General features: G+C 38.1%; 5 protein-coding genes and 1 long non-coding RNA gene across 9 annotated transcripts; 3 read left to right on the top strand and 3 right to left on the bottom strand.

Annotated features, from left to right (window-relative positions):
- Positions 1 to 25,388: 25,388 nt before the first annotated feature.
- On the top strand, positions 25,389 to 31,402 carry LOC103973088 (uncharacterized). Its single transcript, XM_009387555.3, has 8 exons — positions 25,389 to 25,760; positions 25,856 to 26,702; positions 26,843 to 26,907; positions 27,035 to 27,090; positions 28,947 to 29,050; positions 30,089 to 30,161; positions 30,244 to 30,424; positions 30,922 to 31,402. Exons 1-8 carry the CDS (start codon positions 25,547 to 25,549, stop codon positions 31,005 to 31,007), a joined length of 1,626 nt encoding a protein of 541 aa, XP_009385830.2. The 5' UTR covers positions 25,389 to 25,546; the 3' UTR covers positions 31,008 to 31,402.
- A 1,771-nt stretch (positions 31,403 to 33,173) lies between these two features.
- Positions 33,174 to 37,261, top strand: LOC135607410 (uncharacterized). Its single transcript, XR_010485174.1, has 2 exons — positions 33,174 to 33,419; positions 36,552 to 37,261. It is a non-coding gene; the product is annotated as an uncharacterized LOC135607410 (long non-coding RNA).
- Positions 34,600 to 35,654, bottom strand: LOC103973147 (haloacid dehalogenase-like hydrolase domain-containing protein Sgpp). The gene is made up of 4 exons (XM_065097399.1): positions 35,595 to 35,654; positions 35,376 to 35,507; positions 35,136 to 35,290; positions 34,600 to 35,021 (listed from the first exon to the last, which is right to left on the bottom strand). Exons 1-4 carry the CDS (start codon positions 35,652 to 35,654, stop codon positions 34,664 to 34,666), a joined length of 705 nt encoding a protein of 234 aa, XP_064953471.1. The 3' UTR covers positions 34,600 to 34,663.
- Positions 36,334 to 42,835, bottom strand: LOC135607408 (phragmoplastin DRP1E-like). 2 transcript variants are annotated; one of them, XM_065099207.1, is made up of 15 exons: positions 42,421 to 42,835; positions 42,275 to 42,338; positions 42,075 to 42,182; positions 41,578 to 41,679; positions 40,478 to 40,528; positions 40,335 to 40,396; positions 39,481 to 39,571; positions 39,213 to 39,277; positions 38,936 to 39,130; positions 38,725 to 38,844; positions 38,584 to 38,654; positions 37,445 to 37,670; positions 37,258 to 37,308; positions 36,757 to 37,170; positions 36,334 to 36,667 (listed from the first exon to the last, which is right to left on the bottom strand). In XM_065099207.1, exons 1-15 carry the CDS (start codon positions 42,559 to 42,561, stop codon positions 36,539 to 36,541), a joined length of 1,890 nt encoding a protein of 629 aa, XP_064955279.1. In that variant the 5' UTR covers positions 42,562 to 42,835; the 3' UTR covers positions 36,334 to 36,538. The 2 variants fall into 2 exon arrangements, with proteins under 2 accessions (XP_064955279.1, XP_064955280.1); XM_065099208.1 differs by having other exon boundaries at positions 42,275 to 42,343; positions 42,421 to 42,573.
- A 2,351-nt stretch (positions 42,836 to 45,186) lies between these two features.
- On the top strand, positions 45,187 to 49,658 carry LOC135607407 (vesicle transport protein GOT1-like). Of its 3 annotated transcripts, none has more exons than XM_065099206.1 (7): positions 45,187 to 45,264; positions 46,540 to 46,600; positions 48,434 to 48,525; positions 48,620 to 48,700; positions 48,775 to 48,872; positions 48,972 to 49,053; positions 49,145 to 49,658. In XM_065099206.1, the coding sequence occupies exons 2-7, from the start codon at positions 46,570 to 46,572 to the stop codon at positions 49,181 to 49,183; spliced, it is 423 nt and encodes a 140-aa protein (XP_064955278.1). In that variant the 5' UTR covers positions 45,187 to 45,264; positions 46,540 to 46,569; the 3' UTR covers positions 49,184 to 49,658. The 3 variants fall into 3 exon arrangements, with proteins under 3 accessions (XP_064955278.1, XP_064955276.1, XP_064955277.1); XM_065099204.1 differs by having other exon boundaries at positions 45,209 to 45,267; positions 46,544 to 46,600; XM_065099205.1 differs by lacking the exon at positions 45,187 to 45,264 and adding an exon at positions 45,315 to 45,458.
- Positions 49,659 to 49,864: 206 nt separating this feature from the next.
- LOC135606474 (putative invertase inhibitor) lies at positions 49,865 to 50,811 on the bottom strand. The gene has a single exon (XM_065097505.1). It carries the CDS (start codon positions 50,702 to 50,704, stop codon positions 50,150 to 50,152), a length of 555 nt encoding a protein of 184 aa, XP_064953577.1. The 5' UTR covers positions 50,705 to 50,811; the 3' UTR covers positions 49,865 to 50,149.
- Positions 50,812 to 65,840: the final 15,029 nt, after the last annotated feature.

Raw genomic sequence — 65,840 nt, 5'->3', positions numbered from 1 at the left:
AACATGTCAGAAGATTGGACGTCGAGCCGGAGGATCGGTCGACATATTAGCATAAGGCTTCATGTCATAAGTTTGGGCATCGGGCCTAAAGTTTGGGCATCGGGCCTAGAAGAGCAGACATTGCACCAAGGAGATTAAAGTTACAAAGGTCAACATATCAATTGGGCAAAAGGCTGCAAAAGAAGACAATGCGCCGAAGGATTGGATGAAGCGTCGATGAACCAATGATATGCCGGACAACATGTGATTAATGCTTTGTAATAATTATCTAGATTGAAGTAGTTTTAGTTGTAATTGGGTTGGTTTAGAATGTAAGTAAGCCAACTTAATTAGGGGCCAACTAAGCCCGAATTAGAATTGTTTTGAGTTAAGAGAAAAGCTCGTTCAGTGACCCAAAAGTTGGATCAGGTGGTGGCACCACCAGTCCAAGTGGCGGCACCGCTAGAGGATTAGTCTCCAAGACTATATCAGGTGGTATTATCGCCAGATTGGGCAATGGTACCGCCTAGTGTCAGGTGATGGTACTGCACAAACATAGTCTCTCAGACTGTGTTAAGTAGTGGTATCGCTAGACTAGGTGGTGGTACCACCTAGTGTCAGTGCTACATGCGGTAGTACCATACAGCACAAGCGGTGGTACCGCCATGACTCGGGAAACCCGGGATTAGACCTTTTTTTCTCCAATTTTAAAACCATTTGGGGTCTATAAATACCCCAACTATTCCTGCTTGGAGGAACCAAGAATTTAAGCAGAAATGGGATTTTATTCTGAATTGAAAAAGTACTAAGTGTCCTCATTCTCTTTAAGTTTCGGGCTTAGTCTAAGAGAGGTGTAAGGCTTGTAAAGGTTATCCCCTAAACCCGTGAAAATGAGAAAGGGTTGTAAGAGGGTAGTTGGTCTTCGACCATTGAAGGAAGACCAATAGTGGAAGCCAATGGCCTCGAGTGAAGAGGAATCAGGGGTGGATGTAGGTCACGTTGACCAAACCATTATAAAAATCTAGTTTGTATTTACTTTAAGCTTTTTATTTTAATTATAAACTGATTTCTTACTTTCACTATGCTTAGGAACATGTTTGAAGTTAACATATTTCCGATATCGGTTTTCATCGAATGTATGAAGTTTCAAAACTGGTATTTTATCATAAGTACTAATTCACCCCCGCTTAGTACCGACTCGATCCTAACAGTTTGTACTAGAGCCATATTTTTCTTATTTGGTTTAACACTCAAGAGAAATGGCTTTTATCATATTTCAAGAGGGTCACTCTATCATTCGTCTGCCTATGTTCAATGGGACGGACTACATATATTGAAAAACTAGAATAAAAGTTTTCATGCTTTCTTTAGATTTTAATTTATGGAATATCATTGAAAATAGATTTTAAAAGTCTTATCTTCCAATGAATGATTATAATGATTTGGAGAAGAATACTTTCTCTTTGAATGCCAAAGTTATGAATGTTTTATTTTGTACTTTGGATAAAAATGAATTCGATCGAGTTTCTATTTGTGAAACGACCCACGATATTTGGCACACTTTTAAAATCACACACGAAGGCACTAGTAAAGTTAAAGATTTTAAGATAAATCTTTTGATGCATGATTTTAAGTTGTTTCGAATGAAGCCAAGCGAAACTATCGTTGACATGTACACCCATCTTACGGATATCATCAATAGTTTAAAAAGTCTTGGTAAATATTTTTTTAATTTTGAACTTGTTAACAAAATACTAAGATCCCTTCCAAAAAGTTGGGATCTAAAAGTGATAGTAATATAAAAAGTAAAGGACCTAAACAACCTTGCTCTTGAAGAACTTATTGGGTCATTAATGACCTATAAAATAACGTGCAAGATGTTAGGATCAAGAGCACTAAGAAGGGGGGGGGAGGGGTGAATTAGTGTAGCGGAAAACTTTCGATGATTTAAAATGACGTTCGTACGATGAAATCATTTCTGACATAAAACCGTTTTCGGAAACTTAACTTGAAAGTGAGTTCGTAAAGGAGTGCAGCAAAAGTAATGAGGAAGTAAAGCATATATGGAGGTTTGCGGTAAGGTAAGCAGCAAGAATAAATGCAAACCAGAGAGCACCATAATTTTAGAGTGGTTCGGTCAATCTTGACCTACATCTACTTTTGGCTTCCTCCTCCGACGAGGTCACCGACGTCCACTAGAGGCCTTCCTTCAATAGCGAAGGCCAACCACCCTTTTACAGTTTCACTCCTTTTGACGGGCTTAGGAGACAACCCTTACAGAATTTCCACTCCTCTCTTGAATGATTAAAACTTGGAAGAAAAGAGGAAGGAAAACTTTTAGCTTATACAACACTTTTGAGCTCTAAAAATCACAGAGTAAGATTGGATTTTCGGTGCCCTTTCATGCAGGAAAGGGTGGGGTTTATATAGGCCCCAAACTGGTTTGAATTTAGAGCTCAAAAATGTCATCTCCTGGATTTTCGGGTCCTGGCGGTACTACAACCATAACTGGGCAGTACTACCTCTCGGAGACCGAGCTCAAGCAGTACCACCGCCTGACAAGGGTGGTACCACCGCCCAATCTTGCTCGGAGACTGAGCCCAATCGGTACCAACGCCTGACAGGGGCAGTACCACCGCCCAGTCTCGCTCGGAGACTAAGCCCAGGCGGTACCACCGCCTGACCTAGGTTGTTGCACCGCCCAGCTTTCTTGAGCTCCTGGACGGTGCCACCGTCGACCAAGAAATCTTAGCTCATTTGGCCCAATTTGGGTCTGTCAAGGGCCTAATTACCCCCAGATTAAGTTAATGGGATTACCTCTCATTCCTAGCTTAATCTACATACTAACTACGATATTTCTTAAGACATTTACTGCAACTTGCTCCGGTGCGTCAATCGCTTCTTCCGACGAGCTTCCGGTGAACTTCCGATGAACATCCGACGAACCCTCGGCGATGCTCCAGCGGACTTCCGGCAAACTCCTGTGCTTGCGACAATCTACTTGGCGAGTTCCGACGAGCTTCTTTGGCAAACTCCTGGACTTCTCAGATTTGTTCCGACAGAACCTCCGACGACCGTTCGGACTTCCGTCGAACTCTCGAACCCCCAACATAATCATGATCTTGACTTCGACGTAACTCCTGCTGCATGTCTTACTGCTATCGTAGTTAATCCTGCACACTTATCTCAACATATGGATTAGATAACAAATGACAATTGACTTCATCATCAAAATCCGAGATTCAACAATCTCCCCCTTTTTTTATGATGACAATCAATTGATAACGGAGTTAACCTTAACTCCCCCTATCTATATGTCATACTTGAGATAAGTCATTTTTAAATTCAAAGCCTTTGAATTCAAGAGACATATTGATAAGTTAAGATCGTTTAACCTTATCAATACTCCCATCATGATTTCTATCATGATGTATTTCTCTGAAAATGATGTCAAGGCTTGACATCCATTTTCAGGTTTTACATTTCAAATGTGAAAGATAGCAATCGTAGCAATTCATCATATGGTAAGATATCAACATATAAAATTACGATGTAAGTTCTTGATATCTTAACATAATGCAAATATTTCAAATGTTTAGCAATCATAGCATTTCATCACATGACAAGATATCAATTTGTAGAATTACGATGTAAGCTCTAGATATCTTAACATAGTCCAAATATGGCAATAACATAGTGCAAATATGGCATAGTGCAAATATGGCAATCATAGCAATTCTATCACCAATTTATCATATATTTTGATGCAAGCTTTTGATATCTCAACATAATTCAAATTTAAGTATGGCACTCATAGCATCAATTCATATATTTCTCATTCAAATATAGCACTTATAGCATCAATTCATATATTTCTCATTCAAATATGTCACTCATAGTATCAATTCATACATTTCTCCCCCTTTGTCATCAACAAAAAGGAGAACGATATAAACAAATTTTAACTCGGTTTATGTCATTTTTCAACAATAAGGGATAGGATACCAATTATACAAATATCTCAAGGAAAACATGACATGGAGATAACTTTCATTACTTCTTCCTCTTTATTTATTATTATCTTTTTGCATGAAGGAGGAAAGTCATTTGTGAGCTTACCCGAATGAAGTTAAAATTGATAAGATATTAAAGCACGCTCTATTTTTACAAGGATCAAGATATATGTGTGAATCAAATCCTTGCACGTAAAACTATTTCTCAAAAGATATAAGAAGGAATCATCAAATCCATTTCTCGAAAGATATTTTTCACATCATAAGTCTATGAGAGATTCATTTACTAGTTGATTTCATATGTCAAAAATTAATAATGTGAATCAAACTCGATATAACATATATTTATTAAGTTCGGAAGAGAATAATGTATCGAGAAAATCCGATTGTTAGGTTTAAGAAGATCCAAAAATGAAATTTAATACTTTCATGCATTCGGACAAGGTTTTGCTATAGATTTTCAAATTCAATCATGAAGATAAAACATGCTTAGTATCATGAAAATTTTTGTATCCAAAACACATAATTTTCAACATGTAATTAAGGCATGTAATTGTATAAAATCATCATGGCAATTAAGTGATTTGATCATTAAATCAAGAAAGTCCGAAAAATAATCTTAACAAGTTCATGCATTCGGACATAATTTTGTAGTGCTCAAGGATTAAGAATTCGATGTATGAATCTTCTCAAATCACAATGAGAGTATAACATGCTCATCATGGAAATCAAAGCACAAGATTTTCAACTTATAAAGTAAGCATGTTATAGAAGCATTCAATCTCAACGTGAAACTTAAGTGATCAAGAAAATTTTGAAAACAAGTAGCGTAAAAAGATTCAAGGAAAATCCGAAAACGATGTTCAATCAGCATTAATATTCCTAACTCTGCATATGCTCACCAAATAATATATTGAGTAAAATATATCAAGGATTAGTAGTTATCAAGGCAAGAGGCATTGTGATCAAGGTGAGTAGCATAAAGAGTTAACAACAACATAATTATTACAACAAGACAAGAAGAAATTATGACCACATTTACATATACAAGCTCATTCAGGAGGTGAAAAATTAAAATGCCCAAATAAGGAGTCAAATTGTCGATAAATTTGCTGCAACTCAGATAGGATTTGATCTTGTCGATGTTAAAGTCGATCTTGTCTTTGTTCAAATCGATCTTATCTTTGTTCAAATCGGTCCATCCGAATCCCTATGTCTTCGATAGATGATGTAGGAGCTTGTTCAAATGGATGTGTTTCCTCAAAGGGATAGATCGGAGGAGATTGAGTACCCCTAAAGATTGGTGTTTCTGGTTCAGGTTTAGGTTGAGGGGGATCGGTTCTTCTAGGCATTCTAACCCAATTACCGTTTCTATAAAGACATCTCAATCGGTGAAGTAGATTTTTATTTATTATGCTAAACCTATCTACTTTTATTACCTCTTTGTCGGGTGGTATAGGAATATCATAGGCTTTAAGTATTCTAGTGATTATACCACCATATGGAAGTATCATATCTTTCTTAGATATTTCTATCATGTTTTGTTAGATTAGGTAACCAAAACAGATGTTATGTCCTTTAATGATCTAATACATGGTTCCTAATTCCATTTAACTCACTTCATCATGATGGTATTGTTTAGGGAGAATGGTGCTAGTTAGAATATGATGAAGTACTTTAGTGTTTAGTGGTAGTAGATGCTCATAGCTTTTAGGAACTATCACTAAATTGGGATTATTGAAAATTATTCCAAGGCTTCGACATAGGTTGTCCCAACTGTTTCATCATCCCACAATCCTCTAAAATAAAGACCTCTATCTTTTACGGGAATGCCTATCATGTCGCAAATGAATCTATCTGTAATGAAAATGTGTTGTCCTAAGAGATAGGTAGACACTCTTTCTTCTTCATCTACTTGTAGATCGTTGTAAAACAACCTAACAAATCTTGGGTAGATGGGTTCACTAATTTGTAGTATTGGGAGTAGATCTAAATTTACAAACCATTGAATTGTCTCTAAATTACTTAGTTCATTTAGATCAACATACTTTCCCTTATGGACATTTCTAAACTCTATGGAAGCAAATTTTTGGGTATGAAGTTTGAATCGAAAAGGGTGGAATCAAAGTCTCTACTAATCTCCTCTTCCCTTTGTCCCTAAAGGATCTTCTACAGCCCATAACTACTGCTATTTAAGAAGATAGTAATGAGCAATAGTAAACAGAAATCAAAAGCTTCTTAGATAATACCTTAAGTGAGATCTTCAAGAGAATGAGAGATTGTTGATCTTTGCTTTGAAATAGGCAGTATTTAGGCAATTAAAGGGAAGAAATGGAGGTGGAGAAGTTTTGGAGCTGTTAGATGGAGAGGGGAGTGAGTTGGGGTCGGTTCCACCATCGGCCCTAGCTCAGTTTAAAATGGGGCAAAGTTGCGGGCGGTGGCACCGCTGGCTGGGCGGTGCAACCGCTTGCAACTCGTGATAGCCGGCAGTGCTACCGCCAGTTGGGCGGTGCCACCACCTATAGGCGGTGAGCACTTGTTTGGGGGTTGATCTCCTAAAGTTTCTTTTTGTTATTTACTAAAAGGGAGATTTGTCAAAATAAATTATGTCTTTTGGTATTTATGACTTAATCCTTCATGATCTTTGATATTATATCTTTCATGACATGATTCTTTTGTATTTATGGCTAGTATGTCTTGTAATGATTGAAATATTTTACACTATTATATACTTCTCTTCCTTTTGACAATAACAAAGAGAGAGAGAAAATTGTTATCTTACTATCTCAAGAAAAGTAAATTGCTAGCTTGTAAAGAAAAGCAAAACTTGCAAGCTTGCACATCTCAAAAGAGAAAGTCTTGCAAGCTTGCATATCACAAAAATTAGCAAAAAAGGTGCTAGCTTGCACATTGTAAAGAGAAGCAAAAAGTTGCTATCTCAATATAAGCAAAAACTTTACTTAACTTCGCATTCTCAAAAATTGCTAGCTTGCACTTCTCAAAAGAGAAGAAAGAACTCACTAGCTTGCATGTTCTAAAGTGACAACAATTTTGCTAAATAGCTAAGTTTTAACATCTCTAAAACTTGATAGTTGTACTTCTCCTTTTTGTTAATAACAAAGGGGGAGAAGATATGATGATATGATGATCATACATGGTAGGATGTAATATGCTTTGATATTTTGATACCATGATGATTTAAAAGATTTATGATGATGCATGTAAAACTTATGATAATGATGCATACAATGCAATGATATACATATAATGTATTGCATATGATCATGATTATAATTGCTTTGACTTAAATTCAAGGTTCTATCAATATGACATATTGATATGGGGAGTTTTGTTTAAACTTCGCCATCAATTGATTGTCATTATCAAAAAGGAGGAGATTGTTGAATCTCGAATTTTGATCATGAAACCAATTGATAAAGTTATAATCTATTATACGTTTAAGTGATGCAGGACTAATTTCCATCATAAAGAGACAATTAAAGTAGGAAGAATCAATGTTGAGCTGGAGTGAAACATGTCAGAAGATTGGACGTCGAGCCGGAGGATTGGTCTACGTGTCGGCAAAAGGTTTTGTACCATGAGTTCAGGCATCGGGCCTAGAAGAGTGGATATTGTGCCAAGGAGATCGGAGTTGCAGAGGTTAATATGTCGATTGGGCAAAAGGCTGCAAAAGAAGACGATGTGCCGAAGGATTGGAGGAAGCACCAATGAACCAATGATATATCGGACAACATATGATTAATACTTTGTAATAATTATCTAGACCAAAGTAGTTTTAATTATAATTGAGTTGATTTAGAATGTACTTAAGCCAACTCAATTAGGGGTCAATTGGGCCTGAATTAGGGTAGTTTTAGGCTAAGAGAAAGACCCATTTAGTGACCCAAAAGTTGGGTCAAGCGATGGCACCGCCGATCCAGGCGATGGCACCGCTAGAGGCTCAGTCTCTAAGACTGTCTTAGGTGGTAGTATCGCCAGACTGGGCGGTGGTATCACCTAATGTCAGACGATGGTACCATCAGTCTAGGCGGTGGACAGTCTCCTAGATTATGTCAAGTAGTGGTACTGCCAAACTGGGCGATGGTACCATCCAGTGTCAGTACTGCAAGCGGTAGTACCACTCAACACAAGTGGTGGTACCGTCAGGACCTGGGAAACCCAGGATGTGACTTTTTTTTTACTCCAATTTTGAAGTCATTTGGGGTCTATAAATACCCCAGCTATTCCTGCTTAGAGGAAGTAAGAATTTGAGCATAAAGGGGTTGTTATTCTGAGTTGAAAATGTGCTTAGTGTCCTCCTCCTCTTTAAGTTTTGGGCTTAGTCTAAGAGAGGTGTGAGGCTTGAAAGGGTTGTCTCCTAAACCCCCCATGAAAAGGAGAAAGGGTTGTAAGAGAGTAGTTGGTCTTCACCCATTAAAGGAAGACCGGTAGTGAAAGCCAATGGCCTCGAGTGAAGAGGAATCATGAGTGGATGTAGGTCACAACGACCGAACCACTATAAAAATTTGGTTTCTTTTTACTTTAAGCTTTTCATTTTAATTGTAAACTGATTTCTTACTTTCACTATGCTTATGAATGTGTTTCAAGTTAACATCTTTCCGATATCGGTTTTCATCAAACGTACAAAGTTTCAAAATTGATGTTTTTATCATAAGCACTAATTCACCCCTCCCTCTTCTTGCCAACTCGATCCTAATAGTTGGTCCTTAAGATAATCAAAGATCTATTTATGTGTGGTATTTCTATAATGCAAATATTAGATTTAAATTTGATGTTATAACCTTTATCACATAATTAACTAATACTTAGCAAGTTATGTTTTAAACCATCTACTAATAAAACATTTTCAATCAAAAGGTTTGATTTATTACCTATATTTTCTTTGCCAATAATTTTTCCTTTATTATTGTCTCCGAAGGTGACAAATCCTTCATCTTGGCTAGTGAGCTTAGAGAAGTGTGTTGGATCTCCGGTCATGTGCCTTGAGCATCCACTATCAATGTACCATCTCTTACTCCTAACTTATGATTGTAGGCATATCTATAAGAAAGGAGGTTTTCTTTTAGGTATCCATTTAACCTTGGGTCCCTCATAAATAGATCTACTTGAGTGATTTATGGTTTCTTTAGGAACCCAAATTAATTTATATAACTATACCTTTTAAATGAACATTTGTAGGTAAAATGATCATATTTTCTACAAAAATTATATTTTTCTCTAGACGAGACATATAATATAGATCCTTTAATGAAGATAGATGATTTTTGTTGAGTGTTACTCACAAAGTCAATTCCTTCCTTTCTATGAACATGACCCTTATTAGCAATGACCATGTTTAGAGATTTATTACCTATTTTAAAATTTTCTAATATTTCTTGTCGTCAGACATTTTCTTCTTAACTGAATCTATCTCATCACACTTAGTGCAAGAAGCTAACATACTATCATCAGGCTCATTTTTTAATTTATCAAATTCACTAACAAGAGAAGCATGCTCCTTTTCTAACAACTAGTATTTTTTACCAACTAGCTTACATTTATCATATATATCATTGAAAGAAATAAGTAAATCATCATAAGTTAAATGAGATTCGATTGAGTCACTTACATCGTCGTTGAGCACCATTAGAGCGTAATTTGCAACTTCTCTTTGTTGATTGGCTTCTCGTCTCCGGATGCACTCAAATCGTTCCAAGTTGCTTTGAGCGTCTTCTTTTTCTTTGATAGCTTCTTTTTCACTTGAAGACATTCATTTTTGAAGTACCCTGGCTTCTTACATTCATAGCAAATTATTTGATACTTTTTAAGTTCACTTTTGTTCTTAGTGTCTTGTTTTATTTTGTTTCTTTTAAGAATTTTTTAAACCTTCTTGTAAGAAGTGTCAAGTCATCATCATCATCGTTGTCACTTGAGTTTTTACCCAAGTGGCCTTCTTTGGTTCTAAGTGTCATGCCCTTCCTATTCTTTGGAAGGTTGTTCTCAAGTTCATCATATGCTATGCATGTCGTTTTATAAGTCATTAAGGACCCGATTAGTTCTTCAAGTGGAAAGTTATTGAGGTATTTTACTTTTAGTATTGCTATTACTTTAGGATCCTAATTTTTTTAGAAGGCATCTTAACATCTTATTAACAAGTTTAAAATTAGAAAAACTTTTACCAAATGCTTTTAGACCATTGACAATATCCATCAAACGGGTTTACATATCTCTAATGGTCTCGCTTGGTTTCATGTGACACAACTCATAGCTATTAACCAAAAGATTAATTTTTGACTCTTTAACCCTACTTGTGCCTCCGTGTGTGACTTCGAGTGTGTGTCAAATATCATGTATAGTTTTGCATATAGAAACCTGATTAAATTCATTTTTATCAAGAGCACAAAACAAAGCGTTCATCGCTTTAATATTTAAAGAGAAAGTTTTCTTTTCTAAATCATTCCATTCGTTCATTGGTTTGGAAGACTTCTCAAAATCGTTTCCAATAATGTTTCACAATTCAAAATCTATAGAAAGTAAAAAAATTCTCATTCTAGTTTTTCAATATATGTAGTTTGTCCCATTGAACATAGGATGATGAACGATAGAAAAACCCTCTTGATTGCCGACAAAAGTCATATGTTTTATGTTTTAAACCAAATAGAGAGTAATCTTACTCTAATGCCAACTGTTATGATCGTGAATGACACTAAGAGGGGGGTGAATTAGTGCTATCACAAAAATTAAGTCGATTCAAAACTTTCGGCTAGATAAAAATGTATGAAAAAGATATTGAAAGTGTACTTAACATAGAATAAGAGTGATAAGCAATTAAGATAGAAAAAATAGTAATGAAGAGTAATAAGAAAGTGCACACCAATTTTATAATGGTTCGGTCGTCATGACATACATCTACTCCCGATTCCTCCTCCGTTGGGGCCACCAACGTCCACTATCGATCTTACTTCAGTGGGCGAAGACCAACCACCCTCTTACAATACTTTTTTCCTTTTTACAAGCTTGGGAAACAACCTTTTACAAGCATCACACCTCTTTTAGATTAATCATAAAGCTAAAGAAGGAGGAGGACACTTGGCACTTTTTTAACACTTTTACAACCAAAATCTTAAGACTTTTATTCACACTTTTGGTGCTCTTTCATGCAAGGAAAGAGTGGGGTATTTATAGGCCCCAATGGCTTCACAAATAGAGCCAAAAAGTGTCACATCCTAAGTTTTCGGAGTACTAATAGTACCATCACCAAGATATTGGGCGGTACCATCGCCTACAAACTGACACTAGGTGGTACCACCGCCTAGTTTGGATGGTATGACCACCTAACAGAGCTTCGGAGACTAGGCTCTAGCGGTACCATCGCTTGATAGGGTAGTACCACTGCTTGGCAATATTAACTACTGGCGATACCATCGCTTAATCTAGGTGGTACCACCACCTAGACCTCCTGGGAAGCTGAGCCTCAAGCGGTTCCACTGCCCAGTCTGGGCGGTGCCACCACCTGATGTGGCTCCAAGTGGCTGAATGGGCCATCCAATCGGCTCAATTCAACCCTGTTTAGGGCCCAGTTGGCCCCTAATTGAGTTAATAGGATTTCTCCCAAAACTAACTCAAATAAAAGTTCTAACTATGATAGCTAAGGCTAAAATAATTTACTATAAAAGAAATCTAAGTTGTCTGGTATGTCAATTGTTCAACCAAACTCTCGATGAACTTTTGACGAACTCCCGACGAGCTTTCGGCGAACTCCCGACGAACTTCCGACAAGCTTTCGGTGAACTCCCGATGAACTTCTAGCGAGCTTTCACTGCATCATCCGATCCTTCGGTGTATTACCCAATTCATCTGGCCTGATACTCGATCATTGACTCCGACCAAACATTGGATTATTCTTTAATCGTTTTGCCTATATCACGATCGTAGTTAGTCCTACATCACTTATCTCAACACATGGATTAGATCATTAATTCATCAATTAATTTCATCATCAAAATCTGAGATTCAACATATATGATATATTGAAAGGGAAGAAGTCTGATCTTAAAGTTGTTAAGATTTGCGGCTGTCTTACCCGCGTTAAGAAACACAACCCCAATAAGTTAAAATCTAGGACAAAGCGGTGTAAGTTTATGGGATACCCCAGGAAAACTTATGGTTATTATTTTTATCACCCCGAGAACCTACAGGTCTTTATAGCTAAGAGAGCAGTGTTCCTTGAGAAGAAACATATTCTTGGAGGAGATAGTAGGAGCATGAGAGAGTTGAGCGAGGTTGGAGAACCTAGCTCAAGCACCACTCCACATCTTGAGTTTGTTTAGGTATCTCGCATATATGTTCCAACTTTATGTAAGTCTAGTAGAGTATCTTATCCTCCTGAGAGATATGTGGGACATATTAGATAAGAGGATGTTGAGGATATTGATCCTCAAACCTACGAGGAGGCTATTACGAGTATAGACTCCGGAAAGTGGCGAGAAGCCATGAATTCTAATATGAATTCTATGTACTCTAACAAGGTTTAGAACTTAGTTTATGCACTTGAGGGTATCATACCCATTAGTTGCAAGTGGATTGTTTATATCTCGTATTTTGATGATGAAACCACTTGATATGTGTTTATGATTTAATCTGTGTTTTGAGTAACGCAGGATGCTTCGATCAGGATGAGACAATTGACGCAGGAGGAATTGACGTTGCGCCGGAGGAGATCACGTCAGGATATTGGATGGCAGAATGCTTCGGACGTCGGGCATCGGGCCAAGGAGAGTGGAATTGCGCCAAGGATATCGGGGTTGCGGAGGTCAACCACCGATTGGGCAACAAGCCGCAAGAAAGGATGATGCACTGAAGAATCGGACGAAACGCCAACCAATGACATGCCGGGCAACAGAATGTCAATTTGCGTTGTAATAATTATCTAGATCGAAGTAGAGTTTTAGCTTGTGTGTGCAGGATTAACTACGATAACTATAAAGATATAAAGCAAAACAAAGTGTCAGAGTCAAGTACGAAGGATTCATTGCGAGTTCGAGAGTTTGACGGAAGTCCGAAGGTTCGTCGGGAATGCTGTCGGAACTAGCCGAGAATGAGTAGGGAGCTTGCCGAAGGGTTTTTCGGAAGCTCGTCGGAAGGTTCGTTGGAAGTTTGCGGAGCTCGCCGAGAAAGATCAGAGCTTGCCGAAGAAGCTCGTTGGAACTCGTCAAGATCAAATCGTGAAGTCTAGGAGCTTGCCGGGAGTCCGCATAATGGTTTCCGAGAGTTTATCGAAAAACCGTCGGAAGTTCCCCGGAAGCTCGCTGGAAGAAGTCTTGACTTACGAACTTTGTAATAGCTTAGAAAATGTCTTTAAATTTGTAGTTAGCACATTATTTAGGGTTAGGATTAGGTGTTAATCCTATAAACCAAGTAGGGGCCAATTGGGCTCTAGTTCGGACTGGTTTGGGCCAATTTTGGAGCCCAACCAATGAGCTGAAATAGTGTAGGCGGTGGCACCGCCATATTTGGCGGTGGCACCGCTTGGTTGGGCGGTGGCACCGCCAGCATCGGGAACCCAAGAGAATTCAAATTTTGGAGCCCAAATTTGAATCCTCTTGAGGCCTATAAATACCCCTCAAATCTCAGCTGAGATTACAACCTTTTGAAAAGCAATAGTTTGAGTTAAGAGCCTTAGAATAGTCTTTGCAAGCCTTGTTTTTCATATTGCTTAAGTGTTCACCTCCTCCCATCTTGTTGAAAAGAATTGTAAGAGTGTGAACCACTTATAAAGGTTGTAAGAGGGGTATTAGTCCTTCCCATATAAGAAATTTGCTAGTGGAAGTTGGAAGCCTCTTCGAAGAAGGCTTCGCAAGTGGATGTAGGTCATTTTGACTGAACCACTTTAAAAACCGCTGCGTTATCCGGTTTGCATCCTACTCTTGCCATTTACATACTGCAAACTTCTCTACTTAGTTACTACCCTTCCATACGTTTCTAAGTTATCAAGCTTCTAAAATCGGTTTCCATTGATATTGCTTTTCATCATACGAAAGATTTATCAAAACCGAAGTTTTAATCCGCTGCATTAATTCACCCCCCCCCCCTTAGTGCCGCTCCGATCCTAACAATTGGTATCAGAGCCCGATATTTCTCATTTCGGATTTACACCCGAGAGAAATGGCTCTTCATGGCTTTCAAGAGGGTTTATCGGTTTTTCGTCCATTGTTGTTTAACGGATTGGACTACACTTATTGGAAAACTCAAATGAGAGTTTTCTTGATTTCTATGAATTTGGATTTATGGAATATCGTTGAAAACGGTTTTCAACTTCCCTCTAAACCGATGAACGAATGGTCGGATTTGGAGAAGTATTTTTCTTTAAATGCAAAGGCTATGAATGCCTTATTTTGTGCTTTGGACAAAAATGAGTTCAATCGGATTTCAACGTGCAAAACGGCTTTTGATATTTGGCAAACACTTGAAATCACACACGAGGGAACTAGTAGAGTCAAAGACTCGAAAGTTAACATTTTAATACATGATTTCGAGCTTTTTCGAATGAAGCCGAGCGAAACCATTGTTGACATATACACCCGTTTTACGGATGTCATCAATGGTTTACAAGCTCTTGGCAAATGTTTCTCGAATTTTGAACTTGTTAGTAAAGTTTTACGATCACTTTCTAAAGCTTGGGAATCAAAAGTAACGGCAATACAAGAAACAAAAGATTTAAATATTTTTCCACTTGAAGAACTTATCGGCTCATTGATGACATATGAAATGGTGCGCAATGCACATAATGAACACAATCAACACTTGAACCACCTTCCAAAGAATAGGAAGGATTTGGAACTCTGGACAAATGATTACCACTTGAGTGATGACTCGAGTGATGAGGACAATGATGAACTTGAACTTCGAACACCAACTCTTAATAAGTTCATTAAACAAAAATCTAAAATAAACAATGAACTTGAACGGAGGAAGAGGCCAAAGAAAAGGAAGGCACCCAAGGATGAATCAAGAACTTCCAAAGGTGAAACGGCGAATTGGGCATTGACGGGCTTCGACTACAAGGTAAGTAACTCAACTCTCTTGAATTATTTTGAAATTACTTGAAGTTTTTCATGAGTGCTTAATTTAGATAATAGGAATAGGAAATAAAAAAATTGTTTTTTAAAAATTATATCTTGTTTTTCTTTTTAGCATCTTTGAAAAATTAAAAATTTGATCATGAAAAGTATATTGCTAAGGTTTCATGCATGTTATGTTTTGAAATGTTGAATGATGTATGCAACATTAGGGATGATAATTATATGATATGTGATAGTGCTTAGGATTAATCCATGCATGTGTATCTTGATGATTTTACACTATTACATGTCTTAATAACATGTTGGAAATGTTAGGATCGAGAGCACTAAGAGGGGGGGGTGAATTAGTGCAGCGGTAAACTTTCTGCGAATAAAACGAAACAGCGTTCGAATGATAAAAATGATTTCTGTGTAAAATCCAATTCTAAACAAGATGATATTAAAGTTAATCTAGGCAGTTTGCAGCTATGATGAAAACCAGAATATAGGCGTAAACTGAAATCCGACGTTCGTACGAAGAAACTAATTTACGTCTAAATGCTGATTCGTAAATCACTTGATTAGGCAAGATGCAGTTTAAGCAAGAGTATGAAGGCAGTTTGTAGTTATGGTAAAGCTCAAAACATAAACGCAATCTGAAATATGATGATCGTACGAAAAAGGCAGATTTACATCTAAACGCTGATTCGGAAAGAAAAAGGCTTGAAACCCGATCGTAAAAGCGCAGAAGGCAGTAAGCTTCAGAGGAGGTTTGCAGTAAAGATAATATGCTCAAAGTAAATGCAAACCGAGATTTAGAGTGGTTCGGTCAATCTTGACCTACTCCACTTTTGGCTTCCTCCACCGACGAGGTCACCGACGTCAACTAGAGGCCTTCCTTCAATAGGCGAAGGCCAACCACCCTTTTACAGTTTCACTCCTTTTGACGGGCTTAGGAGACAACCCTTACAGAAATTTTCTCTCCTCTCTTTACAACTCAAAACTTGAAGAACAGAGGGAGGAGAACTTTTGGCCTTTACAACAATTTTGAGCTCTAAGAATCACATAAAGATGTCAAGATTTTGAGTGTTAGTTGCTGCCTTTCAGTGCTGAATGGGTGGGGTATTTATAGGCCCCAACCCAGTTCAAATTTGGAGCTCAAAACTGTCAATTCCCGGAATTCCGGGATCAGGCGGTTGCACCTCCTGACTGGGGCGATTGCACCGCCTGGCAAAGCTCGAAGACTGAGCCTCTGGGCGGTGCCACCTCTGTCAGGGGCGGTTGCACCTCTCTGCCAGAGCTCGAAGACCGAGCTCAGGCGGTTACACCTCCTGACTGGGGCGGTTGCACCGCCTGCCAAAGCTCGAAGACCGAGCTCAGGCGGTGCTACCTCCTGTCAGGAGAGGTTGCACCGCCCAGTCTCGCTTGGAGACTGAGCCCAGGCGGTTGCACCTCCTGGCTGGGGCGGTTGCACCGCCCAGTCTCCCTGGGAGACTTAGCCCAGGTGGTGCTACCTCCTGGCTTGGGCGGTTGCACCTCCCACAGTAATCAGGGTCCGAATGGGTAGATCCATTCGACCCAAATTGGGTCTTTCAGGGGCCCAATTGCCCCAAGATTAAGCCAATGGGATCACCTCCCATTACCAACTTAATCATTGTGCTAACTATTATAAATCCTAAGACAATTTCTGCAGCTTGCTCCGGTGCGTCAATCGCTTCTTCTGGCGAGTTTCCGGCGAACTTCCGTCGATCATCCGATGAACCCTCGGTGATTCTCCTGCGGACTTCCGGCAAACTCCTGGACTTGCGACGATCCACTTGGCGAGTTCCGACGAGCTTCTTTGGCAAACATATGGACTTCTCGGATTTGTTCCCGTAGAACCTCCGACGACTGTCCTAACTTCCGTCGAGCTCTCGAACTCCCAACGTGATCATTGTCATGACTCCGGCGCAACTCCTGCTGCATGTCTTACTTTCATCGTAGTTAATCCTGCACACTTATCTCAACATATAGGTTAGACAACAAATGACAATTGACTTCATCATCAAAATCCGAGATTCAACGATCTCCCCCTTTTTGATGATGACAATCAATTGATAATGGAGTTAACCTTAACTCCCCCTGTCTACATGCCATACTTGTTGAGATCAGTAATTCTAAGAATTCAAGTGACATCTCTGAAGATGATGTCAAGGCTTGACATTCATTCTTACATAATAATTTTGAATGATGATAATCGAAGCAATTCATCATATTGTAAGATATCAACATGTAAAGCTGTGAAGTAAGATTTTGATATCATTAGCATCAGTGTTTATAGCATATTCTATATATGGCATCTGTTCATATATCTCTTGATGATGCAGGTATGGCATAATCATAGCATCAGTGTTTATAGCATCAAATCAATTCATATATTTCTCCCCCTTTGTCATCAACAAAAAGTATGATAGATGTGATACCAGGAGAACAATATAAGCAAGTTATCAAGCATATAAAGTAAGGTATGATACGTATAATGCTTTGAATACTTCTTCTCCCTTTTTTTTGTTATAATCCTTTGTGCATAAAGGAGGAAAGTCATTTTATCAAATCCATTGCAAAATATTTTTCATAAGAGTGTATTTGATTTTTGTCATTCCAACTATTAAGCGAGTCCGAAAATGGGATGAATTCTTTCATGCATTCGGACAAGATTATGCTACAGTTTTTCAAAAATCAAAACATTTCAACACATGGCAATCAAGTGATTTGATCATTCAATAAAGTCTGAAAAATAATTTTGACTAGTTTAAGTATTCGGACACATCAACATTCCTAATTCTCTTCTTATAAAATCAAATTGTTCTTCACTTAGAGGTTTAGTAAAAATATCGGCTAGTTGATGTTTAGTATCAATGAACTCTATGATTACATCATGATTAGTAACATGATCTCGTATAAAATGATGTCTAATATCAATATGTTTTGTTCTTGAGTGTTGTATAGGATTCTTTGTTAAGCATATTGCACTTGTGTTATCACATTTAATGGGAATATTTTTAAGATGAACTTTATAATCTTCTAATATGTTTTTCATCCATACATCTTGTGCACAACATGCACTTGCTGCAATATATTCAGCTTCAGTTGTTGATAGTGCAACCGAGTTTTGTTTCTTAGATGACCAGGAAACAAGGGCACGTCCTAGAAATTGACATGTTCCTGATGTGCTTTTTATATCTAGTCTACAGCCAGCAAAGTCTGCATCAGCATAAGCAATTAACTCAAGATTCTCTGATTTTGGATACCATAATCCTAGATTATCTGAGTATTCTTTTAACTGCTTTGAGATGAGATATCTTAGGGCTTGATTGAAATCTAGCACAAAGTCCTACACTGAACATGATGTCTGGTCTAGTTGCAATGAGGTAAAGTAAACTTCCTATCATACCCCTATAAGTTTTTTGATCGAAGCTTTCTCCACTTTCATCAATTTCTAACCTAGTGGAGGTGCTCATAGGAGTGTTAATAGCTTTTGAGTTATTCATATTAAACTTTTTTAGTAAATTCATAGCATATTTAGTTTGACTAATAAAGATGTCATTGCTTAGTTGTTTGATTTGTAAACCTAAGAAGAATGTTAACTCTCCCATTAAACTCATTTCAAATTCAAGACTCATAGTTTTAGCAAAAGATTCACAAAAAGATTCATTCGTAGAACCAAAGATAATATCATCAACATAAATCTGAACAATGAGAAAATTATTTTCAAAATTCTTGATGAATAATGTAGTATCAACCTTATCTTTCATGAAATTATTTTTAATAAGAAAAGAACCAAGTCTCTCATACCAAGCCCTCGGAGCTTGTTTTAAACCATAGAGAGCTTTAGTTAATCTAAACACATGATTAGGGAGGCTATTATTTTCAAATCCAGGAGGTTGTTCAACATAGACTTCTTCGAAAATAAAGCCATTAAGAAAAGCGCTTTTAACATCCATTTGAAATAACTTAAAATTATTACTACTAGCGTAGGCAAGGAGCATTCTTATGGCTTCTAATCGAGCCACAGGAGCGAAGGTTTCTTCATAATCGATACCTTCTTCTTGGTTGAAACCTTTGGCCACTAATCTAGCCTTGTTTCTAACCACGATACCATTTTCATCTTGCTTGTTTCTAAAGACCCATTTAGTACCAATAACTAAATGGTCATTAGGCCTAGGAACAAGCGTCCACACCTCATTTCTCTCAAATTGATTTAATTCATCTTGCATTGTGATAATCCATGAATCATCTTTCATGGCTTCGTCAACACATTTGGGTTCAATTTGGGAGAGAAAAGCGGCGTTGGCACAAAAATTTTTAAGAGAAGATCGTGTTTGAACCCCCTTTGATGTGTCTCCTAAGATTAGCTCCTTAGGATGAGCATCTACATACTTCCAATCCTTGGGTAAGGATGTTTCGGAAGTGGATGGATCCAAGTTGCTAGTTGGAGACGGGGTTTCATGTAAATTCAAGGAATCAAAATTAACATCATCATCAAAATCGTTTTTCCTGATTTCGGAAATCTCATTGAAAACAACATGAATAGATTCTTCAATAATTAAAGTTCTTTTATTGAAGATACGAAAAGCTTTAGAAACCGAAGAATAACCAAGAAAGATTCCTTCATCGGATTTAGCATCAAATTTTCCTAAGTTATCCTTTTCATTTAAGATAAAACAGTTACACCCAAAGACTTTAAAATATGAAACATTGGGTTTTTTGTTGTTCCATAACTCATAAGGAGTTTTGGTGAGTAAGGGTCTTACTAGAACTCTATTCAAAATATAGCATGCGGTGTTTATGGCTTCGGCCCAAAAATATTTGGGTAGGCTATGTTCATTCAACATGGTTCTTGCTATTTCTTGTAAATTTCGATTTTTTCTTTCTACTACTCCATTTTGTTGAGGATTTCTTGGAGTAGAGAAATTATGGTTGTATCCGTTGAGTACACAAAATTCTTGGAAATCATGGTTTTGAAATTCTCCACCGTGATCACTTCTAATTGACGAAATCATGAAACCCTTTTCATTTTGAACAAGTTTGCAAAACTTGGTAAAATATCTAAAGCATTCATTTTTCTATTTTAAGAAGTATGTCTATGTATATCTGCTATAGTCATCCACAATGACGAAGGCGTATTTGCTATCTCCTAGACTTGATGTAGAGATTGGTCCGAACAAGTCCATATAGATTAATTGTAAGGGTCTAGAGGTGCTTATTTGATTCTTAGATTTGAAGCTACCCTTAATTTGTTTACCTAATTGGCAAGCATCACATACATTATCTTTGATGAACTTGATATGAGGAATTCCTCTTACAAGTTCTTTAGATGATATTTGAGTGATTAGTTTCATGCTGGCATGACCTAATCTTCTATGCCATAGCCAAGCATCCTCATTCAAAACCGAAAAACATATTTCATTACACAAATCATTGATGTCAATAGTGTATACGTTATTTTGTTTTAATGCAATCATAGACATGTTTTTGTGTGGTTTTTCAATAATGCAAGCATTAGATTCGAATCTGACAATGTATCCTTTATCACATAATTGACTAATGCTCAAGAGGTTATGTTTTAAGCCATCAACTAACAAAACATCTTCAATAAAGAAGTTGGATTTGTTACCTATGGTTCCTTTGCCAACGATTTTACCCTTGTTGTTGTCTCCGAAGGTGACATAGCCTTCGTATATACTAGTGAGCTTAGAGAATTGAGATGGATCTCCGGTCATATGCCTTGAGCATCCACTATCAAGGTACCATCTCTTGCTCCTAGCTTGCGATGGTATAGGTTTCTACAAGAAAGGATGATTTTTAGGTACCCATTTGCTTTTGGGTGCCTCAAAGATAGATCTACATTGTTTATCATGTTGCATAGAGTTTATCATGGTTCCTTTAGGAACCCAAATCAATTTGTTTGGACTAATTTTCTTGAATGGATAATAATGCGTCTTGTGTCCAAATTTACAACAAAAGTTGCATTTGTTTTGGTGTTGAACATGTAGGATGGGGCCTTTTATGAAGGTGGTTGGATTTTGGTGAGGACTTCTCACAAATCCAATTCTACTTCTTTTGGGAACGTGACCCTTGTTTGCAAGGATCATGTTCAGTGACTTGCTACCAACCTCAAATTTCTTTAAGGTGCCCTTAAGTAGCAAGTTTTCCATTTGGAAAGTTTCTAGATCATGGCATTTGATGCATGAATTTAAACTATCATGATATTCAGTTTTTAACTTATCAAAATCACAAGTAAGACTATCATGCTCCTTTTTTAGCAATTTGTATTTTCTATCAATAATTTTGCATTCATCAAATAAGTCATTGAAGGCATTTAATAATTCATCGAAAGATATATCTGCATCTATTAAATTCATTACCTCTTCTCCGATGGCCATTAAGGCGTAATGAGCAACTTGCTCGGTGTTGGACTCCTCTTCTTCGGACGCGCTCGAATCATCCCATGTTGCTTTGAGCGCCTTCTTCTTTGTTGTTCTCTTTTTGACTTGGGGACAATCACTCTTGTAGTGTCCTGGCTTTTTGCACTCATAGCAAATAACTTGGTCCTTCTTGGGTTCAAGTTTATTTTTAGTGTCATTCTTAAACTTGTTTCTTTTAATGAATTTTTTAAATTTTCTTGTTAGAAGTGCCAAGTCATCGTCACAGTCCTCATCACTTGAGTTTTCTTTCAAGTGGTCTTCCAAAGTTCTAAGTGCCATATCCTTCCTGTTCTTTAGAATGATGTCTTCTTGCTCTTCATGAGCTTTGCAAGTCATCTCGTAGGTCATTAATGACCCAATTAGTTCTTCAAGAGGGAAGTTGTTTAGATCTTTCACCTCTTAAATAGCAGTGACTTTAGGATCCCAACTCTTAGGAAGGGATCTTAGAATCTTATTTACGAGCTCAAAATCCGAAAAACTTTTTCCGAGTCCTTTTAGACCGTTGACGACATCCGTGAAACGGGTAAACATGTCGCCAATAGTCTCACTCGGTTTCATCCGGAAAAGTTCAAAAGAGTGTAACAAAAGATTGATTTTTGACTCTTTCACTCTACTTGTGCCTTCATGAGTCACTTCGAGTGTGTGCCAAATATCAAATACGGTTTCACAAATCGAAACACGATTAAACTCGTTTTTATCAAGTGCACAAAATAAGGCATTCATAGCCTTTGTATTAAGAGCGAAAGCCTTCTTCTCCAAATCATTCCAATCGATCATTGGAAGAGAAGACTTCGAAAAACCGTTTTCGACAAGATTCCAAAGTTCAAAATCCATAGAAATAAGAAAGATCCTCATTCGGGTCTTCCAATAGGTGTAGTTCGTCCCATTGAACATGGGTGGACGTGTAATAGAATGGCCCTCTTGGTTTCTGGCGTAAGCCATCTCTCTAGGGTTTTAATCCGTTTGAGAGTTAACCCCACTCTGATACCAATTGTTAGGATTGAGAGCACTAAGAGGGGGGGGGTGAATTAGTGCAGCGATAAACTTTCTGCGATTAAAACGAAACAGCGTTCGAATGATAAAAACGATTTCTGTGTAAAATCCAATTCTAAGCAAGATGATATTAAAGTTAATCTAGGCAGTTTGCAGCTATGATGAAAACCAGAATATAGGCGTAAACTGAAATCCGACGTTCGTACGAAAAAACTAATTTACGTCTAAATGCTGATTCGTAAATCACTTGATTAGGCAAGATGCAGTTTAAGCAAGAGTATGAAGGCAGTTTGTAGTTATGGTAAAGCTCAAAACATAAACGCAATCTGAAATATGATGATCGTACGAAAAAGGCAGATTTATGTCTAAACGCTGATTCGGAAAGAAAAGGGCTTGAAACCCGATCGTAAAAGCACAGAAGGCAGTAAGCTTCAGAGGAGGTTTGCAGTAAAGATAATATGCTCAAAGTAAATGCAAACCGAGATTTAGAGTGGTTCGGTCAATCTTGACCTACTCCACTTTTGGCTTCCTCCACCGACGAGGTCACCGACGTCAACTAGAGGCCTTCCTTCAATAGGCGAAGGCCAACCACCCTTTTACAGTTTCACTTCTTTTCACGGGCTTAGGAGACAACCCTTACAGAAATTTTCTCTCCTCTCTTTACAACTCAAAACTTGAAGAACAGAGGGAGGAGAACTTTTGGCCTTTACAACAATTTTGAGCTCTAAGAATCACATAAAGATGTCAAGATTTCGAGTGTTAGTTGCTGCCTTTCAGTGCTGAATGGGTGGGGTATTTATAGGCCCCAACCCAGTTCAAATTTGGAGCTCAAAACTGTCAATTCCCGGAATTCCGGGATCAGGCGGTTGCACCTCCTGACTAGGGCGGTTGCACCGCCTGGCAGAACTCGAAGACTGAGCCTCTGGGCGGTGCCACCTCTGTCAGGGGCGGTTGCACCTCTCTGCCAGAGCTCGAAGACCGAGCTCAGGCGGTTGCACCTCCTGACTAGGGCGGTTGCACCGCTTGCCAGAGCTCGAAGACCGAGCTCAGGCGGTGCTACCTCCTGTCAGGAGAGGTTGCACCGCCCAGTCTCGCTTGGAGATTGAGCCCAGGCGGTTGCACCTCCTGGCTGGGGCGGTTGCACCGCCCAGTCTTGTAACATCCCCCATTTTTAAAAATTTAGTAAAAGGTTTGTTTGTAAAAATAAGGATTATTTAATAATTATTTTATATTAAATGATATTATATTAAAGGTTTATGGCTAGGGACCTAAGAGTAAATATTAGAAGTTTGATATAATTTATGAAAGAATCAGATTTAAGTTAGAAAAAAAAAATATATATATAATGGACATGTGTCACTAACTAATATAAAGTTGGTACCACTTATCTTTGCTCTAAAGATGACACCTAGCCCCTTTCATGCATGCATAACACCTTGCAACTTTTGTTGCCCAATCGATGGTTGACCTCCGTAATGCCGATATCCTTGGCGCAATTCCGCTCTTGGCTCGATGCCCGACGTCTGAAGCCTTCTGCCATCCAATATCCTAACGTGATCTCCTCCGGCACAACGTCAATTCCTCCTGCCTTAATTGTCTAATCCTGATCGAGTAGACCTACATAACTCAAAATGCAGTTAAACATAAACATAATTATCAATTGGTTTCATCATCAAAATACGAGATTCAACAAAGTTGATAGGAGGCCTCTATAAATAGGTGGGAACCAAAGATCAGCGTTGTCATAGCCCTACTGTGTGGATCATCGCTAGAGAGGAGGTTGCTTGACCTCCTTCATCCTCGTTTACAGATTTGGAGTAATTCAGGGATATACAATCTTCTTAGGTAACACAACTATCTTATACGTGGATTTAAGTTTCATAGGTTTTTTGGATCAATCTTCGCACTACAACGAACACCTTTTTGGGAAGTTTAGAGTTTTTATTTTCTGTTTTTTCACTGTGCATGTGATGTCACCCGTAGATTTCCCATATAGTCGAGTGAATTATTATAGAGATAATAATTCACTGATTTAGAAGGAGTTCTGACTGGTATGTCTCATGGCTAGCTCGATATTGGGCCTAGAGGGTCACACACATATGGTAGATGTTACGACGAATATTTTTATAAGTATTTTATTTTTATAATTTAAAAAAAATAAAAAAATACATTTCTAAAAATTTTACAATACATCCACTTTTCAAAGTGGAACTTTAATCAAAATTTTCAAATAAAAAATAAATATTTTACTATTTAAAACTTTTTTTAATTTAAAATTATTTTTTTAAAAAATATATACATAAGAAATTAGAATGAAACCAATAAGTTTGTTCTCCAAACATCTGAAACCGAAATCACTTGGCAATCAAATTTGATTTGAGTTTGCTCTTCAAAAATTTGAAATCGAAATGGTCGATTCTAAAATCGGAATCCCACCAATCAAAATCAACAAGTTTCTTCAAACATTTATTTGCCTTCGATTTAAACATGAAAACCGAAGCATAGCCTAATTCTTGCCTCATCGTGGTGCACCGTCGCGATGCCAACGGCGATGGGGGAGGAGAGATCGGGGATTAGATTTTACCGTGAGAAGGGAGAAAGGTTTCGATTTCTTTCTCGGACCTATCGATCACTATGATCGAGAAATTGGATCTAAAGAAAAGATCCATGTCGAGAATTTGGGGTCTAAAATACGGACCGGTCTAGGCGGATCCGGTCTATAATGTAGGCCGATTCAATTTTGATCCGGTTAAGACCGGTGTTTAATTGGGCAGACATAGTTGCGATCCACATTCGATTATGATCGGATCCGATAACGGGTCGGGTCGGTCATCTCCTACCCGTTAATCAGTTAAGAACGCAGCCGACTTAAGTCCGAGGTAATTTGATGCCCCCTTACCAAATTCGAAGCACCATCCATGTCGTTGGAGCTCCGCCCTCATCCACGATTGGGGTTTCCTCTCGCATAGCCCCTGGTTGAGATCTTGTTCTTTGCTTGTTCCCCAGATCCAAAGCCCTCTCTGTCTCGGCTCGAATGGCGGCCGTGCCCACCTCGAAGTCTTCTGCGCTCTCCCTCAAAGATTACCTCAGGCGGTACGAAACCGGCGCCGACGACCAGAAGAAAAAGAGAAACAAGAAGAAGAAGGACAAGCCCCAGTCCCGTACGGTTGGAGGCATTCTTGTAGTGGACGAAGACCCCGTGTGGCAAAAGCCCGTCCAGATTGAACAAGAAGAGTCCGAGCCTTCTGGTAAACCTAGGAAATGATGTATCATCTCTAATTCGAACCTTTGTTTTTCTTATATTTGATTCTTGTCTTTTTATGGGTTGGGATTTTTGGTGTAGGTGATGAAAAACCCCAAATCGAGGAGGATATCGAGGTCAAACGAATGAAGAGGTTGGACGCGATTCGAGCACGGAAGCCCTACCACGCCATTTCGGAAGATGGGAGCGGTTGGGTCTCGATCTCGGACCCATCGAAGACTTCGAAGTCTGCGGCAATCGGCCGTGATATTTGCCCGCCGCGTCAAGGCCGTGCACGGTTCGACACGCCTTCTCCAGAGCCCAAGGAGAAGCCTTCGGGTTCTCAAAACTCGGATCTCTCCCCGCCACGGCAGAGGCGTGCAGACACACCATCTCCGGAACCTGAGAAAGCGGTTGCTGGTGATGCAACAGCTGATATTTCGCCACCTTGGAGACGGTCGCGCGATGATAATTCCCCGCCAAGAACAACCAGACGGGCCCATAGCCCTGTCCCCGATCTTTCTCCCCCCAGGAGAAGCCAAAAGGACCTGTCCGATGATCCGAAGGTATCTAGCCGCCAACAAGATCCGGTCGACCTTTCTCCTCCAAGGAGGCGTCAGAGGGTTTCGTCCCCTGACATTTCCCTACCACGTCGGACCCGTCGCCTTTCCCCAGGTGCCGGGGGCCCACGAGCTTCTGACGATGCAGATCTTTCTCCCCCAAGAAAAAGCAGTAAGTGCCTGTCTGATCACCTTTCTCCACCACGGCGGATTCATCCACAGTCACCTGAAGCTATTAGACGTCAGAGTTCCCCTGTGGCTGACCTTTCTCCACCAAGGAAGAGCAGAAAGGAGGCACCTTCTGCAAAGGAGTCAAGAAGGGCCGGATTGTTTTCGGCTAAAGAAATTAAAGAAGAGATCGAAAAGAAGAAGAAAGAGGATACGTCTAGGTGATTATTGAACCATGAGAACTTCAAATTAAGAATGGCAATATTACCTTGCAAGTTCGATCTGATACATCTGATTCTTTATTCAGCACATGAATTCTTCTGACAATATTGCTGACACGTTTAGTAAATTTTGCTTCCAGGTTTGCTTCTATGGATCCCTTTTTGAGTGGCAGAGGTGCAGAGCCAGTATTTCGTGACAAGGAAGGTTAGTTTCTCTTCCCCAATGATGATATTTGAATTGATTTTTAGCAGTATTTGGGAGTTCAGAATATGTTGCTTACTGAAATCCCAGAGGTTTGCATGATGTTGAATGATTGGAAATATTTCTGTAGGAAAACGTATTTCAAAGGAGGAGATGTTGAAGACACAGGAAAAAGAGAAGCCTAAGGTACCTGTTTGCATTTCATGGTTGTTTTTGGAGAGTATTTTATCTTTTTGTTTCTTTGTTTTGTTTTATGTGCATTTTAGGCACTCACCCAGAGATATGTTTTTACTTTTTTTTTGGTTGGAGATCATGGTTTCACCATACCAACTGGTTTTTACTGGACCAAGCAAGGATATGGTTAGGTAGTGGATCACTAAGACACAAAAAATGTATACTTGGTAATTGGTATAAGGATCTGAGGCATAATGTATGAATAGAAGATATCCAGAAAGGCACCTTGCAAGTGTTACTGGTTGTGTTATCCTCCCTCTTCTCTTTTTTCAAAGTTTCCTAAGTACAAAATGCTTCCTTTGTCATTTGTCAAAGGTATAGATAATTTAGTAGCCAACAATTTACCATGTGGCTTAAGCTTTTTCTACAGTTCCTCTCTTCTGCTGCTTATTCAGATGACGAACTTATTAATTGGTAGGTACCAAATGACACTTGTAGGAGTGTCATCGCACCAATGGAAGGTGGTTCAAGAAAACATAGTAGACAACTGATCTCCTTGGTCATTAAATAATCACTTCATTATGCGCCTTAACACTGTTGGAAGTTAACAAAATAAAATACTTACAACAGAATCATTCAAATGGACCTTAGTAGTATAGAGTTGCCATATACTCAATAGAATTCATAATAGTAGAAGTCATCTTGATATATTGACCTTAATAAAGGTAAATGCCAGTTGTGTTTGGTTACTTCAATGAGGATCTGGGTGTCCAGAGGTGTGCATCAATGGGAAACATGATTTGAAGTTGAAGACATGTTTTTAGTGTTTACTGTTACTTTTAAAACCACAAGAGGCAGAGAATGCTATCTTACTGCTGTGAAACAGGGGGAAATTTTTGATGGGAAATGCATGCCTTCCCAGTTATGTTGGTTGAGATTTGTCATACAGGCCAAAAAAAGTAAAATGGAAGAATAAATACAAATGGTTAGTTGGATGAAGTGAAGAAACAATATTCTCACATTTCAGTTTTTGTTATCTTCAATTATAATCCGAGTTAAAAAAGAAAATGTTCAGTGATTTAAAAAGGCGCTTGGGTGAGGGGAGGTGAGGCCTGAGTGCCTTGCATAATACTCGGACTATGTTCTACAGTGAAGCGCCGCTTAGGCGCTCACCAGAACTCGGGCGCCTCGAGCGAGCACCCAGTTGAAGCAAATTAACCAAACCAGATGGTCAACACTGATGCAGTTGAGCAGTAGCTTAGTTGGTTTGATTGAATCAACTAATCAAATCACCCACTAGGGCATTGGCGCCTCTTGGCACCTAGCGCTTTTTAAAACACTGGTGTAGTTTAAACAAGGAACTAAACTAATTATATCCTTTGGTCAAGAGATATACATAGTTAAATCACAAGTACATCATCTATTTATATGACTTATAGTGTGGCCAAAGATGTATGTTAATTTGGCTACAATGATCAGAAAGCTCATAAACTTTATCCCCTATCAGTGAGTGTCATGTATCTGGGTTATCCAAACAGTAGTAATGATGAAATGTTTTCAGCCAATTAAATATGATGTAATGTGCATTAGCATTGTTACCTTTTATATGATTTGGTAATGCTATCTGCTCATTCTGTTTCTTACTAAAATTCGGAGTTCATTTCAGATTCAGTTTCTGGCATATGATTGCTTCTTATTGATGCTAGATGGTTATTTCTTTTATTTGCTGGGCTACTTCTATTGTTTCTTGCTGAATTTAAGTATTTTCTTTCCTTCACTTATATGGTCTTTCGCAATATTGCAAGTGGTACTTCATTTAACTTTTTGTGCCTGTTTTTTGAACTTAATATCTTTTTATGCATATTTAGGAAAAAAAGTTGGAATGGGGTAAAGGCTTAGCACAGAAGCGAGAAGCTGAAGCTAATGCAAAAGAGTTAGAACTTGAGAGAGAGAAACCTTTTGCTCGTACAAGGCATGTTCATCTTACTCACACAAGATTGTTCATAGTTACTCATGCATAGGATGATTTCTTTGTTTTATGAATTTGATATTGAAAGGAAATATACGATTCACTTGCTTTTGATTGTCTGTTTTTGTCATGATCACTAAATTATGTTGGAATGGTTTCTTCCATGTTTTACATGTCAATATAAACTATTTGCTTTTGTTAGCATGTTCAGGGAGAATCTAAAAACTTGCATCAATAAAGTACTTAATGGTGTCATTGATTGTGTTGTAATTTTGTTAGTTTGTTGATCAAATAAACTGTTTTAAATTAATGAGAATGTGGTTATAGGAATGATTTGTAGATACTGTCAGGAAAACACACTGCAGTACAGCGTTTGAGAAGGAGTTGAGATAATAGGCTGCTTGAATTTCAAATGTTTTATTCAGATTAGAATATTTATTAAATTCTAAATAATAATTAGTGACAATTTTTGTATAGAACTTGATGACATGTGTATTTGTAATTCTAAGATGTGGCTTGTGCTTACATGTGTGGATGCAGCCAATAAATAACACCACATATATGCCACTTATGTGGCTGCCTTAGTGGAGTGAGCTGGTAGTCGAGCCAAGTTAATCTAGCGGATTGATTTCACTTGTGGCTCATGTGTTCGCAATTTTTCCCATTTGCAATGTCAACAATTATTACCCCATGATTTGTAATTTTAGTGCCATGGTTAGAGATTCAAAAGTTCTTATCTAATTCCTTCATCGAGCATGGCATGTTTTCTTTGACATTGTTTAAGCATTATGAAATAGGTAGGATGAGATGGCTAGTTGTTTCTTGTATGTTTTATATATTTGTGTAAACAGAGCCCTCACTTTCACATGCATTTAGCATATGCCCTAAGTGATGAATAGCTTTTCTTGCATTAAGCTGGATGCTTTATTCATTGTATTGTTAAATTTTTTGCTGATAAAAAACTCTTGTTCATGTGAGCTTTCGTATATCCTGCATATAGGATTATCTATGAAATGTTAATTTGCTTATATCTGCTATCAGGGATGATCCCGAGCTTGATAAAATGTTAAAGGAGAGGATTAGATGGGGTGATCCAATGGCACATGTGGTCAAGGTATGCATAAAATCTAGAGCGAGAACATTTATTACCAGATGGTGACACTGAACTGAAATGTTTTCTTATGTGTATGGTTTAGAGGAAGAGCTCAGACCTAATTTTGGAAGATCTTGGTGACAATGAGAAAATGAAGGAGTCTGGATTTATAATCCCTCAGACAATTCCCAGTCACAGCTGGCTAAAACGAGGAATAGATTTTCCCCCAAATCGTTATGGGACCAAGCCTGGTCGGCATTGGGATGGAGTAGATCGTAGTAATGGTATGTTAGTCTTGATTTCTCCCCCTTTTTTACTTTCTATTTATTTTTTCTTCCTGATCAGTTGTTTTTTTTATTACATCCCAGTCACAATGTAGTGCATGATGATTTCTTGTTGTGTGCCTTTATCACCTTCATTTGACAGAGTGCCATTATTTTCTCATTTAATATGCATAGTTAGATTATGACTTTATTTTCTTCCAGTTGTTTGAACCTATAATTTTAGAATTTTCTTTTCTATGCTAGTCAGATCAACAAAAATGCTTCTGTTGAGTTGTCTAGTAGGTTCATCAATTTTGAGCGCAAGACTGGAGGGTGACCTTTCTGCAATCTGATGATTGAAACACACTCATCTTGCCTCCCATTTGATAACCTTTCCATCATTCCGCTTCCTTTCTAAAACTCATTGCATCAATTGTCGTGTTGTTATAGCAGTCAACGAACATAAACATCTTGCAGCTAAGCAAGTATATATGTTTTGCTTTTGCTGGTGGTTGAAGGATTCGAGAAGGAATTGTTCAAGAGGCAGAATGAGAAGCGAGCCACAGAGCGAGAAGCGTATCTATGGTCGGTCTCTGACATGTGAAGACTTGTTTACTGATATGTAGCACACTAAATCTTTCCCATGTACACTAAGAGTTGCATATCCCCGACAGTGCACTGTGCCTGGCCAGTTGTCATGCAACAATCATCGCATTGTGTCCATGTGCAATGAGGCGGTTGTTTTTGTGTCCTGTGATGGGAGCGATGAACTCCCACAGGCAAGATAGTTGCAAGCTGCTTTGCTTCGAAAGTTTAGTTTCAGGGACATCCGATGGGCATACGTTGCAGGCGAATTTGGGCGAGAAGCCTGTTAAAAACTCTGAAACAAATAAATCCATTGTTGGTTGCTTGCAGAGTTTGCTATCGAGGTTAATGTGCGCCAAACTTGTACTTGAAATTTATTGACTCATCGATTTTAAGTGTGGCAGGGTTGTGACATCTGGTGCGGCCATTGTTTTATTACCAAATTATTAGTACATAATTCAAGGGGTTAATTGTAAATTATTTTTTGTAGTTAGTTATTTTTAGCGTTTTAGTCGTTATGTTTTAAAATATTGTATTGATATTTTATAGTTACTAAAGTAAAATAATTAGGTTTATTATTGATGAAAAATAAAAATAAAAGATAAAAAGATAATTTTAATGTTTGGTGGTGGATGATAGCGGTGGTGGCGGACCTTTCTTATTTTATATCTGTGTCGATATTGATGCAAATGTTGAGCGATTGTTTTCTGTCCATTAATGTTCCCTCAATAAGTTCTGTATTGTCTTTGATCATCTCATTGGCGAGTAGTCACTATTGTTGGACAAGACCATCACCTCATTTATCTCTCACATTGACAAAGTCACTTCTCCACTCGTCTTGCGTGGAGCAAACATCTCGTTGGTGGAGTAGGGCTCCTCCTCCTACAGAGTAGATCCATTGAGGGATGTCGAAGGTGGTTTACTCTATGTAGGAGTGGAACGACTTCAGCGAGGATCTCAAGTCGTCTGGAATAAAGCATCCAAGGTGATGGTCTCATTCGACAATAATGACCATTCGTAAGTGGTCGAACACGGTACAAAATTTATCGAGAGAATATAGATTGGAGGGTGATGGCTACTTGACATATGCATTAACGTTGACACATGCAAAGTGGGAGGGTCGCCCATCACCAACGCCAATGGTGTCGTCATTCGCCACTAAACATTAAATTTTTTTTATCTTTTTTTTTTTGTTTTTGATAAAATTAATATCGTTAATATAAATTAATTTAATTATTTTACTTTCATAATTATAAGGATATGAATATAACTTTATAATTATTTTTTAAAATAATCATAGGGATATTAATATAACTAATTATAAAGAGATAATATATAATTAGTCCTAATTCGAGTGCTTGAAATTGGCTCGATTACATATTTAAAGAAAAGGGCCAAAGTGCAGTTGGTCCCTTCCCCCCTCCCCCACCCCCACTTGAATTAGAATTTAGCATGTGTGTTATAATATATAAACTCCGTGATGATTAAGGGTGCTCAAACGAATGGTCTGTTTTAGTTCGGTTATACTTTTCTTCGATTTGGATAGAACGAAATTGATTTTGTAAAATATTCTTGGATACTAGGTTTCACGAATTGATGATCAAATTAGATATATGTTGATTCAATTTACACGTCATAATTTCACAAGTGATGTAAGTTTAATTTCATAAATTTTATTATCTCGGTCCAATTTTATAACTCTTTATCTATTAACTTAATTGGATCAAGATGACTCAGTTGGCCGAATTGGATTGATTTACTTAAAAAATATATATTTTAAAATTATTAAAGTCAAGAGAAGCGATGAGTATAGAGTTAAAATAATTTAAAATTATAAATTAATTAATTGGTTAATTAAATTGAATTAACTGACTAGATTAGATATGTTTGAATCGATTTGTTTCAGATTTATCTTATTTTAATCAAACTGAAAATCAATTCACTTCGATTGGAACATCGTTAGTGAGGGTAAACATAAACGATAAGTATTTAAAAATATGAAAAAGAAACAGCCGAGTATATCCAAATGTATTAATGGGTGTTTTTTTTTTCTCTTTTCTTTTCTTGGGCGCACGTTTATGTCGGTCCCCAGCAGAGGAGAGAGTTGGTCTTTTAAAAGAACTCGGACGACGTACGGAACGGCGGAGGCCCCACGTGTTGTGGCTCCGGAACAAGTGGGGTCAACCCCGGCAGTGGAAAAGAAAACCACGAGACAGAAGCCAGGAAAGAACGAACTTTCTTTCTTCGTAGCAGGCGACAGCAGAAATCGAAGGGGCTTTGGGTCGCCTTTGATAGACGATCCCGTTAATAAGCGAGAGAGCGGTGAAAGGTGGGCAGCGATCCGACGAGGCGCCTCCACTCTCTCGTAGAATCGTCTTTCGGTTCCCCCAAGAAAGATGTCGATCTTTTCGAACTCCCACTCTCCTGAAAGGTGAGATTGCTTTCGATCCCCCTCTCTTTATTGTTCTTTACTTCTCTTTTGGGGGGAAATCGAGCATGTCTGGAGATGGAACATCCTTTTGTCGTCCTTAGAAGAGGGATCCTTTGGTAAAGATGGTAGATACGAATTGATCGATGACTTCCTCGATCATCTATCCAACCACTATTATCTGGCAAATTTTCAGAATGATTTGGTAAGCCGTTGTTTCCATAGTAGAAAGCAAAAAAATAAAAAGATGGAGAATGGGTCTTTAGATGCATTGGGGAAGAACAGCAGATGTTTGCAGCATGATTTTTGCTAATTTGATTAGGGGTTTTCCCACCAAACAGGAGATGATTGATAGAGCACAGCTACCAAATGCCGCCAGTGGTTCCATGTTCTTGCTGCAGAGTGTGTATGTTTCATTCTGCCAAGTTTAACTGGGGAGCAAAATTGAAAGACATATCTGTATCCACTCCCAATCATCAAACAAGGACATATTAGGTGGCTACTAATTTCTATAACCATGTTTGTTTGATGCAAAAATGAACATGAACCATATATAGTATGAATGCCAACTCGGAGAAGATTGTGATGGCTGTAGATGTAAACACCTGATTATTCCATGAATGAGATGTTCAACTAAGATATAGTCTAGACACTATATTAAAGCAAATGAAAAGAAGGGGGAAAAAAAGAGAAGAAAATAGTCTACGGTATATAGAGAACCAATCAAATTATGTTTTCTTCTTTTTGAGGTAACAATCTCCCTTGTATGAATATATTTAAATTTGTCACTTAAAGATAGATACTTTAAGATACTTGGATATGCTGGTATGGAATGACTTTGAACTGATATCCCAATTTGTATCCTGATATCAAATTTGGGATTAGAAATAGGGAGTAAAAGATTATTATTTGGTATATTGTAAAAATGTCATAACCCTAAGTGGCATGTATTGAGTCACTTGGCGTGTCCCCAGAGGATCTTGCTTAGCAGCTAAGAATTTTCTCAAATTACTGACTTTGATGTTTGCATAGGATATAAAATTGTCATTGTCGGAGATGAGGTTGGGAAAAAAAGTAAGAAGTCAGTAGTACATAACTAAATATCTTGGCTTGTGTATAAGTTATAGGAGTAGGAGAGATAAGCAACAAAGAGGTGCATGCTACATTCATTTAAGATAAAATGTAAAAGATCTAGAGAATATTAATAAAGAATGTAGTGAGTTGCCATTGAGGATTTGGAAAGATGACTAATGGAAGTAATTAAATTGGTTGCTCTTGCTGAACAAATGAACTATAAATGGCAATTTGCCATTATGATGTTTCTTTTTTCCCACTAGACCAACCTCGACGATGAATGTATGTTCCACGGAGACGTTAAGCTTCTCGAGAGCCTTCAAATATGGATCAGGGAACAGTTTGGCTCTTTGGCATTTGCTTCCAATTACTGCAGCATCAAAGAAATCAATGAGACCAAGCATTGAAATCATAAGCTCTGCATTAGGCCTCGGGGCATTGGTGACTGCTGCATGCTTCAAGCCTCGATCTTTGACCCATTTGCATAGCTTGTGGAGACCTTCTATTGCCTTCAACTGTTTAGATACTAACCTATAAATACAAAAATAAAATCTTCCTTAGTAAACATCGCTAATTTATATGATATTGTGAAGACAGAGGTGTGTATGTATGTACACTCAGGTTGATGGTTAGAATGAAATAGACCTACGGAACATAGGTTCCTTATCGTCGACAAATTTCATGGCCTTCTCATGATCCCAGTCAGGAAATAAGATTTTAGCAGTATCTTCACTGTGCCTTCCAGCAATATTTCTTACGAAGAATTCTTCGTCTATGGGGACTCCATTATTGTAACCGATCTGCGAAAGTCTTTTTTTTCTTAGTAGGAAGCTGAGAGACCACAAGGATTAATTATCACAATGGAAAACATAAGGCACATCCCACCTCTTGCAGCATTTCCCGAAAGGCATAATAATGAAGAGGATCTGAATCGCACAGAGTTCCATCAACATCGAATAGAACAGCTTTGAGTGGAGCAAGTCTACCAAGAGAACTGCCAATATCGAGGAGACAAGTCTACCTTCCTTATAAACGACTATGAAGATCCAAAGCTTTGGCTGGCATTGGAAGAATTAGACAGGGTGGGTCGGTGCTGAAGAATACAGATATCGATATTGTTGCATCAGAAAAAGAGAGGTAACATGGAGTATTAGTTCTTGGCATGTATATGCACCTCTTTATACGACCGTAGACATTTTTCTTTTGATCATACGTGGAGATCTGGGATGACGATCGAGAAATTTGCAATGATATTTATTCATTGAATAAGGAGAATATGATGAAGAAATCCGATTCCTTGATCTACTGATCCACTTGATGATTTTGAATGGTAACTTTCAATTACTTCATTAAATTCTTGTTTTCCTTCTCGTGTTCGCCTTTGGCTTTGCATCTTGTTGAGGCCATGTCTAATACTTCGAGTACATATCTATCTATCGTATTTTGTTTTTTCTGTTCCATACAAGCATACATGGGGAAATGATCTGGCAAATAAAAGGAATTTTAAAGATGAAATAACACTAAAACAAATTTATATAAGAGAAAATTAAGTTGTAGTATGTAGTTGTGATCTCTGTACTCATCTCCAATTTTAAGGCTTACAGAAGTCTACTTTTGAGATCCATTCACCAATATCTCCTAGTATCCAACTGTTACTGATGTATCGTATCCATTTACAAGGTTTTATAACCTATGAATATGTCAGTTAATTTAGTTCAGTTATAAAAATTTTAATGGTTGATAACAACATCTCGATAATAAACTGCGAACCCATATGATCTAATCAATTTTTACGAACGCAAGGAACCGATGGGTACATTGCAATGGAAATCTGAATAACATATAAAGGAACAATTCAACACTATGTACTGCACTATGATAAAGAGTACAAAACATATTTAAGAGTTGCTGGAAGGCAACTACAGAAGCAAATGTGACCAAGAAATAAAATCAAAACAAATCGCAGCATGCTGCAAAGAAATTTAGTGAGTAGTTCTCAGATATGTAACATTTATACTACACGAGTGCCTAACAAGTTTTAAGTAATCTCATCTGTTCCAGGAGACGGAATCAATCTCGTCCCTTGCAGATTTGTACAATTCAAGCCTCTTTGCACACTGCATCCTGCGTTCCATCAAGGCTGGATTCTCATCCAAGATAGATGCGAGCTGCTTTCCCTGTACGGCAAACTAGCATTACAATCGTATCATAATAAAAGGACGCGAAAGACATGATCTCAAGTTATCAGTTGCAGAAACAAGCCAACCTCCTTTTTCCCCACTTGCGTATAGAAATGATTGAGCAGAGATCGCTTGGCTTCTCGAACTTGACAGTAGACCACAGCTTTTGGTATAGTGTTTCTGAGTGTGTCTGATACCATGCTAATGTACGCGGATACATTTGATCCTATCCTCCTGAAATGTCCCTCGCCATATCGATCAATTGTAGGACCAGCAGGATTACTGTCATCAGGTTTTTTGCCAGTAGGATTACTACCAGCAGGGTTATTGCCCCTTTCCACCTCTTGCGGGAGCTTGCGGAAGAATTCCACTGTCAAGTATGAGGCCTCCATGTCAACAAGTCGAAGTGCAGTCTTTCGACTGTCTTCGCGGAATCTTTCCAGGGCTTCATATGCGGCAGCGGCTAACTCTGTTTGCAGAGTGGGGAACCTTCTCAATTCCTGTCAGTTTGAATAGACCGGCGACTGATTTGCTATTTCATGGGAACAAATAGTGCTTCATATGATGACAAATGCATAAATTTTTACCTGAGTCTCTCCTATTGACAGCCTTACAAGTTCCTTTAAGACATAGTGTACCTGAAATAGGAGCAAGATGCTATCAACCGAAGAGAAAATATATCCTCTCCTCAAAAGCTTCCATTTAGGATGAGTGAGTTTGATGAGAGAGTGGCAAGTATATAAAAAGTAATCAGGCTACAGAGAGGAAACATACAGCATCAACGGATGCCTCGGCTGGGCCTCTGAAGTAACCCAGTCCACCTTCAATTAGACGGCGATATCCTTGCTCAGGAGCAATTAAGTGAGGCTGATAACCATCTGCTTCAGAGACCACCTTCTTTACATTCTGCAGCGACAGGTACCGGTCGAACGGAAGTTTCTTCAGAGCAGCAGGGAGTTGATTGTCAAATACACCATAAATTCGATCACCACCAGGCCGCCTGTGCTTATGTAGTATAAATTTCAAAGAAAACAAATGTGATTGATTTGCCTATGTAGCTAGAAATCAAGACAATTAATGAAATGATATAAGTAGCAAAATTATCAAATCATTCACATTAAAGGCAAATATTCTAGGAGTGGCTCGTAAAGAATCGTCATTACATAAACGATAAGAAGTTCAAGACGAGACTAAAAAAAACAAGGCCTAGCGAAGCAAGTAATTAGATAGCATAGTATCTCTTCATGAATGAGATTAAAAAAAACGTGACCCTTAATATAACACAATGACAGGAAAAGAGATATTTGGGATTTGATGGTTGTTGCTGTGAATAAAATATAAAGAAAAGTATATATAAGTGCCATTGTCAACTGTCAGTGCCATAATTTATTTAATTGATATCTACAATGTATGAAAATATGAGAACCTGCACTATGCCTATCCTACCTTCAAAATTCCAGCTAATAAATGTGACAGACGATATGGTTCCATTTAATTGTAATAACCAGCACAAAGTAAAAGGAAATAAGTTTTACTTAAAAATGAGTAAAGGGGTAAATGTTAGTTTTGTGATAGTAAACGGTGATGTTTGCATGTGTTTGAAGAAATTATCAATACATCACATTTCATATATTGCAATAGTATGTGATTCATCAAATTCAATCACGTTTCTCCCTATTCTGACTTGGGTGTCAAGGGTTTGAGGCTGAATCCTCATGCACCCCATGCAAACCTTATGCAACTCACTACAGAATATGTCATCCTATGCGGTAGCATCACACTTTTTAGATACCCATTAAAAAGAAAGAAGAGATTTTTAATGTTCAAGAGCAACATATACATAGCTTTGGTAGTTGCATCAATATAAATACACAAGGAAAATTGGTCTGCGATAAAAGAAACAACAAACTCACCCTCCATCTAGATGTTCTTTGAAGACTCGATCAAATGCTCGGCACATTTCCAATATGGTGTACAATTGAGCCTGATTCAAACTACAGTTAGTTTTCAATTTCTCTTCAAGAAAACTCAAAAATAAGGATATGGGTACTTACCCCTGCGTCAACAGCAATGGGTCTACCGAGATGGTTCATCTCTGCCTCAAGTTCATCTATGGTTTTATTTATTAAAGATGTGATGCTTGGAATACGAGACCTAATCACAGACTCTAAATGCTGAAACCATTTTGCAACAGTTTTAGAGTAAGTACATTTCCAAAATCATCACACAAGGGAAGCTTCTGATTTTGTAGTCAAAATAATTTACCTTTGACAGAAGCTTAGCCAGGTATTCAGAGCCCATTCTACTGGCTACATGTGAATAATCAGGACTAGTTGCAAAATATTCCCGTTCTTTTCTTCTGGCAACAATCATATCAACATTCTTGTTAATATCTGCCTGCGAACGGTTAACCACACCGACCCATGGATATTGTAGTCGATATGATCTTCCTTCAAGAACCTGAGAACAGCAGGGAAAAAAATAATTCATCACTTGAAAGGAATATATTGTTTGGAACAAAGCAAAGGGTTTAAATTCTTACATCTAGGGCATTTGTTCCCTTGTCCATCAGATCTAGCTTTGTTAAAACTCCAAATGTCCTTTCCCCTATCTCATTGTTTAAATAAATATTCATTAAATGAGAAAATTATCCTAGATAAAAAACATGATGCATAATGATTACAATGATACCAGCATCATCATTAATATTAACAATAACAACAACCAGATAGTAGGCAATAAGTTTTAACCCAACCATCTGACTCATTTGTTTGATATCGTTGCTGAAACAGCTTAAGCTATGTTCTTACCTGTCGGATCAACTTCTTTTGCAAGCTTCATTGCATCAGAAGTTGCAATATCTTGATTGGCAGGTGATATAGCTAGTATTATGCAGTTTGGCTGCAAAACAGAAATATTATAATTTTGCAATATATGGGATAACAAGTAAACTCATCTACTCTGTAAAAGGAAAGGAACAGATTAAAACCATCTAAAATAGCAAACAAGCAAATTTGACAAGGATGACCAAGAGTACACACAAAAAAAAGGTTTACACAAGAAAGAGAGGCATAATTACTGATATGTTAAAGAGATACCATTTTCTGATATAACAAAAAAATGTGTACAAACACAAAGAGCCAATTAGAATGGTCATTGTTCAAGGTAGTAGTATGGTTACAAAACCACCATGATTTAAGCTTCACTTACTATTTAGCATTATATTTTGTATGTTTATAAACCTAGTTATTTAGTGTAAGGACAACTACAAATTTGTCTAAGGGGTCCTATTTGGACCAATACACCTCACAGATTGAGTGCAGATTCAAATATGAATCTCGATCAATTGAGCAGGATTTTGTTAACTATCCTTACTTGAAAAAAATGATTCCAGTTTTAGTTAACTAATTTTAACACAAAGAAGTTCAGTAAGAGTCTTCCCCCGTGTACATTCAAAGTTTTAAAAAGTAACTGTGCTTTTGATTACCAACAAAAGATTAAACTTGTAGGTTGTTTACAAAATGATGAAATGCATAAAATACCAGTGAATAAATTTAATATTCATTTTGTCCAACAGAATAACTTTCAGTGTCGATATTGAAATTTAACATTTGCAATTTAAAGGCTAACAAATTGCATAACTACTTGCTGCAAAATTGAATACCTTAGCAACATATGATCGAACCATAGTTTCAATATCCTGAACAATACTATCTGGCTGACCCTCTGTAGAATCAGTCATATACCAAAGTTAGATATTGATGATCAGTTATTTAAATAGGTCAGAGATTCAAAAATGATACATACCAACAGCAACCTTAGTGAGTCCAGGTAGATCAATCAATGTTAAATTCACAACTGCATAAGAATTAGAAATCAATGATTTGGAAGAGTGAAAAATTGTTCAAGCAGGTTTAGTGCGAAAACACAAGTAAAGCATATATAAACAATAAAAGGGTGAACAAGCCTTGATCTTGGCACATTGTTGACATACTTGTCAACAAAAAACCATCAGAAGTTAATAAAAGATTAGGGCCTTACATGTCAAACTTTAACTAGCCCTAGTAATATGGTCACAATGTTCAATCTTTTTTTTTTTTGTTGGCAAACACAATGTTCAATCTCAAAGTTGCACATTTTGATATGTTTAAACAATTTGTTAGAAATGACAATTAAGAATCAAATATGTACCAATGTATTTGGTAATTATCCATGGAAGTTGTGATAGCATCAAAGTAGGGAAGGGCTGTAAGGTAATTGTACTGTAGGAACATAGCGACAGCTATACAACATTAAATCTCAAGCTAATATTCTTATGTAGTAGCTATACAACATTGATGAGAAGAAACTTTCTTACAGGTTGGTCTCCATCTACAATTTGGCTCAAGATCGATGGGTAGTTCTTTGATGCTTCAACTATATTACTTTGATAGACCCTATAAAGCATATATTTCAAAGTACTTTTCTTGTCATGGGTGACTTGGCTAATGCCAAGGCAATAAACACAGCTCAAGATGTCAAAGAAACTTTCGAATTATCTGCAATATCTGTATTCATCACATGTCAGATACAGTAGTTTTTGGATACTCCTACAAAGCATTTCGAATACTCATATTTAAATTGTATTTTTCAGTTTAATTTATTCATGTCATGTCATATATCTTGTTATTTGTATCAATGTCATATCGTATCAATGATATCATGTATCCATCCATGAAAATAATGAGAAAATATATGCTTGCAACAAATAAACGACTGCAGTGTAGTTCTGTCACCTAGGTCTTAACCCTATTTAACAACATAGCATAGAATTTATTAACCAAACAAATGTGAAAGAGATTACACCAAAAATAATAGTAGAAGTCATAAGGCAATTGATAGAAAAATTAAGCAAACCCTCTAAGTACCATTTGGTGAGTAAATGCTGAGATGAATTGGATGGGTAGAAATTTGTTTTGTTTTTCCTGTCAACCTCTCCGTTTCATCTTCAATTTCCTTGCGCACAAGAGCTGCATGAAGAAATTATGGAGTGTCATCATTAAGAGGCAACTTAATTAAATCTTACAAAGACACTAAAGCACATGGATAGTGTTGCTCAGGGTCGATCATGTCAAAAAATATATAATTCCATAGGCATAAATCAAGAAAATATACATAGCCATGAATCAACCATGTCATAAATATGCATATCCATGACCGTCTCCACTGTATTACCCAATAGATCAGTGAAGACAAGAGATTCTGCGGTGCTCCTTTTTAAAAAACGACTATAAGTTATAATAATGATAGATCAATCATAAATGCATAGTTCAAGAAATCAACGATTCATAAAAGAAGAACAGGGTTACACGAAAGAAGAACTTGAAAGTGATAACATAACATAATTAAGGAGATAGTAACAGACAGAAGTCGGTGAATCTCCTCCTAGGAAGATGGAGGAACTCGGCGTACTCCACCTTTCCTTCATCAACCTTGTGCAGCTGTAGCACCAAGGGCCTCCTCGTGACGATCCCTTCAGATCAGAAAGCAGAGAAAGGAACGATCAAACATCAAGAAAAGACATGGAAACACAATAACCGAGACCCTAGAGCCACAGAGGCATACCAGAACCACGGGGAAGGAAGTCTCTCCCGACGATGCTCTCCAGGACCGAAGACTTTCCCGAACTCTGCTCTTAAACCGACATCAGGAACGACGCTTAAGAGAAACCACGACAAAGACACGAATAAATCGAAGGACGGGGAAGTCACCTGTCCTCCGACGACAACGACGGAGGGGAGCGCCTCCCACAGGGTGGGCAACCCGATGCCGCTCTCCTCGGCATCGCCGTGGTCGCCGAGCGCCGTGCACGCTCTTTGGATCCTGTTCACCAGTCCGATCAAGCTCTCCATCGCCACCCAAACCCTAAAGCCTCCGCGATCGAGGGAGCGAGAAATAGCGAGAGAGGAGACTTGGAGGAAAAGGCTTTCTAACCGAATCGACAGGGCGAGGGCGGCAGCGAGGGCGGCAGCGTGAGCGTTCGGAGTTGAAGACCACGGAACGAGTCATATCACGATCTCACACGGAGAACCGTATGCGAGACGAACGGATCAGCCGTCCGAATGATCGACCGAGCGAATCCCATCCGTCCAAATCAGACGCCGTTGCTTCTGCGTCGGTTCCTATGCGCCCGCCTGAAGAAGAAATCGGGGGAGTGGGTTGGTTGGTTGGTCGACTAAGAAGAATTAATCCGTGACGCGTGCAAACCCGCTGGCGTTTGAAGAAGATCGTGCGTGGGATTTCTCACGTGGCGATATAATCCATCGTCCGTTCTGCTTGATGAGAAGACGTGGACGGCGACGCGTGAGAGTGTTTATGTGGGACGATGAGAAGTAAAAGGCTGCGACGGCCGTGACGCGTCTTTGGGTTTTGAAGTCAGAGGTTCGCCACGTCAGCCATTGTAGTTCTAGAAGGCTATGGGGACGCCGTTATTCCATTTGGCGGCGAGCTTTTATTTAATATCTTGATTTTGTTTTAAATCTCCCAGCTCAACAATCTTAGCGGAGATAAAGACGGCTTTCAGCTGGTGAAACAAAGATTTCTAATATTTAAAATAATTAAATTAATAAAATATGGATCGATCTTAACAAAGTGTTTTTATCTTTATAAAAAAGGTTATTATGATGCTTTTATTTGTAAATGTATACAAAACATCTTGATAAGGTTAAAATTAATGTCACGAAAGAGAATAGTTTTAACTATTCTGGACTCATATGATGGAAGAATGTTTACAAATATAAGAAATAATTTTGAGGTGGAAGATGCTCGTGCCCCCTGTAGTATTAATTTTGTTTTGTGTGTTAAGTTTTGATTGATTAAAAATAATGATCATATTATTTATTCTTGATTTATGCATAATGATTATTTTAGAATCTCAATCATTATAATCTATGTTTAAAAAATAGTTAAATTATATTTTGATAATTTTCTTAATCTATATGGATGTATTATAGATAAAAGAAACGTTTTGGGATATGTCGGGTGATTCATATACATCTTTGTCATAGCAGACAAAGTATGCATAAAGAGAATGCTTTAGGTAATGTTCTGAATCTTGGATGCTCTTCGATCTTAGATGAATGTATTATGTGCAAAGGGGATGTATGTGGAGTGCTTCATATGCTTTTTGGTACTTAATGAACATATCATTAATGATGGGGACACCTTGGGGTGTATTAACTGCTCTGAATTTTTTTTTAATTTTAGGTAAATGCATTGTTTGCAAAAGAGGATGTCCTAGTGGTGTCACGGGCGCTTTGAATGCTTTTTGGTCTTGGATGTATGAATCATTTACAAAAGGAATGACATGAAGTATACCAAGTGCTTCAAAAGATTGTCGATCCAAGCGAATGTATCATAGGTAAATGAGATATCTTGAAGTGCATTAGGTGTTTTAAGCAAAACCAATTTTTATATAAATAAGTAAGACCAACTTTTATATAAATTTATAATATGTCTCTCAATATAAACAATGTGATAGTATGATTGTATAAAGGTTTACCCTTGATCAAAAGATATTAGGTTCAAATTCAAGAAAAACCTATCTTTTTTTCATTCATCGTAAGATCCATCCTATATACTGTATATATATTTTGTTAAAAAAATTATAATTTTTGGCACCAATTGCCTCCTAGGATGACTCAAGAATATGAAATTATGAAGGCTAAAATTATGTAAATTACTCTTCTAAATATTTATGGAGAGTTCCTCGGATATATGTGGGTGAAACCAAAGAAAACCTAAACAAGAATAATAACTTGAGCCGGATTTTTGATTAGGAAAAAAAAAATCATGATCACTCAAGATGTTGTTGTGATAATATGGATTTAAGATTAATCCATATTTCTACGAACGAAAGATAAAGACTCGTTACCGAGATAGATTAAGTGTTATAGTGAAAGTCAAGAGAGGGACTCTCCACCAATATGATATCATGGGACTTCTTATGTTTGATTTTTCTATGACAATTATCTCGAAGATCAAAACTCAAATAAATTTTATTGGAAGTGAGAAATGTGGTATCTTATTTTATCAAGCAGAAGATATCTTCTCGTGTCTCATAATTATTTAATTGGGTTTCATGTGATAGGTTTCGATCGATTGAAATATCATGTGATTATATAATTTTTTTTTATTAGTAAGCTCGATAATAAAATTGATTCAGATTAAAATATATAATAATAATAATAATTACTAATTAAGTTTCATATGTCAAGTCTCGATCGATTAAAAACAACAATAATAATAATAATTATTATTATTATTACCTAAAACAATAATCATATCACAGGTGTACTTTGGTAGCATAGCCGATAGACTCGCTCGCCATTTTAAAAAATTGTATAATAATAATAATAATATTATTATTATTATTAAAAGCATGCTTCTGTTTTCATGCTCTATTGGCCCATTGGGTTTCTTTCACGGGAAGGAAAGAGGCCTCATTGGGTCGGTGCTACGGATGAGACACGCGAGACCCAATAAAATCCGAGATCGACGCCGCTCTGCGAACCTGGCCATTTCCTCGCTGCCTCTCTAGCTGGGATCCCAAATAGGTTGAGATATCTTCCCTTTTCAGTTGCTGTGGAGTTTATCTCATTAATGTCCCTCACGCGTTTTCTTGATCAGTTGTTTGATGCATATTACTGTATATTTGGGTCAATTTGTTTTTCTTCCCCTTCTTTACCTTCTTTGGATCCAGTTGCTACTAGGTATCTGTGAGTCACTTGGTTGGAGACAGACATTGGAAGTACGATTTAATCTCCTCTAAAATCGCTTTAGTTGCAGTGATGGGAATCTCAAATATTTCCCTCATCTAACAGTCAGTTTATCACAATTTCATTTTACATGTATTGCTACGAGTATAGCTTTTTATTACAGGTTGTCACTGCCCGTTGATGGGATTTACATGCCTCAGTGACTTATGAGTAAACGTCTGACACCATAGATCAATATATTCTTAGTGTTTTATGTCGTGAAAGGAATTAAATAGTTGGCAGGAAAAAATACTGGAAGTAGGTTGTATAGCAGTTCCACCATATGTAAAAGAGTACACCTTCAAGAATATGGAGAAGAAAATACGAGTCAGGACAAGATAATCTGGAAGTAAGTAGGCAGTATTACAGTGGTATCATACTTTTAATTTAGTAACCATTCCGGTTGATTGACACTATGTACTCTCTGTCATTGCCCGTGATATTATGAATGCAATGTGGTGTCTCGGAAAAGATCCTTATATTGCATAATATCAAGCATAAACCTACTGCTTTTCTGTCCCGTGTCACATCATATTCTTCTCCTCTGTGCTCTTTTCATGAATCCCCTACTTTGTAGTGTTTTCGGAATATATTACTACTATAGAGCATCGGGGCTAGACGAGCTTCTTTTGAGTGTTGGTGCGACAGGCAGAGCTATTGCTCCTAGATTTTTTTATGATTCTATTAATGTTATATTTTAGATAAATAGTTGTTGATGTTTTATTTATTATTAGATAATTGTTTTAGTTTCATATTAGAATTTTAAATTTGTACTTAAAAATATTTGGTTATTTTTGAAATTTCAATTTGGTTTATTTCTTGCTCTATGGTATTGTTGGTCGTGTTTGCATGTTCTTGTATCTCCACTCTGTTATCTATCTGCATGTAATGGGGCATGAACTCAGCACCACCATGTCATAGATATGATCATTCTGTCATGACGGGCACTGTTCTAAAGATTTATTTAATTTCCTATTTAGTTTCTTTTGTTGTTCATCAATTATCTTTTTTTTTTTTCTGATGAAATGCACAGATGCAATAAAGTCTGATTCTTACAAGTTGTTTCTGTTGCAGGTTTTTCCCCATAGGCTATAACTTGGCGGGATGGTTTCTTTTGAGATGAATGACCAAAAAAGTATGATCTCTGTGCTTTATGCATGCTTGTGACTTGTGATTTAGTTATCAAATGATTGTAGCTAAAGAATCCAACATTCCATGCAAAACTACAGTTGGGTGAATTACTGGACAAGTTAGCATAACATACACTACTACGTATGACAAGTAAATTAAAATCATAGGACTTTGAACCTCATTGTCATGGCTCAAACCGCTTGAGTTGTTGCATTGACTTGTTGATCCTTTGAATAAAAAATTTTATGGAATTTGGTTGAATGCTTTTTAATTGAATTAAAGGATTAGTACAACAATATGGATCTACAACAATTTGGATGCTTCAGATCAAAATTTTCTTGTGCTGATCCTATCCTTAGTCAGGGTCCTTTATGATCAGAACATGTGGGTCTGTAGCACGGATGATACTATACCTTGATAAATAATATGTGTATGGTACTCTCTTTAGATACTGCTTAATTGCTTTTGACTCTTCTTTGAAGTTTTCCGAACCTTCTTTTGAATGTGAACTATTATGATAAGCTTATAAAAAATATGATTATCCTTAGTTTTACAACTTTTGAGAATAACAAATGGATATTATGATAATTTTAATGATATAGTTAGAGGTAGTTTTAGTCGAAATGTTATATATAGAGTGTTTTATGATATTTGGCCAATAAACATTATACTGCACTATGAAAATTAAATTGATTAAAGATGCATTGATATTTTGTTACTTGGATCTGCTAGAGTGGGCTTAACGATGAGCATATGGGTTAGTTTTAGTGTTTGGTGCTTGTTTTGTTAATTTTTTGGTATTTTTTACAGTAGTTTTTATATGACCCATGTTTCAAATTTTTTTATCGTTATCTCATTTTTAAGTTTTTAAAAGTAATTAGAAGACTCTTACAAGCCAATTTTTAGTCCGTGGTCCAATCTAACGTAAGATTTATATGATTTGCCATATGTTCATAGTTCAAAAACGTGTTCAGAGTCAATCTTAAGTGGCATCTAAAAGATGAGATGGTTGATAGGGCATGACATAAGCTTATTGTATAGTGTCTATAGACAATTGTCTTAAGTATGTCGTGTCATACTTGACAGGTTAAAATTCTAACTTCTGATCTTGTAAACAACATTTGAGTCATTTTGAATTGAAATGGTTTTCTTAATGTAAAAAAACTGTTTCAGTGCTAGTAAGGTCTCTTTGTCTGATGGTTTAGGATGATAAACTAATCATGATATTTTTCATTCATTTTCTTTTCTAAGCCAAAGACATGCAAGTGGATGAGACCAAAATTTGTAGAAAGCTAAATTGTCCAAAGTTTAGTATGCGAAAGAAGTTGCAAAAAGCTGACATTTTGAAATTAAATTGCAAGTATCATGGAAACCAGTTCTGTCACATTCTTGAAGCGGCAGATCATCAATGGACTGCTTATCATAGTTAACATTCGAGAGATCCTTCGCCTGACCACATTGAAGGTCTTTTTTCTTATCATAGTTGATATTGGAGACCTTTGGCCAGGGCTCTTGATGGGTCTGCAATGGCATCATTTAATCATGCTTTGTTGTAATTTTTCACACAAATTAGAAAATATATAATGTTGAACATCAATTAGCAATATGCTTTTGTTGATCCTTATATCTGTGAATTCTTGAGTTCATCTATTCAGTCAAAAGGGTAAACTTCTTGTGCTACATTGCACCCACCTACCATTTTGCCATGACATTCCAAATTTTCTTTTGCATTCACCTGAAGTTGGACTTTTTATGCTGTTGCAAGGACACCTGTCATCTTACTGTCCACTAGTATCTTCTTTGATGTCTCATAATCTATATTTTTCATCTGGCACAGAGATTGGGCTGGGATTGACTGGGTTTGGGATATTTTTCTCATTCCTTGGAATCATTTTTTTCTTTGATAAGGCACTTCTAGCAATGGGCAATGTAAGTTTGAACTCGTACTTCACTGGGTTCTCTTCTATTTTTCTTTTTTTCTTAGATTGTGAAGCTAAATATTAATTTTTTTGTGGACCATCAGATTCTCTTTCTTTCAGGTCTGATGTTGACCATTGGGCTAAAATCGACACTACAATTCTTTGCCAAACCTAAGAACTACAAGGTTTCACTATCAGTCAATCTGAATTTAAAGCATTTGCTCTTTATAACTGATTGAACCCTTTGCTCATTTTACAGGGGACAATCTCATTTGGAGCTGGCTTCTTTCTAGTCCTGGTCGGATGGCCTGTAATTGGCATGATCTTGGAATCATATGGTTTCATTGTTCTCTTCAGGTTTAACCCCTATCATCGCTCTTTGTACTTTGTTGGGTGTTGTTATCTTAACTAGTAAGCTTGTCATCTTTCGGGCTTCTGACTTGGTTTATTTGGCAGTGGCTTTTGGTCAATCCTTGCAGTTTTCTTGCAGAAGATCCCTCTTCTTGGTTGGATATTCCAACAACCATTTGTCACATCAGTGAGCACATATACTAAACCTATCCGATCAAATTTGTCTCTAAATCTAAACTTGGTGATATCTAATGTTTATTTCAATATTCCCTTTTCAGTTCTTTGATCGCCATGGAGGCAAAAGGGTGCCAGTGTAACAACAATTTGGCCAGATTAAAGTACTTAAGTCAAATATTATTATTTTTATTATTTTATCGAACAATTGATAGTAAGCAGATCTGCCGAATTATATGAGGGTTCCTTCTGTTCATCCTTAATCCGATTGAGTACAGAGTTGTTTGTGGATTAGTGATCAAGACCCTGTCGGAAGATTTATGTTGCTTTGAATTAGGTCGGGAAAAAACCGAGGCAATATTGATGGGTGGAAGAAAAAATGACAGCTCTGATCTGTTGATTTTGTTTAACTACCTTTCTGCCCTTTTATTTCATTGTATCATTCAATTTTTGGCCAATATATTTGATTTCACTCGTCACTACCAGCTTAATTGTTTGCTCATTTGTAAATACTACCTTTCTGTGAGATTGTGCCTGTAATGCTGGAACAAAATACTTTTGCCCGATATCTTCAGGTTGTTTCATCAATATCTTATTGCTATACTACTTATTGTTTCATCAATATCTTTTGGCGGATATCTTGTTGTTTCATCAGTATCTTAGGGCTTGGCATATTCTGGAACATCGGCCAATTGGGTAAAGCGATTGCTTTCACATTACGAAGAGTTCTTGTCGGCCCATGTTACTGAGGTGATGTGAAGCTTGCGTAGCAGAAGGCTTTTTCCCCAGCTAATTTGCTTGCGCTCCTCAATCTAATCCTTACTGCGGCTACTGTGGAATGGCCTTCTCTTGGTTCCTACTCCACTAACCCATCTAAATGATGCGAGCACTCACAGCGTTCTCTCGAGTAACTTTGCTGCCTTCGCCCAGCTGGTCTTGGGTAAGGTGGATCCGGTTACCTTTCAGCTAAAGGAGGAAAAGAACAAGAGAAGACTAAACAAGCACGTGAAGATTCTATATTGAATTCGATCATGACTTGATCCATATCAACCCGCTACAAGTCGGAACCGAGAACCAGTGTGGTAGTGTATACGGCAAGGAAATAGACATCATCCCAGGCGAGAGGTGATGGCGAGGGCGATGACGGCGAGCTGGAACAGGTCGTAGTTCACCTTGGTGAGCGGCGACGTGATATCCCCCTCTTGGAAGCTATCCTCGCACTCGCCGGGTGCGTCCACAGCGCTGCTTATGTACACCTTGGCATCAGCATACCGACCCGACTTGATTTGCTTGACGGAGTTCCTGAAGCTGGACGCCGCGTCGGAGTATAGCTCTCGGCAGGTCTGCAGGCAGGACTTCCGGTACGTGCTCAGCTGCTTCTCCTTCAACAGCGCCTTCACCCTGGACTTGGCGTGCGTCGCGTTGGCCTTCGCCAGCTTCAGCGATATGATGGCCAACCCCCGAAGGTCGGCGCGCTTGCTCTTGGAAACCGACCTCAGGGCCTGCGTGCAGAAGGTGTAGTTCACGTTGGGGTCGTCGTCCGCGATCCGCCTGCAGGTCTCATCGACAATGTCGGGGTGGGTGGCGGCCGTGGCCTTTGGAGAAGAGCCTTGGTGGAGAAGGAAGAGAAAAAGGGTGAGGAGGACGGAGGTGAATCTCATCATCCTTTCAGATGATAAATGAATACGAGGGAGGAAGAAGAATAACAACAACAACAAAGAAGACGTGAGGCTGAGGAGAAAGCAGCCATCAAAGGAGAAGTTATATAGTGGAGCAGTGAGATTTATGCGGAGGAAGAGGAGAGCGCGTTCTACAGACAAGTTAAGGTCCCGAACAGTGTCTCCCTTCACCGTGTGTTCTACGAATATCCAACTTGCGAGGCTCCGAAAACCGGCCTGCCCACTCGATGGATTGTGCTACACGATGTTGTCCAAATAAGCAATGCATGCTTTCTATGGAAGGGTAGAACGAAGGGTGGGCGCGCTTACACCACAGGAAAACACTAATCAAGTGTGCAAGCCACGTTATTATTGTTTGGTAAGTGTCAAATAGTGACGCTTTATAGGCACCCTAAATAGATGACGGTAGCTCACTGTTACGACTTTTTTTTTTAGTTTTTAAATAATATTTATTGAATCTTGTTTAATTATTTATTGAGTCTATTTAGTTCAGTAAAATAAAAATTTATTTAATATTTATTTATTATTAAGAGTTATGGATTCTAAGGTGGAACTCTATAAATAATGATGTAATATGATCAAAGAGATCGATCTCCTCGAAGTGATCAAGGAGATCGATCCCCTCATTTTCTACCATTTCTTTCACTTTCTTCTACGATAAGACCTTAGGGTCTTATTATTTGCTATCAGAGCCCTTCTCTTTTTTTCTATTTTTTTTATTTTTTTTACGATAAAATCTTAGGTTCTTATCATTAGGTTCTTACTGTAGTTCATCCTAAAAAATAATAATAATAATAAAAATAAAAAACAGCAACCCGTTCTCCATCGTACCCACGCACCCCTGCTTCCGACCAGCCCACTGCCACCCGCCGCTGCAAGGTGACTCCACCGCTACCGCTGCGCCCTGGCCGCTCGTCGCCGCTCGTTCACCGTCGGTCGCCTCCCACCCGAGCCACCACCGTTGCCTCCTTCTCCACCGCCGCCCGACTCCCCTAGGGTCGCAGCCGCAGCCGCTCGACCTCCCCTCCTCAGCGATCGTTGGTGACGCTGCTCCCAGCCGCGCCACCACCGCTGCCTCCTTCTCCACTGCCGCCCACCTCCCCTTGGGTCGCAGCTGCAGCCGCTCGACTTCCTCTCCTCGCGGCGACCAAAACAGGGCAACCGAGAAAGGGCCGCTAGCGCTATTTCTAGCCAGCGGACCACCCCCTGGCAGCACCTAGCCTCGGCACTCCTTTTCTACTCCTCGCCCTCGACGATCTTGTTCGCAGCCGCAGCCACCAGTTGCCGCAGCCCCTCCTTGCAGCGGTTGTAGAAACAGAGCTTCCTCTTTTGCCGCAGCCCCTCCTTGCAGCGGTTGCAGAAACATAGCTTCCTCTGTTGCCGCAACCCCTCGTCGATCGCAGCCGCGACCCTCGCCCTCCTTCTCCTTCTCCACTGCCACCGCTGCTTCTCGGCCGTTCGACCACCGCCGCTGCTACTCCCTGGCCACTAACCTTCCCCTCTCCAGCACTGCCACCCCTGCTTCCCGGCAGCCCGCACCCCTGCTTCAGCCCGTCGCACCCTTGCTTCAGCCCGCCGCACCGCTGCTTCCCTTCTTCCCCACTGCCACTGCAAGGCAACTCCTCCACCACCGCTGCTGCTTCCCAACCGCTCGACCACCGCTGCCGCTGCTCCCCGGCCAGCAACCTTCGCCTCGTCGCTGCCCCATCTCGCTCGAGCGAGAAGGGCCACGGCCGCTACTTCGCAGCCAGCGGACCACCCCCTCGTGGTCCCTCGGTGTCACCAGCGCCTCCTTCCACAGTGCCCCGGAGACAAAGCAACGCTGCCTTCCATCCGTGTCATCGCAGCCACCGCAGCGGCGTTGCCCCTAGCCACACCACCATCACTGCCTCCCAGCCCTTAGCAGCAGCGATCCCTCAACGTAGTAACCACAACAAGCATCATTGCCTCCCATCCGCACCGTCGCAGCCACCGCGACGACGAGCCCTTGGCAGCGCTGCCCCCAACTGCACCACCGTCGCTGCCTTCCCTTGGGTCGCAATCGTCGCTGTAGGTTGCCATCACCACAGCCTCAACCCAGCTGCTCGGCGATCGCCCCCTTGGGTCACAGCAACTGCAACCACACCGACGCAATCGCCTTCCAGCCCTCGACGCTCTCACCCCACACAGCGACAGAAACAAGGCAGCAACTCTTCCTCCAACGCAGTGACCGTAGCATTGCCCTCGGCATCCACCTCCTCGGCAACTTCTTATCGACAGTGCTGATACCCTTGATCGACATCAAAAACAGGAGTTGAGATTACAGATTTGTAGTCTTACGCAATTGCCATCAATAACTCAGTGAAAGCACAAATGGAAGCATTGGAAATCAAAATTAAGAATCAACCGCAAGAAACACAATGATTTCAAAAAGAGTCTATTAGAGAGCCTCAACAAATTTAAACAAAATGGGGGCTCAAGTTCTACGTTGCACAGATCTGAAAATACAGGAAAAGGGCCCTAAGATTGTGACACAAACTACTCACATGAAGATGGAATTTCCGAGATAGGAAGATGGGGATCTGACTAGTTGGATCTCTAAGGCAGAAATTTTTTTTCGTTTTCACAGAACCCCAGAAGAATCTAAGGTAGAAGTGGCCTCAATCCAGCTCGATAGAGATGCAATCCAGTGGTACGATTGGTATGAAACTTTCCACGGATTTCTTTCATAGGAGTTGTTCAAAAGAGGGCTTCTTGTTCGCTTTGGCCCATTCGAATATGAGAATGTTGATTGCCAGCTTGCCAAAATTCGTCATACTTCTAAAGTGTTGGAATACTAGAGTAGATTTGAAAGATTGTCAAATCAAGCTAGAGATTGATCAGAACGATAACTTTTGAGTACATTTATTGAAGGGCTTATTCCAAAGATCCGATGTGAAGTTAAGGCTCATCAACCCTGCGCTATGATAGCTTGTACATCTACATGAGAAAAAAATTAGCAAGGAAAGATTAGCAAGGGATTTGTATTATGATGAAAAGTGGAGTATGGAGCACCGATGTAAACAAGGGCAACTTCTGATGATTAAGCCAATTGGAGAGGAACTGAAAGCTAAGAATGTGGACTCCGATTATGAAGATATAGATTCTAATAAAGATGTTAGACCTACCATACATACAATGCATGCATTAATCGGTAACTCTAACCCGCAAACTATGAAAGTTGGCGGAACTCTAGAACATCAGTATATTATAGTTTTGATTGATACTAGTGACACTAACAATTTTATGGACAGTGAGACTGTTGACCAATTAGCCTATCATATTGAAGGCTACGACAGAGTCAAAGTAAAGATCGCTGATGGACGAATTTTAACTTATGATAGTAAATGTTCAAAGATAAAATTGATTATGCAGGGCCAGGAGTTTCTTGCAATGATTACTACACTGAAAAATCGACCTATTGCTTACATTATCAAAAAGTGGAGACTATATTTACTTAATCAACAGGTTATGATGCGCTGCAGATAGCCTATGACTGAAGTATTGAAAGTGAAGCTCCCTAAGTTTGATGTTGCTCAGCCTCGAGGACAAGGCTGATTTGAAGAGGGAGGAATTATTAGGACCCTTTTTTTAGCTTTTGAATAATATTTATTGGGTCTGTTTAGTCCAATTGTTTATTGAGTCTGTTTAGTTCAGTTAGAGTCAGTAGATATTTATTTAATATTTATTTATTATTAAGAGTCAAAGTCCTAGTGGACCCTAGGTGGAACTATATAAATAGTGATATAACCATTTCTTTTCGATAATAAATAAATAAATCAATCAATCAATCAATGAAATATTATTCCAGTTTGTTATGACAAACCCTAGGAGGTCGATCCCCTCGAAGTGATCATTATCATCCTATTTTCTCCCCTTTCTTCCATGATAAGACCTTAGGGTCTTATCATTTAGTATCAGAGTCATTCTTTTACGATCATCCCCTTTTCTTCCATTTCTTCCATTTCTTTTACAATAAAACCTTAGGGTCTTACCATTTGGTATCAAAGCTCTTCTTTCTTTTACGATAAAACTTTAGGGTCTTATCACCCATATTGTGTAAGACACCCAATTCAAGAAGCCCATTGTATCTTGTACTATGAGTGCCCATTTGGTTTGAGCAAGGAGGGCGGACGAGGAGCGGGAGGGAACGTAGGAGACATATGAGATTTGGGATGGGTGAGTCGCACCCTCCCCGGCACAACAGCTCTCCTTCCTCGCCCACGCCTTCCACCTATAAATATGACCATAGTTCATGAAGCAAGATAAGAAGAATATACTTGAAAATATCTTATAAGTGTTCTATGTCAATCCTCTTGTTTTAAATGCTACATCAATTTTCTTGACTGAAAGGATTATGTTTAATTGCATTATAGTATTCTGTTTTTATCGTTTCCTTTCTCCTCTATTCCCAACATTTGTGGTATCTTAGCTAAGTTTCAATTTGAACTAGACATTATGGTTTTCAATGATAATTCTATATCTCAACCCCTTATTCTCATCTTCTCGAGTAAATACTATGAATTTTAGAGTATCAAGATGAAGACTCTATTCGAGTCTCAAGATCTTTGGGACTTAATATAGAATGAATATGCGGATCCAGATGAAGAAATCAGGCTGAGAGAGAATAGAAAGAAGGACTCAAAGGCATTGTTCTTCATTCAACAAGTTGTACATGAGACAATCTTCTCTAGAATTGCAACAGCGACAACCTCAAAGCAAGCTTGGTTGCTACTTCAAAATGAATTTCAAGACTCATTAAGGGTAATTATGGTAAAACTTTAAAACCTTAGTCGTGAGTTTAAAATTTTGTTCATGAAAAGCAATGAATCGGTGCAATATTTTCTTTCTTAAGTAACTGAAATTGTTAGTCAAATGAAATCTTATAGTGAACTTCTTCTTGATCATATAATTGTTATAAAAGTTTTAAGAATTTTAACTCCAAAATTTGATCATGTTATTACCGCAATTGAAGAGTCAAAAGATTTATCTATATTTTCATTTGATAAACTAATGAGTTCCTTACAAGCACATGAAAAAAGGTTAAACAAGTCACTTAAAAAAGTGAAGAAAAAACATTTCAGGTTAAAGGGGAGTCTTCTGCTTCAAAAGAAGAAAAAAAATCAACAAGAAGAGGATGTGACAGAGGAGGATTTCGTGGTAGAGGAAATGGAAGAGGAAGAGGAAGATGATACTTTGATGGGCATGATAAACAAAAGCAATCAAATTTTGATAAAAAAATTATAAGAGTGGAATTCAATGTTACTATTTTAAAAAGTTTGGTCACATGAAGGCAGATTGCTGGAAAAGAGAAAAGCAAGCACGCTATGTAGAGGAAAATGAAGAAAATAGTAAGTTGTTTATGCTTTATTCACAAGTTAATGTTATCTCAAATGATATTTAGTTTCTAGATAATCGATGTTCTAATTATATGTCAGGCAGAAGATCAATGTTTAGAGATATTGGTGAAACTCATAAGTTGAAAGTTAGACATGGAGATAACAAGCAAATCCAAGTGGAAGGGAAAGAAACAATTGAGGTGAAGACAAATCAAGGGAAGATAAAATACCTTGATAATGTTTTCTTTATTCCTACTTTATCATATAACTTGTTGAGTGTTGGACAATTGATAGATGATGGATATTCAGTTATATTTGATAATGGTTCATGCACTATTAAAGATAAAAAATCTAGTTTGATTATGGTAAATGTTTGCATAACGTAAAATAAGATATTTTCACTTGATGTTTCAAATATTGAAAAGCATGCGCTTATTGCAAATCAAAAGAATGAGTCTAATTTATGACATTTAAGATATGGATACTTTAACATTAAGGGTTTAAAATTATTAAATAAAAAAAGGGATTTCGAATTGCCTAGAATTAATATACTTGATGTATGTGAATAATGCATTTATAAAAAATAAAGTAAAAAATTATTTTCTATTAAAAAAGCACGGAGAGTTCATATTGACTTATGACATATGAATACAAAATTATTTGATGGAAGTCAATATTTTTTATTATTTATTGATGATTATAGCCACTTGAGTTGGGTATATTTTTTTAACCTGAAATATGAAACATTTGATAATTTTTAAAAATTCAAGGCACTTATAGAAAGGCAAAGTGGTAGATACATAAAGACACTTCGGACAGATAGAGGTGGTGAATTTTTATCTAATAAGTTTAATTCTTTTTGTGAAGAAAATGATATTCATAGAGAATTGACAGTACCATATACACTGGAGTAAAATGGTGTAGCTAAATGTAAGAATTGAACTATTATTAAAATGATAAGAAGTTTGTTTAAAGGAAAACACATTCCAAATCAGTTTTGAGTAGAAGTAGTTGCAACAGTAGTTTATTTATTGAATATTTCATCAACAAATGCTGTTATGAATCAAACTCCTTTTGAGGCTTGGTATAGCATAAAATCAAGTGTAAGTTACCTAAGAATTTTTGGTTGTATTGCTTATACTTTGGTAAATTTACAAAACCATCACAAGCTTGATAAAAAAATAAAAAAAATATATCTTAATTGATTATTCCTTACAATCCAAAGCATATCGATTATATAATCCTATTAGTGGTAAAGTTATTATTAACATAAATGTTGTGTCGAAAGGGCAAGTTAGAATTGAGAGACCAATAAAGGTGGAACACAAATTCAGATTCCAATAGAACTAGACACTCCACAGAATCAAATGACAGATCCTACTCCAACAATTTCATCATCTGTTAGGATCAAGAGCACTAAGAGAGGGGGGGGGGGGGGGGTGTGCGGGGAATTAGTACAGCGGAAAACTTTCGACGATTTAAAATGACATTCGTACGATAAAAATAATTTCGGTAAGAAAGCTGATTCGAAAATCACTTTAACTTGCGATCAAGCAAGATACAGTTAAAGTAAAGATATAGAGGCAGTTTCAGTTAAGATAGAGAACAGAATGCAATTGCAAACCGAAATACGACGTTCGTACGATAAAAGCGATTTCGGTATGAAAGCCGATTTGGAAGTTGCTTTAACTTATATTATGCGAAGTGCAGTTAAAGTAAAGCTATGGAGGTAGTTTACAGTTAAGATAGAGAACAGAAAGTAAATGCAAAATGAGATTTAGAGTGGTTCGGTCAATCTTGACCTACATCCACTTTTGGCTTCCTCCTCCAATGAGGTCACCGACGTCCACTAGAGGCCTTCCTTCAATAGGCGAAGGCCAACCACCCTTTTACAGTTTCACTCCTTTTGACGAGCTTAGGAGACAACCCTTACAAACTTTTCTCTCCTCTCTTGAAAGATCAAAACTTGGAAGAAAAGAGGGAGGAGAACTTCTAGCCTTTACAACACTTTTGAGCTCTAAAATCACAGAGTAAGATCAAACTTTTGGTGCCCTTTCATGCAGGAAAGGGTGGGGTATATATAAGCCCCAAACTGGTTTGAATTTGGAGCTAAAAAATGTCACCTCCCGGATTTTCGGGGTTCTGGCGGTACTACCTCCTGACTGGGGCGGTACAACCGCTTGACAAAGCTCGGAGATCGAGCTCTGGCGGTGCCACTGCCTAACAAGGGCGGTTGCACCGCCTAGTCTCGCTCAGAGACTGAGCCTAGGCGGTGCCACCGCTTGATTGGGGCGGTTGCACCGCCCAGTCTCGCTCGGAGACTAAGCCTAAGCGGTGCCATCGCCTGACCTAGGCGATTACACCGCCCAGCTTTCTTGGGAGACCATCACTTGGGCGGTGCCACCGTCGACCCTGGCGGTACCACTGCCTAGCAGAAATTTTGGTCCGAATGGGTTGATCCATTCAGCCCAATTTGGGTCTATGAAGGGCCCAATTGACCTCAGATTAAGTTAATGGGATCACCTCCCATTCCTAACTTAATCTACATGCTAACTACAATATTTCTTAAGACATTTGCTGCAACTTGCTCCGGTGCATCAATCGCTTCTTCCGGCGAGCTTTCGGCGAACTTCCGACGAACATCCGATGAACCTTCGGTGATGCTCCGGCGGGCTTCCGGCCAACTCCTAGACTTGCGACGATCTACTTGGCGAGTTCCGATGAGCTTCTTTGGTAAGCTCCTGGACTTCTTGGATTTGTTCCCGCAGAACCTTCGATGACCGTCCGGACTTCCGTCGAACTCTCAAACTCCCAACGTGATCATAGTCTTAACTCCAGAGCAACTCCTGCTGCATGTCTTGCTTCCATCATAGTTAATCCTGCACATGTAAAATAAAACTTCGATCGAGATAATTAATCCTAAGTAATTAACTAAGTTGTCTGGTATGTCATTGGTCCCTCGATGCTTCATCTGATTATTTGGCGCATCGTCCTCTCCTGCGGCCTATTGCCTAATCGGCCAGTTGACTCCGCAACTCCGATATCCTTGGCATAATACCCACTCTTCTTGGCCCGATGCCCGAGTCCACGGCCCGAAGCTTTCTGTCGATACGTCGACCGATCCACCGGCACGACGTCCAATCTTCTAATATGTTCCTCCGGCACAACATGATTTTTCCTGCTTTAATTGTCTCATCCTAATCGAAGCATCTTGTGTCACTCAAAACGCAGATTAAATCATAAACATATATCAAGTGGTTTCATCATCAAAATACGAGATTCAACAATCGCCCCCTTTTTGATGATGACAACCACTTGATGACGGAGTTAACCTTAACTCCCGGAGTTTAAACAAACTCCCCCTATCAATAGGCCATATTGATAGAAACTCTTGGATTCAAAAATCCAAGCAACATGTCATCATAAACTTATGCATAACATATCATGTTATCAACATACTTCTCCCCCTTTGTCATCAACAGAAAGGAGAAGTATAACTATTCTTGTGTTTGTGATATAAGTTCAACTCATTGCATGAAAAACATAATATCAGGTTTTATCATCATGTAGTTTTGAAGCTAAAAAATTTAGCAAGTGTTACATCATTCTTAGAACATTCAAGCTATCAAGTTTTAGATATGCAAGTTTTACAACATACAAGATAGCACTTTTGCTTCTTTTGAGATAGCAACTTCTACATCATGCAAGCTAGCAAATTAGTGAAGTTCAAGAAGGCATCTCTTGCTTCTTGAAATATGCAAGTTACAAGCTAGCAAATTTTTGCTTCCTTTGCAATGTTTGAGCTCGCAATTTTGCTTCTGTTGCAAAGTGCAAATTTAGCATATTTAGTTTTTCTTGAGATAGCAACTATTTGCTTCTCTTTAGACTACAAGCTAGCAATTTTTATGATATGTAAGTTTTACTACATACAAGCTAGCTTTTCATCACAACATATAAGCACAAAAGCATAGCAAGATTCTTAAGTTCAATCATGGTAATTCAACACTTGCTTCTTGTGCAAGATTGCACTTTGCTTTTCTTTACATGTTCTGACTAGCAAAAGTTTTCTCCCCTTTGTTTTTGTCAAAAAGAAGGGAAGAGTACAAGCTAGCCAGCATTTGCCTTGAGCTAGCAATCTTTCTCCCCCTATGTCATTGTCGAAAAGAAGGAGAGGAACCAATGATTTAGACTTTTACATAAACTATGAATTTGCATCAATCAATATTTCAATCATCACATGATACATACAAGACAACAATGCAAAGAAATCATGTCATGAAAGACATCAATTGTTAAACATGATATGATAATAGTCTCAAAAATTTTAATTTACGATACATGTGATACATTGCGATACACTAAAAAATTTAATGCAATGCTTTTAAGGATATCAACCTATTTTTAATACAAAGCATAGCAAGAGCAATTATATTGCAAGTTTTCTAAGTTTTGCATTTTTTGCTTCTTTCGAGATAGCAATTCTTTACTTCTCTTTGCAATTTATTGGTAGTGTTCATGATAGTAAGTTCTTTCAATGAAATGATCGAGCTAGCAAATTTTTCTTCATTTGAAATATGCAGGCTAGTAAACTAACTCCCCCTTTATCATTATCGAAAAGAAGGGAGAAATTAATGGCTAAAAAATTTAATAATTATACAAGCCATATTACAAAATCATGTCATGATATCAAGAAAATTCAAGAAGGACATGATTTATTTGATAAATCTTTTTAATAGAGCAAAAGAATTATACAACCAAGGATCATGATTAAAATATATCAATATTATAGATCAAGTCATGATTTGTGATTCATCATAAAATAAATTAATTTTCAATCATCACATAAGGCATTTAAAGAATTTTTGAAACATAGGAGAGTGATTAATTTAAGCATGCAATGTTTTAATCAAATTCAAGTCATGAATACCAATACTTTCATATTGTGAGTGTCAATTCATGAATACCAAAAGATATTATTTGTGATTCCAATTTTGCAAGATCAAGATTATGATTTAGATAAAACTCATTCAAGTCAAATCGTTAACTTGAAACTCATAATCAAGTCATCAAAATCAATTTCGAGATTCACAAAATATCATGAAATCATTAATCTTGATCAGATGGGAAAGACATTTTTTAAATGATTCTTTTTTATCTAAGCATGCCTTAGTCTTTATATGCCAAATCATGATAAGCATGAAAGTTCAAGACGTAAAGGTAAAATCTTATACAACAACTCATCAAGCAAGATTTTAAACATCTATTTTCAAGCTATATAAAGAGTAAGTCAATGATTCAATTATCTCATATCATGAATTTCAATAGGCATCTCAAATTATCAACATCACATTAAAAAGATATTTCAAAAAAATATATCGATAAGTGATTCATTTGTATCATTTCATTCATTCGGAAGATTCTCCTCTTTAGTAAATAAATCTAGGAGAACAAAATGAATTAAGGGAGATGTAACATGATTGAAACATTGAACATGATTCATATTTAAAATGTGTCTCATGTCATAAGTATGAATCAAGCATTTGTGAAATCCGAAATCATCCTCAAAGTCACATTCAATAAATTCGTACATGACAAGCATAGATTTATTGAAAAGACGATAAAATAGAGGACCACATTTCGTTTTTATAAATTTCTATTCATGTGATTTGCTTCTTATAAGCATGCCTTTACCTTTCATAAAACAAGTGTCAACATTTAAGATGGAAAGGTAAAAAACAAATCATCAAGCATGATTCCATGATAACATCCTTTTAATATCTTGATATTCATATGATTTCAAAAAGTATGTTAAAGAGAAATCATTAAGACCAAATGCATGATACACTCATTTATTTTTAAAATATTCATCATGTTTATTTTCATGAGATTCACAAGATTGGTAAAATAAATTCATTAATCTCAATAGGATAGAAAATTCATTTCCATTTCATACAATTGATTTCATGTGAGGGTATTCAAGTCTTTTGTAAAAACATGTATCATCATTTAAAATCAAAATATAAGTTTCGTCATGAAGCCGTCAAGACCAAACACATCATGATATCACATCTATCATCAAAAGACTATCAAGAAATTCATACATAGATGTACATACACTATGATCATCTTAATATGTCATGAGAATGTCATATTAATTCGTCATAAAAATGATTAGACCAAAAACATGTTAATCTAAAATGAGAGTTTCAAATCAACATTTACTTCAAAAACTCATGCATGACATAAAATCATCAAGATACACATGCATGGATTAATCCTAAGCATTATCACATATCATATAATTATCATCCCTAATGTTGCATACATCATTCAACATTTCAAAACATAACATGCATGAAACCTTAGCAATATACTTTTCATGATCAAAATTTTAATTTTTCAATGATGTTAAAAACAAAAACATGATATAATTTTTAAAAAATAATTTGTTATTTCCTATTCCTACTATATAAATTAAGCACTCATGAAAAACTTCAAGTAATTTCAAAATAATTCAAGAGAGTTGAGTTACTTACCTTGTAGTCGAAGCCCGTCAAAGCCCAATTCACCGTTTCACCTTTGGAAGTTCTTGATTCATCCTTGGTTGCCTTCCTCTTCTTTGGCCTCTTCTTCCATTCAAGTTCATTGTTTATTTTAGATTTTTGTTTAATAACTTATTAAGATTTAGTGTTCGAAGTTCAAGTTCATCATTGTCCTCATCACTTGAGTCATCACTCAAGTGGTATTCATTTGTCTGAAGTTCCAAATCCTTCCTATTCTTTGGAAGGTGGTTCAAGTGCTCATCAGGTTCAAAATGTTCCAAAAGTGTCATTTCATAGGTCATTAATGACCCGATTAATTCTTCTAATGGAAAATCATTTAAATTTTTTATCTCTTGTATTGCGGTTATTTTAGGATCCCACCTTTTTGGAAGGGATCATAAGATCTTGCTTACGAGATCAAAATTTGAAAAAGATTTACCAGGAACTCTTAGATTATTGACGACATCCGTGAAACGGGTGTATATGTCGCCTATAGTCTCGCTTGGTTGTTGAATCTCGTATTTTGATGATGAAACCACTTGATATATGTTTATGATTTAATCTGCATTTTGAGTGACGCAGGATGCTTCGATCTGGATGAGACAATTAAAGCAGGAAAATCATGTTGTGCCGGAGGAACATGTCAAAAGATTGGACGTCGGGCCGGTGGAACGGTCGACGTATCGATAGAAGGCTTCGGGTCATGGACTCGGGCATCGGGCCAAGAAGAGCGGGTATTGTGCCAAGGATATCAGAGTTGCGGAGTCAACTGGCCGATTGGGCAATAGGCTGCAGGAAAGGACGATGCGCCGAAGAATCAGACGAAGCGTCGAGGGACCAATGACATGCCGGACAACTTGGTTAATTGCTTAGGATTAATTGTCTCGATCGAAGTTTTGTTTTACATGTGCAGGATTAAATACGATGGAAGTAAGACATGCAGTAGGAGTTGCGCTGGAGTCATGACAATGATCACGTTGGGAGTTCGAGAGCTCGACGGAAGTTCGGACAGTCATCGGAGGTTCTGCGGGAACAAATCTGAGAAGTCCATAAGCTTGCCAAAGAAGCTCGAAGAAACTCACCAAGTGTATCGTCGCAAGTCCAGGAGTTTGCCGGAAGTCCGCAGGAGCATCACCGAGGGTTCATCGGATGATCGACGGAAGTTCGTCGGAAACTCGCCGGAAGAAGCGATTGACGCACCGGAGCAAGCTGCAGAAATTGTCTTAGGATTTATCGTAGTTAGCACAATGATTAAGTAGGAAATGGGAGGTGATCCCATTAGCTTAATCTTGGGGTAATTGGGCCCCTAAAAAACCTAATTTGGGCCGAATGGATCTACCCATTCGGACCTTGATTGTTGTGGGAGGTGCAACCGCCCAAGCCAAGAGGTAGCACCACCTGGGCTAAGTCTCCCAGGGAGACTGGGCGGTGCAACCGCCCCAGCCAGGAGGTGGCACTGCTTGGGCTCAGTCTCCAAGCGAGACTGGGCGGTGCAACCTCTCCTGACAAGAGGTGGCACCGCCTGAGCTCAGTTTTCGAGCTCTGCCAAGCGGTGCAACCGCCCCAGTCAGGAGGTGCAACCACCTGAGCTCAGTCTTCGAGCTCTGGCAGAGAGGTGCAACTGCCCCTGACAGGAGGTGGCACCGCCTAGAGGCTCAGTCTTCGAGCTCTGCCAGGCGGTGCAATCGCTCCAGTCAAGACGTGCAACCGCTTGATCTCGGAATTCCGGGAATTGACAGTTTTGAGCTCCAAATTTGAACTGGGTTGGGGCCTATAAATACCCCACCCATTCAGCACTGAAAGAGCACAGATATACACCGAAATCTTGATCCTTTTCTATGATTCTTAGAGCTCAAAATTATTGTAAAGGCCAAAAGTTCTCCTCCCTCTGTTCTTCAAAGTTTTGAGTTGTAAAGAGATGAGAGAAAATTTATGTAAGGGTTGTCTCCTAAGCCCGTCAAAAGGAGTGAAACTGTAAAAGGGTAGTTGGCCTTCTCCTATTGAAGGAAGGCCTCTAGTTGACGTCGGTGACCTCGTTGGTGGAGGAAGCTAAAAGTGGAGTAGGTCAAGATTGACCGAACCACTCTAAATCTCGGTTTGCATTTACTTTGAGCATTTTATCTTTACTGTAAACCTCCTAAATAGCTACTGCCTTCTGCGCTTTTACGAATGAGTTTCTAAGTTCAGAACTTTCCGAATCTGCGTTTAGACGTAAATCGGCTTTTTCGTACGATCATTACATTTCAGTTTACGTTTACGTTTTGATTTCAATCATAACTGCAAACTGCCTTCTGCGCATTTATAAAACATATCTCAAAGTTCAGTATCTTCAAAATTGGCATTTAGACGTAAACCGGTTTTATCGTACGAACGTCGTATTTCAGTTTGCGCTTGCATTCTGATTTTCATCATAAACTGCAAACTGCCTTCGTAAATTTACTTTAACGTTATCTCGCTTAATCTTAAGTTAAAGTAATCTTAGAATCGGCTTTTACATCGAAATCGTTTTTATCAAACGAATGCAGTTTCGTTTTAATCGCAGAAAGATTTCCGCTGCACTAATTCACCCCCCCCCCCCCTCTTAGTTCTCTTGATCCTAACAATTGGTATCAGAGCGGGGTATTTCTCATTTCGGATTTACACCCGAGAGAAATGGCTCTTCATGGCTTTCAAGAGGGCTTATCGGTTTTTCGTCCACTATTGTTTAACGGATTGGACTACACTTATTGGAAAACTCTAATGAGAGTTTTCTTGACTTCTATGAATTTGGATTTATGGAATATCGTTGAAAACGATTTTCAACTTCCCTCTAAACCGATGAATGAATGGTCGGATTTGGAGAAGAAGTATTTTTCTTTAAACACAAAGGCTATGAATGCCTTATTTTGCGCTTTGGACAAAAATGAGTTCAATCGGATTTCTACGTGCGAAACGACTTTTGACATTTGGCGAACACTTAAAATCACGCACGAGGGAACTAGCAGAGTCAAAGACTCGAAAGTTAACATTTTATTGCATGATTTTGAGCTTTTTCAAATGCAACCAAGCGAGACTATAGGCGACATGTACACCCGTTTCACGGATATCGTCAATAGTTTAAGAGCTCTTGGAAAATGTTTCTCGGATTTTTGAACTCGTAAACAAGATTTTGCGTTCTCTTTCTAAGAAGTGGGATCCAAAAGTAACTGCAATACAAGAAGCAAAAAACCTAAACAACTTACC

This window comes from Musa acuminata, chromosome BXJ2-3 (assembly GCF_036884655.1).
Source record: "Musa acuminata AAA Group cultivar baxijiao chromosome BXJ2-3, Cavendish_Baxijiao_AAA, whole genome shotgun sequence".
Lineage (NCBI taxonomy): Eukaryota > Viridiplantae > Streptophyta > Magnoliopsida > Zingiberales > Musaceae > Musa > Musa acuminata.
The sequence above is the reverse complement of the archived record's forward strand: the minus strand, read 5'-3'. Positions and strand labels throughout refer to the sequence as shown.

Coding starts and splice junctions, on each gene's coding strand:
- LOC103973088 (XM_009387555.3), top strand. CDS start 25,547: ATGGCGGCCGTGCCCACCTCGAAGTCTTCTGCGCTCTCCCTCAAAGAT. Junction 26,703..26,842: donor AAGAAAGAGGATACGTCTAG/GTGATTATTGAA, acceptor TTTTGCTTCCAG/GTTTGCTTCTATGGATCCCT. Junction 26,908..27,034: donor AGTATTTCGTGACAAGGAAG/GTTAGTTTCTCT, acceptor ATATTTCTGTAG/GAAAACGTATTTCAAAGGAG.
- LOC103973147 (XM_065097399.1), bottom strand. CDS start 35,654: ATGCCAAGAACTAATACTCCATGTTACCTCTCTTTTTCTGATGCAACA. Junction 35,508..35,594: donor ATGCAACAATATCGATATCT/GTATTCTTCAGC, acceptor TAAGGAAGGTAG/ACTTGTCTCCTCGATATTGG. Junction 35,291..35,375: donor TTCGGGAAATGCTGCAAGAG/GTGGGATGTGCC, acceptor AGACTTTCGCAG/ATCGGTTACAATAATGGAGT.
- LOC135607408 (XM_065099207.1), bottom strand. CDS start 42,561: ATGGAGAGCTTGATCGGACTGGTGAACAGGATCCAAAGAGCGTGCACG. Junction 40,397..40,477: donor ACTCACTAAGGTTGCTGTTG/GTATGTATCATT, acceptor CTGATTCTACAG/AGGGTCAGCCAGATAGTATT. Junction 37,671..38,583: donor AAAGAACATCTAGATGGAGG/GTGAGTTTGTTG, acceptor ACATAAGCACAG/GCGGCCTGGTGGTGATCGAA.
- LOC135607407 (XM_065099206.1), top strand. CDS start 46,570: ATGGTTTCTTTTGAGATGAATGACCAAAAAA. Junction 48,526..48,619: donor CACTTCTAGCAATGGGCAAT/GTAAGTTTGAAC, acceptor GTGGACCATCAG/ATTCTCTTTCTTTCAGGTCT. Junction 48,701..48,774: donor CCAAACCTAAGAACTACAAG/GTTTCACTATCA, acceptor CTCATTTTACAG/GGGACAATCTCATTTGGAGC.
- LOC135606474 (XM_065097505.1), bottom strand. CDS start 50,704: ATGATGAGATTCACCTCCGTCCTCCTCACCCTTTTTCTCTTCCTTCTC.